General features: G+C 39.5%; 2 non-coding genes across 2 annotated transcripts; both read right to left on the reverse strand.

The window, feature by feature from the left end:
- Positions 1-21,279: 21,279 nt before the first annotated feature.
- Positions 21,280-21,386, reverse strand: LOC141593254 (small nucleolar RNA R71). Its single transcript, XR_012521355.1, has one exon. It is a non-coding gene; the product is annotated as a small nucleolar RNA R71 (small nucleolar RNA).
- Positions 21,387-39,885: 18,499 nt separating this feature from the next.
- Positions 39,886-39,992, reverse strand: LOC141593716 (small nucleolar RNA R71). Its single transcript, XR_012521785.1, has one exon. It is a non-coding gene; the product is annotated as a small nucleolar RNA R71 (small nucleolar RNA).
- Positions 39,993-72,089: the final 32,097 nt, after the last annotated feature.

The following is a 72,089-nucleotide window of genomic DNA, read 5'->3' on the forward strand; positions in this document are numbered from 1 at the left end:
TTATTGTTAAATAATTATTTGTGAAAGGTCATATCCTTGATAATGTCTTGTATTGTTCAGCGGTGTGAGTCGTGGTCCTATCGGACACTAGGGGTGAGCCATAGGCCCTCTAGTTGTGATATGATCGTCGGGACCGATGTTCCCATCCGTACTTATGGTGAGATGCAAGCCATAAGTATGAGTGTGACATTAATAATCCCGTCCCATGTACTTGTTCGTTGTACTTGTTTATTCTATTTAACCGACATGTATAATTATGAAATGAAATGTTTATTTATATGTTACAAGCATGAAAAGGTCATTATAAATAATTACTTGTAAGATTCGTATTCTTGTAGAAATGCCATATTACCATCGTAGGTGCTTGACATACATTTTTGCCCTGCTTGTGCTGTTCTGGCAAGCACGGGTTTGACCTACTTGTGCTGTTCTGGCAAGTACGGTTTTGGCCTACTTGTCTTTGTTCGCAAGTACGGCTTTTGACCACTTGTCTTTGTTTCCGGCAAGTGAGTCTGATCTCAGTCTTTCCGCCACTTTCGTGCTGTTCTGGCGATTGGGGTACTCGGTCTCCTTAGTAGTCGAGTCTTGGGTGTGTGCTGTGTTGGCGCACGTCGAATCGGGATGTACACCCGAGAATCTGCAGATTTAGACTAGAACAGTATTATTATTGTAGTCCTACCCGGGGAAATTATGTTGGGGTTTGTGTCCTTAACAGATAGTGCAAGGACTTATAAATCTCTAAAAGGATCAAAGGGTATACTTTTGTATCATAATCAGTTGGTCCACGTTTATCAATAACGGTTGGCTTGCTAGATAAGTTTGACGTTATTGTCATACAGATGGCGGTGATCAACTGGTCCCTAAAAGTCACACCTATAGGATACGTTTGAGAGATGTGACGGTATGAAAATACAGTCATGTAGATGCCAAATTTGACTAACCAGTTAGTCTGAGTTACTTGACTAATAATTAGTCAAAATGTGATGTTGAGATATTTTATTTAATACGGATTAAATAAAAATGGCTAAGGCGAATTAAGCGGTTAATTCGTAAAATTAAATATAAGCGATTTATATTTGATTAATGTATATTGGATAAATTAATTATACAATATTGTCTTTGTCGGACATGTATTAATAATTCAACTAATCCGTGTTATTAGTTGATGCTTTAATATCCGATAACCGATGACAGTTTATAATGAAACCGTGTCATATACATTTAGCGCATTTCGGGTCGTACCATGAGTTAAAAATTAGAGAAAGTGGAAAGCCCACTCTCCCCCCTCATAGCTCACGGCCGAACCAAAGGAGACAAAAGGGAGAGCCTCTCCTCACTTGTAACCTAATTCATTTGAGACAAAAATTTAGGGTTTTTGAGAAGAGTGCCTCTCAATAATCCGGATCTCTCATCCAACAAAACTCACAAAACCAATCCTCTCAATATTGCAAGGCAATTAGAGGATTCATTCTAGCACAAGGGCATTTCTCGGACAATCTTGGGTGCATCATTTAGGAGGAGGTCTACTTTGATCTCTCATTGCCATATTGCACTAGGACCGAAGGTTATTTCTATTGCTTAATCGTTTCATCATGTTATTCGTTTTATGACCATAATCATATGTAAAATTTGCGTTATAGTCCTAATTTCATAGGGTAGTATACGGATATTACCCCACAAGTGGTATCAGAGCGAGGCCACGTAAATTTTTATATGTGTTTTTCATCAAACGATTTTTGAATCGATAATTTTTGGTTAAAAATTTGTCACGGCTGCATTTTTTTTTCACGGCACAAATTTTTTTTTTGCTCGGCAATTTATTTTTTTTGCTGCGTTTTTTTGTTGTTTTTGTGCCTTGGGATCCGTGTCTTGTATACACGGTGATGGTTGGTTTTGTTTTGTTTTCATTTTGATCTTTGCATATTGTTTTGTAATCGATATTCATCGCAATATGTTAAAGATCTATCAAAATGATTGCATAAAATTTAGTGTGGCACAATTTTTTGTCTCGAAAATTTTCTTGAAAACCGTGTGGCCTCTTGTTCACGGCCTGTTTTTCTTGTTTTCGTTATTGCATCGTTTTGTGTGCCACACATTTTGTTAGATCATTCGATCTATTGTTTGTTTTCGTTTTGTTCTTTGCGAATTGTTGTTTTAAACGATAATTACAACAATATGTGAAGAACATGTCAATTGTAATTTTGTTTTAATCCGGATTAGGATAAATTGCAATTGTGTTTTATCAAACCGTTTTGTTTTGATCTTTAGTTGCTCACGATTTTGAGCCGTATAAATTTTTTTTTTTGGCTTTTTGATGCTCTCGGTTTTTACAGCATTTTAAAAAAAAAAAAAAAATTTTTGGGTACTGGTACTGTTCACGTACAGCAGTACAGAAGAAAAAAAAAAAATTTTCTGTTTTTTTTTTCTTTCGGCCCTTTTTAATGCATGAAACGGTTTTTATGCTCTCGCTTGATAGTGAAACGGTTCACCCACGTAAATTAAGTTACTTTAAAACGATTTATTGTAACGGATTATCTCGGATTAAAATTAACTTGACTAAAGCGGTTTTGTCATGTAATTTTAACTATCTTTGGTGGTTTGGATAAAATTTTAACATAATTACGGAATTATGTCACGAATAATTTTAATTTAGTTGATGCATTTTATTTATCGTTATTGTTAATTGTTTTGAATGCTTTTTATTACGTATTTATTTATTTTGCAAACGGTTGTAACTTAGTGTGGCCTTAGTAGAACGTGTTACCGTAATGATGGAACACGGTCTTGGTTGTATTTTGAGATCTCGTATCTCCATTTTTATTTCTTTTAATTACCGTTTTTATTTAAAATGTAAATAGGTTTATATTTGTAAATTTTAAATTGTAATTTTTGAGAAGACTAAAGATGGAGACCGGATGCTCACTCCCGCTACATGGATCAAGATGGAACATCAAGACAAGCTTCTCGGGTCCAACGGTGGATTCCAAAGTTGTTTTATGTTTTATTTTACTAGGATAGGCCACACTAGGATTTTTTTACGTATTGCATTCGTTTATTTATTTTATCGTAACGATAGTATGCATCATTTTCCGCCTAAAAACCAAACCACCTAATTATTGCATGAAAACTGACACATATAGAGGTCACGAGTTAGTTTTCATTGACATTCTCATGTCACACGATTTTTAAGCCATCACCCAAATTAATTCATTCACGCAGACGCTAGTTATTCGTTCACTTAATATGAATTATAATTTAGTTGATGGGATCTTCCTCGTATAAACAAAAATTGAGAACGGTCTTTATAGGTCAAACTCCAATGAGTCCCTTCTTCGTCGGTAGGCATAATATGACCCCTTCTACGTCGGGTAAGTTGGAACCGATTGACCTATTTTATCTCAACACTATGGTCACTCGTACGATCCTGTGACTATGGTGGACTATAGATAGGATTTACGGAAATCTATCGACCAAGAGTTCTTACGGAAGAATTAGCTAAACAGTTGGCTTATCAATTTACAGAAATTGAGTCTTGGGATCACTTGTATCATTCTTGAGGGAGATCAATTATGCAAGTGCATTGAGTCTACATGTTAAAATGAATTTTAAATAGACTTAAATCACCTCGATGAGTTGCTTATTTCGTTCTTGTTTTTCTTTCTTTTACAGTGTAGATCACGATTTTTAAATCGCTAATAACAAATGGCTGGTTCTACCGATAACCCAATGCCAAGTGCCACATTGGACCGTGAGTCCTGGCTTCGGATCTTCATGAATCGAGATGAATCGCCTACTCGATCAAGAATGATGGATCAAACTTCGAGACTCGGGAGGCGGCATTACGGAATGCTGCCACGCCGATGGGAAGCTCAAATATCTATTAGAGCCCCTCCCGCAAAAACCCAGGTCCCACGGCTAGAGCCGCTGAAATCACCAAGTTTAATGATTTCTGTATGGAAGCGGGTGCGATTAAAAACGTACTCATTTTTGCAATGGAACCCAATTTGCCGAAACGCTTCATAGCCCATGGTGCAAACAAGATTTTCACCACGCTCACTAAGGAATTCTCGAAAGCACCGAGAATCGTGACCTATGAGCATACCACTTGCTTCTTTGATGCGAGACTCCGTAAGGGCCAACCAGTTAGCCCACACATTCTCAAAGATGATTGAGAATGTCGAGAAGCCGGAGACCTTTAATTGTAACATCAGCGAGAACATTGTTATCGACCGCATGCTTCATTCACTCCACGATGGTTTTTCGCAATTTAGAGCGAATTACTATATGAATGATTTGAAGAAAACCCCACATGAATCGCACTCCCTTCTCGTATGCACGAGAAGGACATGAAGTTCAAAGGGGAGCTTGAAACAAGATGTTCTCGTTGTGTCAAACAAAGGGAAAGGTAAGGGCAAAGCTCAGGCAAACCTAGCAGTAGGTAAACCGAAGTTCAAGAAGTCGGGTTCAGGTAAGAGTGGGCCTGGTGAGTCGAGCACCTCACCAGGCGCGACAAAGAGCAAGAATGAAAACATGGAATGCCATCATTGCCACAAGACTGGGCATTGGAGGCGTACATGTCCTGTTTATCATGAGGACTTAAAGGCAGGTCGTGTTAAACCTGTTGGTAAGTCTTCTCTCTCTTCTACTTTTATTCATATGATTGAGATTAACCACGCAAGTTACGGAACTTGGGTACTTGATACTGGTTGTGGTTCTCATCTGTGTAATCATGTGCAGGGGCTCCGAAACATCGAACCCCTCGTAAAGGGTGAGGTGGACCTGCGTGTTGGGAATGGAGCAAGAGTGGCTGCTATCTCAAAGGGGACATATGTGATCCAGCTTCCTAGCGGATTTGAGTTGTCATTATATGACTGCTATTATGTACCTAGTCTTTCGAAAAACATTATTTCAGTTTCTGCACTTGACAAACTTGGTTTTTCATTTGTAATAGAAAATAATGCTTGCATTTTCTCTTTACACGATATGATTTATGGCAAGGCAGTCTCCATGAATGGAATTTATGTTTTAGATCAGACCACGGAAATATTACACGTAATGAATAAAAAGTTAAAGGTTGGTGACAAAGATCAAACGTATCTATGGCACCGCCGTATGGGACACATTAATGAGAAACGCGTAAAACAAATTCATCAAAAATGGAGCTATCTCGGCCTTTGATTTTCAATCATTTGGCACGTGTGAATCATGTCTCATCGGTAAGATGACTCGGATTTCCTTCAAAGGTGTTGGAATGCGCGCTGCTGACCTATTAGGACTCATACACACGGATGTATGTGGCCCTATGTCAATCACCGCACGAGAAGGCTATAGGTATTTCATCACTTTCACGGACGATTTAAGTAGATATGGCTATGTCTACTTAATGAAGCACAAAAGTGAATCCTTTGAGAAATTCAAAGAATACCAGAATAGGGTACATAACCTATTGGGTAGAAAGATTAAAACACTGCGTTCGGATCGTGGTGGCGAGTATCTTTCTCACGAGTTTGATCAACACCTCAAAGATCGTGGGATTGCCTTACGCTTAACTCCACCGGAACACCTCAATTGAATGGTGTGTCCGAACGGAGAAATCGAACACTACTTGATATGGTTCGATCCATGATGAGTCACACGGTTTTACCCGATTCATTATGGGGTTATGCTCTTTGTCACCGCTCATCTAATACTTAAATCAAGTCCGTCTAAAGTCATTGACAAGACTCCATATGAACTATGGAAGGGAACGGTCCCTAACTTGTCCTTTATACGGGTTTGGGGCTGCGAGGCTTATGTCAAGTGGAGACACGAGGATAAGCTCGGCCCGCGATCGGTCAAGACATACTTTATAGGTTATCCTAAAGGAACACTTGGTCATTACTTCTATTCGCCAACCGAACAACGTGTTTTTGTTGCGGCTAGTGCGACATTCTTAGAGAAGGAATTTCTCGAGAATGCAAAGAGTGATAGAACTTTCGAATCACGGAGATTCCCGGGCAAGTACCGAGCAACTATTGGAGGAACCTATTCCTTCAATCCCTACCATGTTAACATTCCCGAGGAACCTAGGAGGTCGGGAAGAGTCTCTATTCCTCTGGACAGATACATTGGTCTGGTCGAGGAACATGACATAGATGACATTCTACTCTTAACGAGTAGTGAACCCGCAACCTATAAAGGTGCCATGACCAGCCCGACTCAAAGCTATGGCTTGAGGCCATGCAATCCGAGATGGACTCCATGTATGAGAACAACGTGTGGGATCTTGTTGACTTACCTGCTAGGTTCGTCCCCTTCAATGCAAATGGCTTTACAAGATAAAGCATTCCGTGGAAGGTCAACAAGATATCTACAAAGCACGACTAGTTGCTAAAGGTTTCACCCAAGTGCCAGGTTTGCACTACGATGAGATTTTTGCACCCGTAGTCATGCTGCGTTCCATTCGGATTATCTTAGCGATTGCCGCTTTTCATGACTATGAAATTTGGCAAATGGACGTGAAAACCGCCTTCTTAAACGGCTTTTTGGAGGAAGAGTTGTACATGGTACAACCCGAAGGTTTCATCGATCCAGTACATCCTAAGAAAGTGTGCAAGCTTAAGCGTTCCATTTATGGACTTAAGCAAGCATCAAGGAGTTGGAATCATCGCTTCGACCAAGTGATAAAAGAAAATGGATTTACTCGATCGGTCGAGGAACCATGTCTATATATCAAGTCGAGTGGGAGCAAGATTGTCTTCCTAATATTGTATGTTGACGACATACTCTGATTGGGAATGACATACCTCTCTTATCTTCGGTGAAAGTATGGTTGAAGAACCATTTCCAGATGAAAGATCCGGGTGAGGCACAAAGAATTCTGGGCATCCGTATCTATCGAGATAGATCACGTCGGATGTTATCTCTCGTCAGAGTCTTACATAGACAAAGTCCTAGAGAGATTCAAAGATGACTAACTCCAAGAAGGGGTTCCTTCCTATGGCTCCAGGGGTGCATTTGAGCAAGTCTCAGGCACCAGAGACACCGGAAGAGAAAGAGCGCATGACACGGATTCCTTATGCTTCGGCAATAGGATCTATCATGTATGCCATGATATGCACACGTCCCGACGTGGCATATGCATTGAGTATGACAAGTCGATTCCAACAAAGATCCAGGTGAATCACATTGGGGGCATCAAGAACATTCTTAAGTACCTACGGAGGACTAAAGATTGGGCATTGACTTATGGAGGCGATCAAAAGCTATGCGCAACCTAAGACTGCAGATGCTAGCTTCCAAACGGATCGAGATGACTCGAAATCTCGGTCCGGATTCGTTTTTACTCTTAATGGCGCAGCAGATCACCGGAAGAGTTCAAACAAATCACATACAAGAGATTCTACGACGAGTCCGAGTACTATGCCGCGTCTGAAGCTACAAAGGAAGCAATATGGATGCGTCAATTCTTACATGGACTATCTGTAGTGCCTAGTTCGAATGACCCGATCACCATCTATTGCGACAATAGTGGTGTCATCTTCCAAGCTAAAGAGCCAAAGTCTAGCAACAAGTCTAGACATGTACAACGGAAAGCTCATCTAATCCGAGATTACGTGGAGCAAAAGGAAGTAGTGATAGAAAAGATTGCAACAGATAATAACATAGCAGATCCTCTCACTAAAGCATTACGACAAGATAAGCATGAAGGGCATGTTAATTCCATGGGAATTAAACGTGTTCCTAAGTTGTAGTACTCTTTTATGGATTAGATTCATTCGCTTTTGTACTCTATACAACATCATCGTTTTGATATTTTATATATATTGTGTTTTTCATGTGGATTTGTACGACAAATTTTGAACACCACAAAGTGAACTGAACGAACATTATATTTTTCAGTCCTTAATTGCCCACATGAGCTGATAACTCTGGCAATTATTTTGTGACGTTGGTTGATGGTGGGTTCAACGAGCCATAAGTCAACCAGTTGACTGACCAATCACAGAGGCGATTTATACGGATATTTCGTAGGACACAATTGTGACATCGACGTGGAGTCCTAAATGTTTTATAACATTCGGTGCCCGGTCGTGGATAGGACCTCCATGGTGATCCTAAGAGTCGATTCTTTAGACTATCGACTGTCTCTTGAGACTAAGGCAGATTTTGGGTGACTTTGGTTTCTTTCTCACGGTCATCCGTAACAGGGGGCCAAGCAGATTTTTTCTGGGTCATTTCATGCTGTGCTTAGATCGGAAGGAGTTCGAGTTGAAGGAAATATTCAGCCCTTATCAGGTACTCGATATTTCTCGGGGCCACTCGAGGAGTCAGAATCGAAATGCATGGCCATGCTCGGATACGGATTCGTTTTATCGCTTAAGTTACTCTCTAGTCGGGAAACCACTCATGATACGAGATCGATTGTAAAATACGACCTTTGTGGATCCAGATCTGCAAATTGTTTTACATTGAGTGGGAGAAATTTTAAATGAATATGAGAATCGGTTATCGCACATACACTTGTACGGACAAGTGGGAGTTTGTTGAGCCGTGTCCTCCGCTTAGTGCGGATAACGTCATTGCACATACACTTGTACGGACAAGTGGGAGCTTGTTGGGGTTGGTGTCCTTAACAGATAGTGCAAGGACTTATAAATCTCTAAAAGGATCAAAGGGTATACTTTTGTATCATAATCAGTTGGTCCACGTTTATCAATAACGGTTGGCTTGCTAGATAAGTTTGACGTTATTGTCATTCTGATGGCGGTGATCAACGGTCCCTAAAAGTCACACCTATAGGATACGTTTGAGAGATGTGACGGTATGAAAATACAGTCATGTAGATGCCAAATTTGACTAACCAGTTAGTCTGAGTTACTTGACTAATAATTAGTCAAAATGTGATGTTGAGATATTTTATTTAATACGGATTAAATAAAAATGGCTAAGGCGAATTAAGCGGTTAATTCGTAAAATTAAATATAAGCGATTTATATTTGATTAATGTATATTGGATAAATTAATTATACAATATTGTCTTTGTCGGACATGTATTAATAATTCAACTAATCCGTGTTATTAGTTGATGCTTTAATATCCGATAACCGATGACAGTTTATAATGAAACCGTGTTATATACATTTAGCGCATTTCGGGTCGTACCATGAGTTAAAAATTAGAGAAAGTGGAAAGCCCACTCTCCCCACTCATAGCTCACGGCCGAACCAAAGGAGACAAAAGGGAGAGCCTCTCCTCACTTGTAACCTAATTCATTTGAGACAAAAATTTAGGGTTTTTGAGAAGAGTGCCTCTCAATAATCCGGATCTCTCATCCAACAAAACTCACAAAACCAATCCTCTCAATATTGCAAGGCAATTAGAGGATTCATTCTAGCACAAGGGCATTTCTCGGACAATCTTGGGTGCATCATTTAGGAGGAGGTCTACTTTGATCTCTCATTGCCATATTGCACTAGGACCGAAGGTTATTTCTATTGCTTAATCGTTTCATCATGTTATTCGTTTTATGACCATAATCATATGTAAAATTTGCGTTATAGTCCTAATTTTATAGGGTAGTATACGGATATTACCCCACAAATTATAGGCTAAGAGTGATAAATGTCTTGCATTATTTGGATGGTTACTTTGGTCATATCTCCTTGAAATACGTGCTCGTGGCTAAGTGACCGTGTCGGTTTTCCTTGTCCCTCTTTTCCATTTATTTATTGTTGCTTATGCCTTACTTGTTTATTCCATCATTTCTTTTACTCTTGTTGGTTTAAACACGTATAATCCCATGTTTAGTTATGATTCGATTCACTCATGTTTTATCTAATATGATTGTTTGTTTATGTTCTTTGTTATATTCGTTTCGACATATTGTGGCTGGGAGAACCTTGAGTTACTCCCCACTGACTGTGGCGTTCATGTTTACATGAATTACAGGTTGTGAAGATGCTTACGTGGGGAAGACGTGTGGGCTAGCGAGAACTAAACCCTTGGACCTTAGTTTCTAGTTTAGAAACCCTCTATATGTTTATTCCTGGGATATCTTTTCCCCGCCTTCTAGACTTGGGTTGTATAGCCTAATTTTGTCTATTATTGTATTTGTTTCATTTCATTTTGGCACCCGCGTGTTAATCTTCAACTAATAACCAAAAAGTTTTTAAAATATCACAAATTTCCGCTTTAATTTATTAGTTATATTTTCCGCTTTATCGCGGGGAGTCACAGTTGGTATCAGAGCCTTTGTTGCTCCCGACGCACACACGTGTACCCCAAATTTAATGTGAACTTGACCTTGAATAATGAATGAGAGATGGGTAGACTTAAGGACCTAAGGTGGTAGTCTGTAGTGTGTTTGCTCTTTGTTAGGTTCTAACATGTTTGTTGATTGTCATTTAATAATTGTCGTACCCTTGGATCAATGACCGTGAGCTTACCTACGTGAAGATCAAGACTTGGTGCCTATTGCCGAAGATTGAAAATTTGTTCAACCTTTGAAGAATGCTTCTACTTCCCCGAAGATATTTCTCACTCTTTGTGTATCTTGCCTTATTCTCTATCTCTTGATGCTTATCCTTCTTCTAAACTCTCTTATCCTTTATTTTGAAATCTACTCTTATACTCCTAGCTTGTTCTTTGTTCCTTGCTTATCCTTACTTAACGCCCTTTTGATAGTACTCTTTCTTTTGAGGAATGTTGACCTTGGTTGGAAATTTGACTTTTGAGGAAGATTGTTTTGTTTAACCCTTAACCCTAGTTTTGAGAGGTTGTGGTGTTAAGAAGATTTAGGTAGTGTGATGAGACATACTTAGTGATTCTTAAACCTAAATCCTTGATAAAGTGAGTATTTTTGATTGGTGGATTTTGTATGTCAAATGTGATTTGCATTGGTTACAAAGGTTATAGAACTTGACTTTGTTGTTTGTGTTTGGGATTTGAAAGCCTTGGCATACTAGTGCTTAGATCTTGACTTAAAATGGATAAGATTGAATGGTGAATTTGAGGATGTGGAAAGGACTAAGTAAGTCGAGTTTGTGATTGGCTTTCGTAGACATTTTGGATATGAGGGTTTGATAAAGTGTATGTTACCATATGAGAAATGCTAATTGTGGGATAATTAGTTGGTTTAAGTGTGTGATATTGATTACTACTTGAGGTATGGTATGAGAGTGAGACTAAGCTATATTGTTGGGTAATTTTACCGCTGGTTTTAGTAACTAGAAAGAATAATGGTATGGTTGGCACCAATGGTTAGGTTAAAGAACATAGTTTCAATTTATGGTTTTAGAAACTTTGAGGTTGTATTGAGTACTTGAGATGATGTTGTAGATAAGTGATATGAGGAAATTCTTGGAAATGTATGATTATAAGTTTTGTTGTTAGGAAGTTTTCAGAACCGCTTAGAATGATGTTGTTGTTTGAGGTTTGAGTACTTGGTGTTCCTTGTTGTCTAGTTCCCCTCTTCTTTGACCATAAGCGTTACCGTTCATACCTTGCTTCATCTTGCTCCTCTCTTAAGTTTGATGCTAGTGACCTATAAAAACTCTACCTTTGACACTCTTATTGTTTTGACTTCAATTCTTACCCTATGAAGTTCATCATAGCTCTCCTTGTTGGTTAAGTTTGAACTCTCTTAACGTACTTTGTTTTTTATGCTATCTAAGTTACCTTACTTTTGTTCAATTTCGATCTAAACATCTCAAGCTACCAGTTTTGACTCGTTGTTAAAATTTGATATTACTTTTAAAAAACCTTACCTATTTTAAAGATTTGAAAACGAAAATTTGATTTAGTTCCCTATTTGTTCTTTGAGTATAAACTCATTTATCATGATTTTAATTGCTAAACCTGATATTTCTTTATATTTTAGCCAATTTCTGTCAACTTTGATCTATTTGTGATTTCTTTGTCAAAGTTTGATATTACATTTTCAGAAACTTGATCCCTTTTTGAGTTTAATAGTGAAACCTTTATCTCCATTTTGGCTCTTGCAAGAGAAAATTTGAGTGAATTACCATTTTCTTTTGATTTTGACGTTGACCGGATGTTAGAACTCGTTATTGGAGACGTTTGATAACTTGTTCTACGCTTGTCGGCGAATGATTTTGTTTTAAACTGTCTTTGACTTGGAAAGTTAGCGTTCTTGTGTGCACGACAAGAGCAATTTCGTTCCATGAATGAGACTTACACTTTTGAAAACTCTCCGTTAATGTTTTTGAAAGTGTTTCGATTTTGATTGATACCAATGATTTGCCTTTCGACTTGGTTCTGTCGGAAAATTTTAGTTGAAGCTTTTGAAAGAATTTTAATTCTTACGATAAATAACCTTTTAAATGTTTTGGTTACTGATTCCAGTTCCAGTATTATTTTATATAACCTTTCATTTTCACTTTCAAGTTTCGAGGACGAAACTTTTTAAAAGTTGGGGTGATTGTAACACCCGCGATTTTCCTATTTTGACATTTAAAATTTATTTAACCGTTTCATTACTTTATTTTATAATTTTGAATTATTCTATTTAATCAATTTTATGTCAAACACGATTTTTATAAACGTATTATATAAAAGCTCGTTTATATAAAAATACGTACGATTAAATTATATCTTTAAGGCATGATTTATATAATAATATATATATACGTATTTTTGGTCGGATAATAATAGTGGCGGTAATAATAATAATCTCTGTCTTAAATTCCGTCTAGCTATAGACCGTCACATTCCCACTTGTGAGACTAACCTTTCTCGACCTATCCTATATTGACAAGACATCACACCCACCTAACCCCTTACACCCTACCTCTAAATATCTTCTTTACATATTATTATAATTCATTTACCATTATTATTATTACTAATATATACTATCATATGTACTATTATTATTATTATATATTATTATTACTAATACTTATGCATTGTGTGGATGAGGGATACCGTGTCCCACTCCCTCTTTCTTCCTCCTCCTTCATTTTGGAAACACGCAGCAACAGCAACAAAATCAGAGTGCTCCGTACACTCCATTTTCGCACCTCTCAAGCTCAGATCCTTCCTCCAATCCTCAACCAAATTTCATAAAACTTACTCCATTAGCTTCCCCTCCTCATTCTCCTCCTTCCTATATAAAAAAGAGCCAAGCTTTCATCCGATTTCATTTCCGCCGTCTTCAAGGATGCGGTTTTTGGAGCTAATCTCTTCCATTTTGGGTTTAGAATCACCTTTGGACGGTTCCTTGGACGTTTAAGAGGTCATAAACAGGTAACGGTGATAGGTTACTCGACATGAGTCGATATTTCGCCCTTTTTACTGCTCGTTTTCGGGTATGTTCATGGTTGAAATGATTAATATTATTTTCACTTGAGTCTTGCAATTTCCATCCTAATGCTACCTTCAATGTCAGTTTTGAGTTGGGTCGTAATTCCGAGTCGAATAGACGGCTTAGGGACTCTGTTTGGAGCCGTGTTTGGCATGATTTTTTTGTAGTTTAGTCGGTTGTTGTTGGGGATGGTTCATGCGACTGGTGTGTGGCTAAAAGTGTCGGTTTTGTGGCAAGTACATGTCGAGGTTTGGAGACGGGTCATACGCATCCTTGAGTCGGTTTTTGGGACGAGTATGGTGGTCAGTCGGGACTGACCTTAAGTTTGCCTTATACATTTCATTATCGTCTTGAATTTCTCGCATCAAAGTGACTAGCTGGACCATGGTTGAGCTGACTGTTTTGCAGGCTGTGTGGTGGCCGTGTGAGGGTGTTTGGGCGGACTGAGTTGGGCTGCCTTTGGTGACTAGGGTGGCCACGGTTCAGTTGGTTGTTTGGGGTATAGAATGGGTAATATGTGTGGTATAATTAGTGTATACGATAACCGTCTTAAGCTTGTCTCGTTATGATTGTTGTTACACGATTTTGTGGTTGGCTACTTGTGTTGGCTGTGGCCTAGCTGAGGCCTAGCAACAGCTTGGCTGAGGCCTAGCAACAGCTTGGCAGTGGCCTAGCAACAGCTTAGCTGTGGCCTGGCAGTGGCCTAGCTAGTTACGGGTTGAGGCCGCGTGTGGTTTGTTGTGAGGTCGAGTTGTGATTTCCATAATAGCTCGTGAGTCATGGTTATAAATTGTTTTGACGCTAATTTGGTTTATTTAAAATAAATATGATTAAATAACCGTCTCACATGTTAAATAACGTAATTAGTTAATATCGTTCATTTACTTAATTGTTCTGTTGGGCTTGTCATATGATTTATTTATTAGGCTTATCTTAGTCTATTCATTGGATTTCACATGATTTAATTATTGGGCTCATAAATGGGTCACTTGGACTTGGTCACATTTTATCCCGTATATTTCATATAACATAAAATTATCCATTATCATTCATTGTATTTCTTTTAACCGGCATGATAAATTATAAAATGAAATATTTATCTGCATAAGACAAGTATGAGATATTTATTGTTAAATAATTATTTGTGAAAGGTCATATCCTTGATAATGTCTTGTATTGTTCGGCGGTGTGAGTCGTGGTCCTTTCGGACACTAGGAGTGAGCCATAGGCCCTCTAGTTGCGATATGATCGTCGGGACCGATGTTCTCATCCGTACTTATGGTGAGATGCAAGCCATAAGTATGAGTGTGACATTAATAATCCCGTCCCATGTACTTGTTCGTTGTACTTGTTTATTCTATTTAACCGACATGTATAATTATGAAATGAAATGTTTATTTATATGTTACAAGCATGAATAGGTCATTATAGATAATTACTTGTAAGAGTCGTATTCTTGTAGAAATGCCATATTACCATCGTAGGTGCTTGACATACATTTTTGCCTTGCTTGTGCTGTTCTCGCAAGCATGGGTTTGACCTACTTGTGCTGTTCTGGCAAGTACGGTTTTGGCCTACTTGTCTTTGTTACGCAAGTACGGCTTTTGGCCACTTGTGCTGTTCTGGCAAGTGAGTCTGATATCAGTCTTTCCGCCACTTTCGTGCTGTTCTGGCGATTGGGGTACTCGGTCTCCTTAGTAGGCGAGTCTTGGGTGCGTGCTGTGCTGGCGCACTTCGAATCAGGATGTACACCCGAGAATCTGCAGATTTAGACTAGGACCGGATTATTATCGTAGTCTTACCCGGGGAAATTATAGGCTAAGAGTGATAAATGTCTTGCATTATTTGGATGGTTACTTTGGTCATATCTTCTTGAAATACATGCTCGTGGCTAAGTGGCCGTGTCGGTTTTCCTTGTCCCTCTTTTCCATTTATTTATTGTTGCTTATGCCGTACTTGTTTATTCCATCATTTCTTTTACTCTTATTGGTTTAAACACGTATAATCCCATGTTTAGTTATGATTCGATTCACTCATGTTTTATCTAATATGATTGTTTGTTTATGTTCTTTGTTATGTTCGTTTCGACATATTGTGGCTGGGAGAACCTTGAGTTACTCCCCACGACCGTATGCGTTCATGTTTACATGAATGACAGGTTGTGAAGATGCTTACGTGGGGAAGACGTGTGGGCTAGCGAGAACTAAACCCTTGGACCTTAGTTTCTAGTTTAGAAACCCTCTATATGTTTATTCGTGGGATATCTTTTCCCCGCCTTCTAGACTTGGCTTGTATAACCTAATTTTGTCTATTATTGTATTTGTTTCATTTCATTTTGGCACCCGCGTGTTAATCTTCAAATAATAACCAATTTTTTTTTTAAAATATCACAAATTTCCGCTTTAATTTATTTGTTATATTTTTCGCTTTATCGCGGGGTGTCACAATTATGATGTGAATGAAAAGGGTTTAAACCTTGATTTTGGGTGGTTGACGTAAATGCTTCATGACTCCGGTTTCACCGCGGTTAAAAGATTATACCCTGTGTCGACAAACAAGCAAAGTTGTGTAGGCTTCACTTTTATCGAGTTTGCGAAGCCAACTGCCATGATAGTTTTCGTCAGGCAAGAAAATTAGGGGCTAGATTTGCGGGAGTAGATGCGGGGAAAGAGGACTTCTATTCGGATGATAGACAACAAGGCCCTTATCTATGGGTTGCGACCCATCTTGATCATCATCTGCTGAGACATTACATGAGGCATCACATTCTTGCCACCGTGCCTATGTCATGGGAGAAAGAGGTCATTCTACCTGCGCTGCCCGTTGATAATGAAGGGCCGATCTACGACTTGCTCTATACCGAAATTCTTGATTAGCCTAATACTTCATCAGATTCAAATAATCAAGTCTTTAAATATTATCAGGCATTATAAGTTGTATTTGGATAATGGTAGTGGTTTGAATTAAAGTTTAATTATTTATGTTTTTTGTTACCCCATCCTCTGGAATTCAGAGACAATATCACCAGAAAAATATCTAGCTTTTATTATAATGACTTAAGTCTTTAGGAGTACATTAAAAAAAATATCTAGCTAAAGATATTTATCGCGTAAAACAAGCGTTGACAGACGTGAAAAAGCAAATGTGTAGTTTGGAGTTGAATGGAGGGAGTGTGTTTTTTGTTACCCCATCCATATCACCATATATGTCTCTTTCACCTTCAGCCCAATCCACAGAGTCGTTTTCCCATTCTAACGGCACTGTCCCCTGCTCGGCACTGCGACCTATGCGGTGTAAAATCGGAAATAGTAGGAGACGGTCAGATTCATTTGCAACCCATAAATATGGGCCTACCCGCTGATCAACGTGATCAAACCAGAGTTTCGAAGAGTCATTGTTATAGAATGCCCGCTCAAGTTTGCGAGCCTGACGAAAGCATTCCCACTCCTCACCCCCGCCAAACTCGATGAGTGCACACCGCCCGAAGCCATCATATGCATCATTGTCCGGGTAGATAGTTTGAACCAAATTCAATCCGGCTAACCGAATGAAACCGATTAACCAGTCAAGGCTATACGAGAGTATATCCTTTCCATGCCCGTCCTCTGTATACGGGAGATTGTGAATGAAGCACGTAAAGGGTTTAGCGTACATAATTATACTTGGGGGTCCTACAAGAGGTTCATATGATGCTTCATCATCATCATCTGCGGATGAATAATATGAACCACTATAAGTTGATGAACTTGACGGCATAATCTATGTGGAAAATTAATGGAGGACTAGCTTTTTTTTTTCTTTTTGAAAGAGGGAGGGACTAACTTTCTACTGATAATAATAAAAAAGAATGGAAAACATATATATATATATTTATATATATATATATATAGTGGAGATCTAATGAGTACACCATATATATTAAGTCCATAAGTCCTCTTAGAGGCCATTAGATCAATCTAGGTGGATAGATGAGATTAAAAACAAAAAGCACACACCCCACCTAATTAAAGTACCTATGCACTAAGTAATTACACATTCACTAATTAATTGTCTTTCTTTCTTACAGTCAAGTTTATGGCATTTTAAAAATTTTAGAGTGTAACTGTTTTTTTTACGAGTGTAACTTTAGTCTTTAACGAGTGTAACTTTAATTCTGAATTGTGTAACTTTATACTAAAAAGTGATTTTAACTTATATTATATTGATTTTTTGTAATTTTAAGATATGTTTGTGACATTATAGTATTTTTAGAGTGTAACTTTAATTCTGAATAGTGTAATTTTATACTAAAAAGTGATTTTAACTTATAATATTTTGATTTTTGTAATTTTAAGACAAGTTTGTGACATTTTAGTATTTTTAGAGTGTAACTTTAATCTTTAACGAGTGTAACTTTAATTCTGAATAGTGTAACTTTATACTAAAAAGTGATTTTAACTTATAATATTTTGATTTTTTGTAATTTTAAGACAAGTTTGTGACATTTTAGTATTTTTAGAGTGTAACTTTAGTCTTTAACAAGTGTAACTTTAATTCTGAATAGTGTAACTTTATACTAAAAAGTGATTTTAACTTTTAATATTTTGATTTTTTGTAATTTTAAGACAAGTTTATGACATTTTAGTCTTTGACGAGTGTAACTTTAATTCTGAATTGTGTAACTTCATACTAAAAAGTGATCTAACTTACATTATTTTGATTTTTTGTAATTTTGAGACAAGTTTATGACAATTTAGTAGTTTTAGAGTGTAACTTTTGTCTTTTACGAGTGTAACTTTAATTCTGAGAGACTAAGTAAATGATTTGCAAGTATAACTTTAATCTCTTGCGAGTGTAACCCCAGTCCATTGAGAGAGTAATTCCAGTCCAATGAGAGTGTAACTTCAATCGAATGAGAGTGTAACTTCAGTCCAATGAGAGTGTAACTTCAGTCCATTAAAAGAGTAACTTAAGTACAATGGGAGTGTAACTTCAATCCGTTAAAAGAGTAAATTAAGTACAATAGGAGTGTAACTTCAATCAATTGAAAGAGTAACTTCAGTACATTGAGAGTGTAATTTTAATGGATGTAACACCAAATCAACAACCAACAATAACCACGACCACTATTTTTTTAACGAGATAATACGATTACTTTTTCAAAAAACTAGTTTTATTTAGTATATCTAAAATTAAAACAAATTATAAGAAATATATTTAGTAGATTTAAGATTAAATAAAAGGTTCACACAAAATAAAAACGAGAACCGAAAAATGTGGTGATGTATTTGAAAAACGAGATTTGAAAATTGAAATCTGAAAAATATATATATATGGACAAAAAAAAAAACGACAACCACAAACCCACCCACCTGTCCCACACGAATGGCCCACCGTAAGCCACCATCATTCCGATCCGAAAATCAAGGGCCACACTAACCCACCATTTACCACCACTACCGCCACTAACCCAAAGAAGTCACCAGACCCACACCAACGGCCCACCAAAATCACCTCCGATCAGTCGCCTTCCCCGCGGTGTTTTTTTAATTGTAGATTTAGGTGTTTTTTTTTGTTAATCTAGATTTTTTTTGGTAGATTTAGGTTTTTATTTTTTTTTGAAGAATTATAGTATTTTTGTGTGTAGAGAGGCTATTCAAGGCAAAAAATAAAATAAAAAAGAAGATCTAAAAATGACTACCCACCTACACACGACCTACCTCTGACCACCAACCATCGCAACCAACTACCGCTACCAACGCCCCCACCACTGATGCGTGTCATTTATATGATGTTTTATGCCTCATTTTACACGCATTTTAGAGCTCATTTGTGTAGTTTAAGCTGCCATTTCCCCTATTTTCGTCTATTTTCGTGTTTTTGTACATTATTGCAGAAATGTGAAGAATTCAGCGGAAATCAAGCTAAATCCGTCCCCGAGTATCTTGCATTGCATTCAACGTGAAGTATTCACTTAAGGAACGAGCTGGGTGCGCATTTCAAGGCCCAAAAGACAAATCCACGAGAAGTTAGAAGTCAAGTGTCAGCTACTTCGGTCGATCGACCACTGCCTCCAGTCGATCAACCAACCCACGGGTTCTAGTAGCTACTGTTCAGCTCAGAGCAGTCGATCGACCGCCATGCTTAGTCGATCGACCAAGTCGCTACTTCAGACGAGAATTAAAAGATCGAGATTTATCAAGCCCATGAGTTATTAGGTTTAGGAATAATAGCTGCGTACTTTTCCTATATAACGCAGCATGAGTTTTCAGAATAAGTATCTAATTTTTATTCAAGTTTAGTAGACAGTTTTAGTTTATCAATAATTAGGGTTCAAGGATTAATTCGGGATTGAATACAATTCATTTTGGCATTCGACTTGTTCTTTTCCTTCGCAATTCACACGGTACTCTCTGGTTTTGTTCGGTTATTTGCTTTCGTTCATAGTTATAGAATTGCTAGATCAGTTTCCAAGCCGAATTGCCATCCTATGTTAATTTTTTATTTTACCGTATTAATCATGAATTCCGTAGTTTATTTAGCCAATTTTATTGTTGCCTTTAATTTTAGTATGAGTAGCTAAATTGCTTGTGCTAGGATGTAGGGGAACTATAGATTAGGCGGCGTAGAATTAACATGGACTGAAATCGCGTGTCAGTCGATCGACCGCCATACCTGGTCGATCGACTGACAATGTGAGGTGTTACCTTCGTTTTTAATTGTTTTAATTCTTTATTCGACGAATCGAGTGCACACGACTAGTTGAATGTTTAAGATTTGACTGACCCATTAGATCGAGAGATAGGGACAGTTGTTAGATCACCAATTAAAATGACTAAACTATGCTGAGATCGAAAGATAGGTAAAGTTTAGATTATTAGTCACTTCTCAGGACGAGAGTCAGTATTAATGATATTAGGGACTTATAGCGAGATCGAAAGATGCTATCTGTTAAGAGTGGACCGAGAGGACCTCTTGTTTTCCCGCCTCATGTGTTTGATTTAGACCTGCTTAGTACGCTGCCACCGAAACTATAGTGAACCGACCATCCTAGTACCCCTTCTTTTATCTGTTCTATCCGTTTATTTAGTTTATTGTCTTTCATTGCTATTAGCTATAGACCAACTCAAATCAACCCCCACACTTGTTACCTTAGACTAAATATCAGACAACTATTGATTTCATCTGCCTCTCTGTGGTTCGACCCGACTGCCACTGTCATTAGTAGTAGTTGGAATTATAAATTTATTTTTGGTACTCACAACGACGGGTATCAAATTTTGGCGCCGTTCTTAGGGAGGCAATTGTTCTAATTTTTAGTTGTTTTATTTTTAGTCTTTCTTAGTTTAAGGGACATCCGTTCCTTAAACTTTTTTATATTCTTTTTGTAGTTTCTTCTTATGCGCAGTCACGGGTGGTGAACTAGTACCGTTCAATCCCGAGATTGAGAAATCCTTGCGCGAGTTGAGACGATCATCAAGGGTATTGCCGACGAGGAAGAGCTGAGTACTCTGTCTAGTTACTACGAGAACGAGTACATTCAAGAGGATCCACCTACATCTCCTGTTTCTACTTCTTCAGTTGAGACAGTCACATCTCCGGAAATTCCAGTCATGGCTGAAGAAGCAACTATAGCAAGTCATTCTGAGCCGACAGCTGCAAATCTATACAAGGGGTTCGAATTACCTGGAGCTGATAGGAAATTCGAACCGAAGCCTTCCTATATCAACTTAGTTGAGAGGAACCAGTTCGGGGGTGCTGCAAATGAAGATGCAGCCAAGCATATGGAGATATTTATCGATTATTGCTGCTCTATACCCCCACCGACCGGAGTGACCCAGGACCAGATAAAGGAGACCATGTTTATATTCTCACTCCGCGATGCTGCAAGGGAGTGGTACAAAGATCTGGATCGAGCCGCTCATGGGATCACCGACTGGAATTCTTTGGCCTTGGCATTCTACAAGAAATACTTCTCTGCCTCGAAGACGAATGCCATTAGAGCTCAGATCACGAGCTTTAAACAGGGACCTGATGAGAACTTTCATGAAGCATGGGTCCGTTTCAAGAAGCTGGTGCGAACCATTCCGCACCATGGGTTCGAAAAATAGAGTCTTTGCAATCAGTTCTATAACGGGCTGTATGACGATCAGAGGGCTATCTTGGATGCTGCAGCCAATGGCCGATTTGCTGAGAATATGGGAGAGACTAAGGGGTGGAAGATCATTGATGACTTAGCCACCCATAAAGCTTAATATGGGAATTCGAGAGGCAATCAGAGGAGGAGTGCTGAATCCCCTTCTGTAGCTGCATTAGAGGCTCTCACGGCGAGGTTTGACAAATACGAGTTGGGAGGAACTTCAAAAGGAGGGATGTATCATGTGAATGCTTTTTTCGAGACGGTCCTTTCGTCGTAGAAGATGTGGAGCCGAGGGACATGTTGCGTAAAAATTGTCCTAGTCCCTTCGAGTCTTGTCGCCTTTCAACATTACAAGCGCACAAACACGTACTATGAGCCGAATGTCCATCCCAACTTGAGGTGGAGTAGCCGAATGTCCCGAATCCGACTCAACCTCCATAGCAAGAAGATCATCGAGACTTATGTGCCTCCTCATAAGCAACAACAGCTTTCAAAACCTCCCTATGTGCCGCAAAAAGAACAATCCCAAAATTCGAGTTTGTTGAATTGAAGAATATGTTGCAAAAGGAGTCCCAAGCTAGAGAGGCCGGGATGAAACTACTAGAGAGCCAAATTGCTCAATTGGCTAGCAAGAACACAACTCGGCTCCGGACACTTACCGACTCAAACCGACCAAAAGGAGACCCTTAATGCCATCACTTTGAGGAGCGGGTCCACCCCCGGAGGGGCCTGCTATGGTCGAGGACAATGTCTTTGAAAAAGATAGGGCGAAACCGAGTCAAAACAAAGTCGAACGAACAAAGGAAAGAAAAAGGCGTCTACCGGGTATATCGATCGATCGACCGACATACCCGGCCGATCGATCAAGCGCGCAAAGAAACAAAGGCTTTCGAATCGAGAACTCGTCGATCGATCGAGCAACATGGTCGATCGATCGAGGACGCTGCGATAGTGAGCCTTTTCGTCCTCCAATGCCCGACAACTTGAGGGATCATTTGTTTCGGGGTACGACAGTCCCGAAAATATTAGGGCAAGACCCGAGTGCTGATGGGTCAGTCCCGGTTCCGAAGTTCGACCCAATGTCGGTCAATGGCTCACATTTGAGATGGTCTGAAGAGGGCTCACGCTTCAACAAGGAGAAGGTGGTGGACTTTCAGCCTAAGTCCACGGATGCCGGCATGCGAGATTTAGAGGAGAGGGATAAGTTACTTCTTACAGCCCCATATCCAGAAAGATTAGTGCCGACGAAGGAACAAGTATCTTTCAATAAATTTGAAAAAGTTATTCGTAGCTTGAATGTACAAGTTCCTTTTCTCGAGTTAGTAAACCAAGTGCCTGCTTATACTAAATTCATGAAACAACTTTTATCTAAAAAGCGGTCACTTGAAACTATGCATACTGTCGCACTTACTAAAGAGTCATGTTCTTATCTAACCCACACTGCACCCCATAAGCTAGAAGACCCAGGTAGCTTCTCCGTTCCTTGTAGCATTGGTACCTTTTCTATTGAGAAGGCATTATGTGACTTAGGAGCCAGTATAAGTGTAATGCCCTTGAGTCTTGCTAGAAAGCTCAAATTAACTAGGTTCGCAGTGACCGACATGACAGTACAGATGGCTGACCGATCTGCGGTCCAGCCTATAGGAGTCTTAGAAGACATTCCCGTGCAAATAGGAAAGTTCTTCTTCCCTGTAGACTTCGTTGTACTTGATATGTCTGAGGATGCCCATATTCCTATCATACTAGGTAGACCATTTCTGCACACTGCTGGTGCAGTCATAGATGTTGGTTCGGGAACCTTGATCTTCAAAGTAGGGAAGCATTCCATTGTTTTTGCCCAACCTGCCAAGAAGAAAGACCCCATGTGGCCTGTGACTTGTAATACGATTTCTGAAAAGAAATCTTATTTTATGCTTCCTGATATGCCTGTCTCTATTCCTATTCCTGTTGTAACCCCTCCACCCCAGATTGGGAGCAAATTGGAGGAAGATTTGTCTATTTTTGATATTGCAGGAGCTGGTTTGGGGAAGGAAGAGCTGCAATTTGCTCCAGCTGTGAAGGAGCCAATCATTTCACGAGGCGGTCTTGGTTTCCTTAGCTATGGCACTGATGAGGAAGTTGATGACGAGCCAGTCAAAGTGAGAGAGTCCGATTTGGACTTAGATGAGTCAGAGGAGATTATTAACTGGGAAGATATAGAAGCTGTTGACCCGTTGAGTTCTGTGGATGCTGAAGTTGTGAAGGGTGCAGCTGAGGCTACCTCTTGTAGCCAGAAGCCGACGAAGTGGGCCATTCCGTGGCCGTTCTTGATCAACTATTAGTTGATTGAGACTTATTTAAAACATTTACATTTTATTTGCTTTCGTTGAACCTTTTTATTTATTGTTTTGTGTGCGCGAAACTTCGCCGTTTACGTTTGCTTAGGATTTTAAACTCTTTAGATGGTTACTTTGGGTTTTGCGCAATTTTTGGGCGCGTATTATTGTGCAATTACAGGTTTTTAGATCTCATTAGCTCAAGTAATTGAGCAAATACGAAGAAATCAGAAGTTACAGCAGTATTTCTAGTCGATCGACTGGTCTGCAGTTTCCAGGAGCTACTGTTCCTTTCACCTTAGTCGATCGACTGAGTAATGTGGTCGATCGACCGCCCTGCACTGCTGTACTTATTCATGACCTCTCCCCTGCTGTGTTTGGTCGATTTGCGGAATCGAGGGAGTTTTCTACTCCACCATTATTTTCCATCATTATTTATTTCTTCTATTTTTCTCAATTATGCATAAAATATCGCTTCTTTATTGCTTTCTCGGTTTTACGCGCGGTATCTTTTGTTTGTCTTTTCAGGTACTTATTAGTAGCACTACTGGCTACTGGAACCTCCTAGCTCACGCTGGTTTGGGGAGGTTTCCTTTGCTGCGCTTAAAGTCTTGTGAGTTCCCGATTTCCACTTCATGTCATATTTCTTTATTTTATCGCAAATTCCCGTTTCTCTTTTCTTTTACTACATGATTTTGCACAATGGGGACATTGTGCGATTTGGTTTGGGGAAGGGTTTTGCATCGCATATCATTTGCTTACATTCACGTTTACATTTTGTTTTGCATTGTTTATTTCATTTCTCATATATACAAAAATCCAAAAAAAAAAAAAAATTCAAAAAAAATTTCAAAAATTCAAACAAAAATGCAAGTTTATTTTAGCATATAGGTTGAGTCGGAACGGTAGTATTTCCATGATGACATTGCATTTGCATTTGTTTACGCCTAAGCCTTGCAAATTAACATGTTATTAGTAGAATCATTCGCATAGTCTACGAGTTTTCGTTAAATTATTTGCTGAGCTTGAGACTTGACTTAGATTTTTGGCAAACTACATCATTTTCTGAGATTTAGAGCTTATAACTGGTGTCATCTATGACCGGTTTATTTAGGAATGTGAGTAGTACTCCTTATGAGGCATGTTACATAAATTTGCATAAATATGAACTTAATCTTCTTAATACCTGTATGCATTCGGTTTGTGGTTTGTTGACACATGTGGTAGAGGTTTCCCTTTATTCGTTTTGCCCATAAGCTTCACACTGCCAAAAATAGCCTTTTTGTCCCGTTTACTACATCCTACATTTAGCCTGCCCTTGTCAAGCTAGTAGTTTACGTTTTTGGGATTGTTACTTCGTTTTTGGTGGTATTTGCTCGATCGAGATGTTGTTGGGAAAATGAAAAGAAGGAAAGAAAGAAATAGAAAATAAAAAGAAATAAAAAGAAATAAAAAAAATGATTCGAGAAAGAAAGAAAAAAAACGTATGCTGTACTGTTCAAAACGGTCGATCGACTGCTCTACTTGGTCGATCGACTGGGGTCCGAAAAGAAATCAATTCGCATAATTCAAGCCTTTATCTTATGGCGATTTTTGCTCCCATGTTGCATTAGTATCTTATGGGGAGTTCATTGATTACTATTATTTTGGAGATTGTGAGATCTGTGCTTTATTGAATTATGAGCAAGAAGTTGGATGTTGCCATAATGGTTCCGTTTGGGTACTAGCTTGATCACCTGTACCTCCACTTTTCCATAATTGTTTTGCCCCTTCTTACCCATACCTCACATATCCCATATATACCTCGGCATGTGTCATGATCATTTGTTGGTTGGAATGCATATGTACGGTCATAGAGATTACTTTCATATTATACTGCATGCATGTGCTTATAGGTCGTAGTGAGGTGAGAGTCTCTACAAAATGAATTCTTTCTATCCTCTTATATATTCACCTGTGCTTATGTGTGATATGAGCGACCCGTGAGAGTCCAATTTGATATGTCTCTATGGTTGACGGTTCAGCAGTTCTTAACGACCTTATAATTCGTTTGCATGATTCATACGCTAAATTAATTGTTGGTTGTTGCATTAAAATGGTTTAGGCTTTACAGTTTGCAATTCGCTCTGAGATTAAACTCGTTCCATTAGGTCATTAGATCGAGTCTAGTTCTTGCTTAGGGACAAGCAAGGGTTTGGTTTGGGGAAGTTTGATGCGTGTCATTTATATGATGTTTTATGCCTCATTTTACACGCATTTCAGAGCTCATTTGTGTTGTTTAAGCTGCCATTTCCCCTATTTCTGTCTATTTTCGTGTTTTTGTACATTATTGCAGAAATGTGAAGAATTCAGCGGAAATCAAGCTAAATCCGTCCCCGAGTATCTTGCATTGCGTTCGACGTGAAGTATTCACTTAAGGAACGAGCTGGGTGCGCATTTCAAGGCCCAAAAGACAAATCCACGAGAAGTTAGAAGTCAAGTGTCAGCTACTTCGGTCGATCGACCACTGCCTCCAGTCGATCGACCAACCCACGGGTTCTAGTAGCTACTGTTCACCTCAGAGCAGTCGATCGACCGCCATGCTTAGTCGATCGACCAAGTCGCTACTTCAGACGAGAATTAAAAGATCGAGATTTATCAAGCCCATGAGTTATTAGGTTTAGGAATAATAGCTGCGTACTTTTCCTATATAACGCAGCATGAGTTTTCAGAATAAGTATCTAATTTTTATTCAAGTTTAGTAGACAGTTTTAGTTTATCAATAATTAGGGTTCAAGGATTAATTCGGGATTGAATACAATTCATTTTGGCATTCGACTTGTTCTTTCTTTCGCAATTCACACGGTACTCTCTGGTTTTGTTCGGTTTCCAAGCCGAATTGCCATCCTATGTTAATTGTTTATTTTACCGTATTAATCATGAATTCTGTAGTTTATTTAGCCAATTTTATTGTTGCCTTTAATTTCAGTATGAGTAGCTAAATTGCTTGTGCTAGGATGTAGGGGAACTATAGATTAGGCGGCGTAGAATTAACATGGACTGAAATCGCGAGTCAGTCGATCGACCGCCATACCTGGTCGATCGACTGACCACGTGAGGTGTTACCTTCGTTTTAATTGTTTTAATTCTTTATTCGACGAATCGAGTGCACACGACTAGTTGAATGTTTAAGATTTGACTGACCCTTTAGATCGAGACATAGGGACAGTTGTTAGATCACCAATTAAAATGACTAAACTATGCTGAGATCGAAAGATAGGTAAAGTTTAGATTATTAGTCACTTCTCAGGACGAGAGTCAGTATTAGTGATATTAGGGACTTATAGCGAGATCGAAAGATGCTATCTGTTAAGAGTGGACCGAGAGGACCTCTTGTTTTCCCGCCTTATGTGTTTGATTTAGACCTGCTTAGTACGCTGCCGCTGAAACTATAGTGAACCGACCATCCTAGTACCCCTTCTTTTATCTGTTCTATCCGTTTATTTAGTTTATTGTCTTTCATTGCTATTAGCTATAGACCAACTCAAATAAACCCCCACACTTGTTACCTTAGACTAAATATCAGACAACTATTATTGATTACATCTGCCTCTCTGTGGTTCGACCCGACTGCCACTGTCATTAGTAGTAGTTGGAATTATAAATTTATTTTTGGTACTCACAACGACGGGTATCAACCACCATCAGCCTGTTGGAGCTTGTGTCCTCCACAAATTAGTGTGATAACATTTATAAATCTCTTATAGGTTCACAAGGGTATACTTTGTATTTTATCAGTTGATTAACGATTACCTAATAACGATTGGCTTGCTAGAAAGTTTGACGTTTTTATCATACTTATGGCGGTGATCAACTGGTCTCTAAAAGTCACACCTAAAGGATGTGTTTGAGAGATGTGATTATGGAAATGTAATCATATTGATGCCTTACATGACTAAAAGGTTAGTTCATGTATTTGACTAAACAGTTAGTCAATGTGTTGATGAGACGATTATTTAATTCAATTAAATAATATTAGCTGAGACGAATTAACTGTCAATTCATAAATTGAATATAATATGTTATATTTAATAAATGTATATAATGTTAGCTTAAACGAATTAAGATGTTAATTCGTGATTAAATATAACCAGTTATATTTAATTAGCAAATTATAAATATGCGATATTTATAGTTAATTTATATATTATACAATATTTTTAGTATAAATGTTGACAGACCGGTATTAATAAATCGACTGCAAGCTGTTGTGTGGGGACTTATTAATACATGTCAATATAATTGACAATTTATAAAAGATGCACATTTTATACATTAAGATAACAAATAAAAATAAGAGGATTTTATCCTCATATCTTGGTTGCTCGGTCAAAACCGAATGGAAGAAAAAAAGAAATAAATAAAAATCTTCCTAATTTTCCTCCTCTTTTTTTCGGTTATATGACGAAGTAGGGATAATTTTATTTCACTACTTTTTGACCTAATTTTCTTTCATCACAAAATACACAAAACCCTAAAATTTAATCATCAATTTGGGGATCTCATTCTAGCAATTTGAGGGGCATTTCGCGGAGCATCTTGGGTGCAACTAATAGGCGAATATCATTTTGTTCTTAGGCCATTATTGCTAGGACCGAAGGTTGATTCCTAATCCTTATTCTCTTTTGTTTATGCAAATTTCATTTATGACTAGTTTTCATATTTATAATTTCGTTATAATCCTTATAATTTAAAGGGAAGTATACCGATAATTCCTACAAGTGGTATCAGAGCCAAGGCCATGAATTTATTTTTATATGAATTTCATGAATGATTTAAACAATGGAATTTCGAAAAGGAAAAAAAAAAAGGATTCGGCCGTAAAAAAAATTTTGCCGAGAAAAATTTTTTTTTGCCGATTGTTTTTTCTTTGTTTTTTTATGATTTGTTCCATTTAGATTTATTCATATTATTGTTTTAATAGGTTAAAATGACAATATGATAATTTTGTAGATGTTTTGATTTAATTAGCATTAAATTAAAATGTAAATGGAAATCATCTTGTTTGTTGATGTTAAATTTGTTTTTGCTATATAGTTTTTGGCATAAATGGTTTTAAATCGTTGTTTAGAATCATGTTTCATTAATTTACATGTTCATGATTATGCCAATCTTGTTCTAATAGCAACTATAAACAATTTTGTTCATCTAATTGTTTTCGGTTTTAGGGCATTATGCCGAGTGCAAAGAAATAAAAAATAGTTTCTGTATTTTTTTTCGGTTTTGTGATTTAGCCGAGAAAGAAATATTTTGTTTTTTTTTTTTTGTTTTTGGGCTGTTAAGCCGTGAGTAGATATAAAAAAAAGTTTATGTTTTTTTTTTGCATTTAGCCGTGAGCACCAGAAAAAAAAGGAACAATTTTTTTTCCCTCGTTTTTGTGTTTGCCGAGAGCAAATTTTTAAAGAAAAAAATCGTTTTTCTTTTATTGTTGTTTTTGGCGAATAATTATAATTATACATTTTTAATGTATGATTATTTGTTGAGAAAAGGTTCACATATTAAGATACCTAATTATTTTAAAGAGGTTTAAAATAATATTGAATTAATTCATATTACAAGTTTAATATGAATTAAAGATTACAATTAATGTGAGTAATTGAGGAATTGTGATATAATTTGATCATTTAAATAGGTGGTTTGGATAAATTAATCTACATAATTAAGGAATTATGTCTTGCATGTTTAATTTTTTTAGTAGATGCATTTTTTTTTTCCATATTTCCAATGGAGCCAAAGACTCATTACTCTTTGGTTATGGATTATAATGGAATAAATCAAAATGGCTCACTAAAGTGGTTGCGCTTCTTTCTTTTGTGAAGTAGTGGTCCTTCAATGCAGTTCTCGAAGCAATTTTCATCTTGGGTCATTCGGAAACAGCCTCTTTGTGTTGCTAACACAAGGGTAAGGCTGCGTACATCCGACCCCCCCTTACCCCGCAATTTGCGGGAGCCATTGTGGCACTGGGGTAATGTTGTTGTTGTTGTTGTTGTTGTATGCATTTTTTTTGTTGAATGAATCGTTGAATGGATTTATTTACGTATTTTTGCAATCGGTTGTAATTTGTAATACCTAGTGTGGCCTTAGTTAAATTATGTTTTCGTAATGATGGAAACATAATTGTTAATGTAATTTGAGATCTCGTATCTCCGTTTTGGTTTTCTTTTATATTATGGTTTTGAAGTTAGAATGTAAATAGGTTTATTATGTAATTTTTAAATTGTAATTTTGAGAAGACTAAAGATGGAGATTGGATTGCTCACTCCCGCTACATGGACCAAGATGGAACATCAAGACAAGCTTCTCGGGTCCAAGGATGGATTCCAAAATTGTATTTAATGTTCATTTTGGTAGATAGGCCACACTAGGACTTTATTTTTGTTTTACGTTTTACCGTTCTTATTTCTTTTCATTCACATGTAAGTTAGTGCATCATATTCCGCCTAAAACCAAACCACCTACTAAAATGCATGAAAATTGACTCATATAGGTTGAATGTTAGTTTTCACGGACATACAGATGTCACATATTTATTAAGCCATCACCTTAGTTTATTCATTCACTCATGCTAGATATTAGTTCACTTAAAATGAATTAAAATAAAGTTGATGGGATCTTCCTCTAAAACGGAAATTGAGACTAGTCTTTATAAGGGCAAACAACTATGAATCCCTTCTTCGTCGGTAGGCATATAGGACCTTACTCTCCCTATGACCCCTTCTACGTTGGGTAAGTAGTTTGTGTTGACTTAGTTTATCTCAACATTATAGTCCGAAGAGTTTCTCGTGATTATGATGGACTAAAGATAGAATTTACAGAAATTTATCGACCAGGAATTCTAAAAGTAGAATTAGCCAAGAGGTTGGCTTATCAAATTACAGATAATTGAGTCTTGGGATCATTTATATAATTCTTGAGGGAGGTCAATTGTATAAATGCTTGAGTCTTCGCGTTATAACAGTATTGCATTAGACTTAAATCATAACGATGAGTATGCTTATTATATTTTATTCTTCTTTTCGCAGTGTAGAATACGTTTATTTTGATAATACTGTTACAACAAATGGCTGGAAATAACGGAATCCCAATGCCAAGTGCCACACTTGGACGCGAGTCCTGGCTGAACGCTTTCATGGACCACATGAATCAGTTCACACGTCTAAAAAATGACGGGTCCAACTTTGCGGACTGGGAGGCATCATTGCGGAATGGTGCCATTGCTGACGGTAAGCTCAAGTACTTAACTGAGCCAATACCGGTAAACCCAGGCCCCAATGCACGAGTTAACGAGTCACTTGCTTATAGTGACTTCGTCATGGAAGCGGGTGCGATAAAGAACGTACTCATCTTTGCAATGGAAACCATTATTGCAGAGACGCTTCATTACCCATGGTGCAAACAAGATTTTCACCACGTTCACTAACGAGTTCTCAAAAGCACCGGGAATCGTTACTTATAAGCATACCTGTCGCTTCTTTGATGCGAAACTCCTGAAGGGCCAACCGGTTAGCCCACACATTCTTAACATGATTGAGAATGTCGAGAAGCTGGAGGCACTTGATTGCAAAATCAGTGAGAGCATAGTCATTGACCGTATGCTTCATTCACTTCATGATGGTTTTGCCCTTTTCAGGGCAAATTACTACATGAATGACATGAAGAAAATTCCTCATGAGCTACACTCACTTCTCGTACAGACCGAGAAGGATATGAAATTGAGTGGGAGCATGAAGCAAGATGTTCTCATGATTTCCAACAAGAATAAGGGTAAGGGCAAAGCTCCCGGCGACCTAACTGTAGGCAAGCCAAAGTTTAAGAAGCCAGGAAACGGTAAGAGTGGGCCTGGTGAGACTAATGGCTCACAAGGCAAGGCAAAGAGCAAGGTCGGTGACATTCAGTGCCACCATTATCACAAGACTGGACATTGGAGGAGGAACTGTCCCATATACTGTGAGGACATAAAAGCAGGCCGCGTCACTCCTGTTGGTATGTCATCTTATATTCATATGATTGAGATTAACCATGCAAGTTTTGGAACTTGGGTACTTGATACTGGTTGTGGTTCTCATCTGTGTAATCATTTGCAGGGCCTAAAGAACATCATACCTCTCAAAAAAGGTGATGTGGACCTGCGAGTCGGGAATGGAGCACGAGTTGCTGCAGTCTCGAAGGGAACATACGTAATCCAACTCCCAAGTGGTTTTGAGTTAAATTTATATAAGTGTTACTATGTACCCAGTTTGTCTAAGAACATTATTTCTGTTTCCGTACTTGCTAAATACGGTTTTTCATTTTCAATAAAGGATAATAGCTGTATTTTCTCTTTTAATGAAATGGTTTATGGCAAAGCAGTTTCCATGAATGGAATTTACATCTTAGATCAAACCACAGATATATTGCATGTGAATAATAAGAAATTAAAGGTTGGTGACAAAGATCAAACCTATCTATGGCATTGTCGAATGGCACACATAAATGAAAAACGTGTAAAGAAACTCGTCGAGAATGGGACTATTCCCGCATTCGATTTTTCTACATTTGGCACATGTGAATCATGTCTCATTGGCAAAATGACTCGAATTTCCTTCAAAGGTGTTAGAATGCGCGCTAGTGACCTATTAGGACTCATACATACTGACGTATGTGGACCTATGTCAATTACCGCTAGAGATGGCTATAGATATTTTATCACTTTCACGGACGATTTGAGTAGATACGGATATATATGTCTACTTAATGAAGCATAAAAGTGAGTCCTTTGAGAAATTCAAGGAATACCAGAATAAGGTTGAGAAACAACTGGGAAGAAAGGTTAAAGCACTTCGTTCAGATCGGGGTGGCGAATATCTTTCAAATGAGTTTGATCAACACCTTAAAGACTGTGGAATCATTTTACAGTTAACTCCACCTAGAACATCTCAATTAAATGGTGTGTCCGAACGGAGAAATTGAACATTACTTGATATGGTTCGATCCATGATGAGTCACACGGTAGTACCTGATTCATTACGGGGTTTTGCTCTTTTGTCAGCTGCTCTTATACTTAACCGAAGTCCGACTAAAGCTGTCGACGAGACTCCATATGAAATGTGGAGGGGAACGGTCCCCAACTTGTCCTTTATTCGGGTTTGGGGCTGCGAGGCTTATGTCAAGTGGAGACACGAGGACAAGCTCGGCCCGCGATCGGTCAAGACATACTTTATTGGTTATCCAAAAGGAATGTTTGGTCATTACTTCTATTCGCCTACTGAACATCGAGTTTTTGTTGCGGCTAGTACGACGTTCTTAGAGAAAGAATTTCTCGAGAACAAGATAAGTACTAGAACCTTCGAGCTGTCGGAGATTCCAGAACCAACAACCGAGGAACAGATGGAGGAAGTTGTTCCTCCAACTGATGATACGGTTAATATTCCTCAAGAACCTAGGAGGTCGGGTAGAGTCTCTAATCCTCCGGACAGATACATTGGTATGGTCGAGCAAAATGACGTTTTACTCCTAGAGAGTAATGAACCTGCTACCTATAAAGGTGCCATGACCTGTTCCGACTCAAAGCTATGGCTTGAAGCCATGCAATCCGAGATGGACTCCATGTATGAGAATGACGTATGGGCTCTTGTTGATTTACCTAATAAGGTAAAACCTCTATAGTGGAAATGGCTTTACAAAATAAAGCATTCTGTAGACGCGCAACCAGATACCTATAAGGCACGACTAGTGGCAAAAGGTTTCACTCAAGTGCACGGATTGCATTATGATGAAATTTTTTCACCTGTAGTCATGCTACGTTCCATTCGGATAATTTTAGCGATTGCCGCTTTTCATGACTACGAAATTTGGCAAATGGATGTGAAAACCACCTTCTTAAACGGTTATTTGGAGGAAGAGTTGTACATGGTACAACCCGAAGGTTTCATAGATCCTGAAAATCCTAAGAAAGTGAGCAAGCTTAAGCGTTCCATCTATGGACTTAAGCAAGCTTCTCGGAGTTGGAATCATCGTTTCGACCAGGTGATAAAAGAGTATGGTTTCACTCGATCGGTCGAGGAACCATGCTTTTATATCAAGTCGAGTGGGAGCAAGATTGTATTCTTAATATTGTATGTCGATGACATACTCTTGATTGGGAATGACATTCCTCTCTTATCTTCGGTTAAAGGATGGTTGAAGAACCATTTCCAGATGAAAGATCTGGGTGAGGCACAACGTATATTGGGAATCCGTATCTATCGAGATAGATCACGACGGATGTTATCATTGAGTCAGGAGTCTTATTTGGATAAGATTCTTGAAAGATTCAGCATGACCAACTCCAAGAAGGGGAACCTTCCAATGACGTCTGGGATGCAGTTGAGCAAGTCTCAGTCACCCACGACGCCTGAAGGGATTGAGCGCATGAGTCGTGCTCCTTATGCATCTGCAATAAGATCAATCATGTATGCCATGATATGCACACGTCCAGACGTGGCATATGCATTGAGTATGACGAGTCGGTACCAAAAGAATCCAGGTGAAACACACTGGATAGCTGTTAAAAACATCCTTAAGTACCTATGGAGGACTAAGGATAAGGTATTGACTTATGGAGGCGATACTAAGCTATGCACAATCGGTTACGGAGATGCTAGCTTCCAAACGGATCGGGATGATTCAAAATATCAGTCCGGGTTCGTCTTCACTCTTAATGGTGCTGCGGTCAGCTGGAAGAGTTCCAAACAGGATGTTGTAGCAGATTCTACCACTGAATCCGAGTACTATGCCGCTTCGGAAGCAGCAAAGGAAGGTATATGGATGCGTCAATTCTTACAAGGACTTACGATAGTTCCTAGTTCGAATGACCCGATCACCATCTATTGTCACAATAGAGGTGCCATCTTCCAGGCTAAGGAGCCTATGTCTAGCAAAAAATCTAGACATGTACATCGGAAAGCTCACCTGATCCATGATTACGTGGAGCAAGAAGAGATAGTGATTGACAAGATAGCTTCGGATGACAACATCGCGGATCCTCTCACTAAACCGTTTAATTAGGATAAGCATGAAGGGCACGTTATTTCCATGGGAATTAAACGTGTTCTTGAGTTGTAGTAGTTGATTATGGATTCGATACATTATCTTTTTCATATACTATTTATAACTTCATCGTTTTAATATAATATTTTGTTTTTCATGTGGATTGTACTGACAACATTGAACGCCACAAAGTGAACTGAATTACATTATATTTGTTTTGGTCCGTAATCGCCTATATGAGCTGATAACTCTGGCTATTATATTGTGCAGTCGATTGATGGTGGGTTCAACGAGCCATAAGTCAAACGGTTGACTGATCGATCACAGATGCGAGATTATAACGATACCTCGTAGGACAATTTTTGTGACAACGTAATGGAGTCCTAAATGTTTAAAAAACATTCGGTGCCAGGTCGTGGATTGGACGTCCATTGTGTTCCTAGAGTCGATTCTTTTGACTATCGACTGTCTCTTGAGATTAAGGCAGTTTTTGGGTGACTTTGGTTTCTTTCTCATGGTCTGCCATAACAGGAGACTAAGCATATTTTTTCTGGGTCATTTCATACTATGCTTATATCTGTAGGATTCGAGTTGAGGAAAATATCCAACCTTTATCAGGTTTAGTTATTTCTCAGGGCCACTCGAGGAGTTGTAACTGAAATGCATGGCCATGCTCGAATGATGATTCGTTTATCAGTTAAGTTACTCTCTAGTCGGGGAAACCACTCTTGATATTGATCACTTGTAAAATACGACCTTTGTTAATACGGATTTTGCAAATTGTTTTACATTGAGTGGGAGAAATTTTAGGATATGAGAATCAGTTATCGCACATACACTTGTGAGGACAAGTGGGAGTTTGTTGGAGCTTGTGTCCTCCACAAATTAGTGTGATAACATTTATAAATCTCTTATAGGTTCACAAGGGTATACTTTGTATTTTATCAGTTGATTAACGATTACCTAATAACGATTGGCTTACTAGAAAGTTTGACGTTATTATCATACTGATGGCGGTGATCAACTCGTCCCTAAAAGTCACACCTAAAGGATGTGTTTGAGAGATGTGATTATGGAAATGTAATCACATTGATGCCTTACATGACTAAAAGGTTAGTTCATGTATTTGACTAAACAGTTAGTCAATGTGTTGATGAGACGATTATTTAATTCAATTAAATAATATTAGCTGAGACGAATTAACTGTCAATTCATAAATTGAATATAATATGTTATATTTAATAAATGTATATAATGTTAGCTTAAACGAATTAAGATGTTAATTCGTGATTAAATATAACAAGTTATATTTAATTAGCAAATTATAAATATGCGATATTTATAGTTAATGTATATATTATACAATATTGTCAGTATAAATGTTGACAGACCGGTATTAATAAATCGACTGCAAGCTGTTGTGTGTGGACTTATTAATACATGTCAATATAATTAACAATTTATAAAAGATGCACATTTTATACATTAAGATAACAACTAAAAATAAGAGGATTTTATCCTCATATTTTGGTTGCTCGGTCAAAACCGAATGGAAGAAAAAAAGAAAGAAATAAAAATCTTCCTAATTTTCCTCCTCTTTTTTTCGGTTATATGAGGAAGTAGGGATCATTTTATTTCACTACTTTTTGACCTAATTTTCTCTCATCACAAAATACACAAAACCCTAAAATTTAATCATCAATTTGGGGATCTCATTCTAGCAATTTGAGGGGCATTTCTCGGAGCATCTTGGGTGTAACTAATAGGCGAATATCATTTTGATATTGTTCTTAGGCCATTATTGCTAGGACCGAAGGTTGATTCCTAATCCTTATTCTCTTTTGTTTATGCAAATTTCATTTATGACTAGTTTGCATATTTATAATTTCGTTATAATCCTTATAATTTAAAGGGAAGTATACCGATATTTCCTACACAGCCCTAACAGCCGCCACCACCCGAAATTTCATTAAGGGTTGTCATTATGTGATTTAGTTTTTGAAATTACATGTACTTTTTAGTAGATCTGAAATTTGATAAAAGGAAAATAAGATTTTACATAATAAAACACAAAAACCATAAATCTACCATTATTTTTTTTTGTAAAAAAACTCAATAACCACTACTACAAATCCAGGCAACTACAACGCCCCTTTAACAACGATTATTCACGAAAATCACAATAGACGTTGTAGAATGTATGGCGCAATTTTACTAAAATCAATTACAACGGGTATGGTTATAAAAACCGTTGTTATTAGTTTTAACAACGGGTCACACATGCACAACCGTTGTAAATAATTTGGCGCAAAATTGGCGCAAAGTTAGTGAAAAGTAATCACAACGGTTATTTTTGAAACCCGTTGTTAAAACTTATTTAACAACGGGTGTTTTTTACAACCGTTGTTAAAACATATTTCACAACGGTTGTTGTTTAATAACCGTTGTCAATACCTTCCATACTATAAACCACACAAACAGAAGTCTGCTGCAGCCACAAAACAAAACCCTTAATACACAAACACAAACACAACAGACAAACAAACACAAAACACAACCCTAACAACGGTTTTGTATATTAAAACCCGTTGTTATAACTTTCCCCCCAAAATTGAGTCACACTTTCCACAATGGATTTTTATACTTAAAACCGTTGTTAATAGTTTTAACAACGGGTTCCTTAAGAAAACCAACCGTTGTTAAAACCTTTTACAACGGACGCTTTAACAACGTCCGCTTTTTTATATAACAACGGTTTTTGACCGTTGTTATAGCCTGTATCTGTAGTAGTGAACGAACAACCACCAACACCAAACAACAAAAACCAAAACTAAATCTGAAAAAAAAGAAAAGAAAATGAAAAAAAAAATGAAAAAAACGAGACCTTCGACCACCACTACTGGCCGAAGTTTTAAAAAACGAGAACCGCCTCTTTGTTGCGGTGGTGGAGTTAGTTTAAGTGGTGGTGAAGATGAGGAAGTGGTTCTTGTCGCGAGATCTCCAGCGAGGCAGGGGTGGGTCGTCGTTGGCTTAAGTCGTCGGTGGTTTATGGGATAGTGGTGGTTGGTGTTCTTGGTGGCAGCGAGAAGGCTGCAGTTTCGACGGTGGCCGTATTTGTGAGACGAGATGAGAGATAGGAGTGTTTATAGAGATGATGCAAAGAGGATTGAATGAATAACATGAATGATTATGTGGGAGGAGAGAGAACTGGGAGAAAGGGAGATGATATATAGTAAATTAAGTGAATAATTAAGAGGGTAGTGATTAATTAGTGTAGGGCATGAAAGATGGTGTAATTAAGCACCATTTTTTGCTTTTAATCTTAGCCACTCATCTTCATGATCTAAGGGCTTGTAATGGGACTTATGGACTCAATAAGTATATATGGACTCACTTGATCCCATTTATATATATATATATATATATATATATATATATATATATATATATATATATATATATATATATAGTTTTATATAGTTATATTGGAAACGGTATAATAAGATAATAAGAATTGGAACCGGTATAATAATAATAAGATAAGAATTGGAAACTTAACAAGGTAAGAATTGGAAAGTGAAAATGGTACAAGTTAAATCAGCACCGGTTCATTGTACCGTGTTAAACATATAATCTAACAATAGTTATCTACAAAACCGTTTTCCAATGAGCAATAATACAACGGATTGTTAACGGTTCTTTGTTAAGCCGTTATCATATTACATATATCAACAATGGTTGGACAAAACCCGTTTTAAAATAAATTGTTTAATTATTTGTGGTATTCTACTGTTTGTGATTTGACTAATGCATGCCATGTAATTTTTACTTTTTCTGATTCAAAGTTACAGTATTGATTGTTTGACCATATGTATAACACAAAATGATAACGGTTCTTTGTTAAGCCGTTATCATATTACATATATCAACAACGATTATTTAAAGCCGTTGTCATATTACACCAATAAACAACGGTTTTTCTTAATATCGTTGTAAACACAGATCCACCGTGAAAACTCAAAAGTTTGTGAATTTACCAATGCATGCCCTAATATTATTGGTTTTTTGACCATTATTCACCGCATGTGCATGTACAATTAATAAAAGTTTAAATGTAACGTATGGATGAAATTAATCTAATTAATTATTGCTTTATACTATAAATAGCATCACATTTGCAATAATAATAAGAATCACTTTATTATTACTAACCTATCTACTTCACATTTTAAATAATATACATATACATACATATCATAATTAAATTGTCGTCGTCTTTATCATCCGCGGTCGCACCTCCTCAGCAATCGGTAACCCGCTATATCAATCCGATTACGTGCATAATTCACAATCTTCCAGTTATACGCGATGCTGCTGGGAAGCCAGCTTCTAAGAGCCTTACCCCGTTGAGGGACATCCTTATTGAGAATGGGTTTTCAAATGTTAGGTCAATCCACCCGGATTGGATTTCGAGTTGTGGGTTTCATGGATATGCTCTGATCGAGTTTCGAGGGGATGGTCTTGGCGATTTTCGCCAAGCAAAACAACTCGTTGCAAGGTATGCATCACGTGACCATCAAAGGGGCAAACATGACTTTTATGCCGACGACCCTATGGATCGTTATGTACCCCACTGCTGAGGACGCTCATCTGATGAGAAGTTTTTTTTCGTATAGTTTTATTAATGTACCGAAATCATGGGAAGACGAAGAAGTGCCTCATTTTGATCAGCGTTTTGATGCCGATGTAGTAAGCTTGATTTATAATCAAGTTTATCCTGATTACCCACCCCCTAGTCAAACTCCTGTTAGGGTATTTAATTAATTTACTTAACAAGCTGTTTGTCTTTGTGGTTTTTTATTTTTTACTGTGTTTCCTTTTTTTTCCCTTGTTGTACTTTTTTTTTGTTGCCATTTGATGTGACTTCTCAAACCGGAGTTACGCAAGACCAAATTCGATGGGTCTTATTTCTTTTTTCTTTGATTGGTACCTCGAAACAATGGTTAAAGAGCCTTGATAAGGATACTCTTGGTATTGACTCTTGGAAGAAATTGGCACTTGCTTTCTACAAAAAGTTCTATCCTCCGGAAAAGACTAACATGCTAAGAGCCCAAATCACGGGGTTCAAACAAAGGGATGAAGAATCTTTGTATGAAGCTTGGGAGCGATTCAAGGGAACTTGCCGCTCATGTCCTCATCACGGACTTAGCGAGTGGTTCTTGGTACAACAATTTTGGAATGGTCTTTATGAAGACTCCCGAAACATTCTCAACATGGGATCAAATGACATGTTTACCGAAGTTGACGATAATCAAACATGGAACAAGATTGAGGAAATGGCGGTCCATAACTCACAATATAGTAGACCTCGTAAGGCTACTAGAGGAGGAAAGCATGAAGTGGACTCTATTACTCAATTGGGTGCTCAACTTAGTGCTCATATTGATACCATTAACTTAAAGTTTGAGAAGGCTATGGCTAAGCTTGAAGAAGCCTCCAAATCACCTAAGCAACATGTTAATGCCATGGTGGCATCTTCATCAATTCCAAGTGGAATATGTGAGAGTTGTGGAACTTTGGGACATGGCCAAAGTGAATGTAGGGGAACAAGTGAATGCTTTCCAAGTATAAAAGAGTGGCACCCCTTATTCCAACTATTACAATGAAAACACCAAATTCCATTCAAACCTCTCATACAAAAGCCAAAATGTTCAAAATCCTCAAACAACATACACCACACCTCCAATGAGAAACCAAGCTCAAAGACCCTTTTACAACCAAAACCAAGGTTACCAAAATCAAACTCCATACAATCAATCCAATGACCAAGGTTTTGATGTTCAAAAAGCGGTCCTCCAAATGCAAAAGAATCAACAAGAATTTTTCACTCAAATGCAAAAGGATAGTCAAGCAAAAGACATAACCATTAACAACATCCTAGCTCACACAAAGATGTTGGAGACCTAAATGTCTCAATTGGCATCTTCAAGTTCACAAAGACAAAAAGGGCAATTACCACCTCAAGGTAATCCCCTAAGACAAGAATCGGTGAGTGCCATCCATTTGAGGAGTGGTACAAGGTATGAAGGGCCGAAGAGGCCCGTTGATGAAGATGTTGTGAATGCTAGTGACAAGGAAAGAGTTGTTGAAAACTCTAAAGAAGAAGAACCCACCATTCAAGAAGCTTCAAAGAAGGATGAAGAAAAGGCCAAAGAGAAGGAACCTATTGTGATTAGACTTCCTTTTCCAAGTCGTCAAGCTAAGCCTAAGTTTGATGACCAACTTAGAAAATTCATGGAGATTGTGAAAAATTTGGAAGTCTCAATTCCATTTATGGAATTAATCAATCATGTTCCAGCCTATGCTAAGTATATGAAAGATATTCTTACAAAAAAGAAATCCATCCGGAAGCTTGAGACTATTACTTTCACTAAAGTGAGTAGTGCCATCCTACAAGGAAGTTCACCTCCAAAACTAAAGGATCCGGGAAGCTTCTCTATTCCATGTACCATTGGCGACACCACAATCAACAAAGCTCTACGTGACCTTGGGGCAAGTGTGTGTGTTATGCCATATTCGGTAAGCAAGAGGCTAGGAATAGGAGAACTCAAGTGCACTACTATCACACTTCAAATGGCGGATCGATCTACGAAGACACCTTTAGGGGTATGAGAAGATGTGCCGGTAAGAATTGGCAAGTTCTTCATCCCGGTGGACTTTGTTATTGTTGATATGGAAGAAGACCCCAACATTCCTATCATTTTAGGAAGACCTTTCTTACACACCGCGGGAGCGGTGATTGATGTGAAACATGGAGAGCTCACCCTTGAAGTGGGAGATGAAACAATCACTTTTAATCTTGACAAGACAATGAGAGCTCCCCGATTACATGAGCCATGTTTTATGATTGATCACTATAGCCGGCAAGATGATAGGAAGAAGTTGGCATTTAAATGGAAGAAGAAAGTGGATGATGCTCCATTCAAAGAGCAAGGAAGTTTCAACAAAGAGAGCTTGAAAAGCTCACCCATGACAAGTGAAGAAGAAGGCCTCATTGGCTAAGACAAGAAAGAAGGAGAGTTGTCTTCATCAACTGATGACATTTTTAGGGATCAAGTAGACGAAGTATGTGGTCTTTGGGATAATGAGTTTGAAGGGATATTCGATCCCTATATCAGTAATGCTATGACCCAAAACCACCATGAAGAAAAACAAGTGCAAAGGTCTATTGAAGATCTTTATCATGACAATGAACAAGATTTCGACTACTTATTCAAGGTGTTGAGCAACATCAACAACACCTTGAACATGCCCCCTTGACATCTCATTATTGGATGAGAGTTTGGTGGAGTCCTCCCTAAACCACCATTTGTAAATATTCTAACTCCCTAACTCGCATTTTAATTATTGCATTGCATGTTTGTCAATTTTGGATTTACATTTTTATGCCTTGATCAAGATTTTCATCATTTTGAGAGAAGTGATGGAGGGACTTATGTGATTATTGATGTGTAGTGTTTTGCCTTAGTGTGGGGATAGCAATTGCCTAGGCTATCCAAGCCTTCGTAGTGCCCCCACAATGAAGACCACAAGAAATGAAGGGTGAATGACACGGGTTACGAAATGCCCACGAATGGACCTGAATCCGTGTGGTAGAGGGACAATCCGAGCGACCCGACGAGGATCCACTCGTCATGAGAAGAACCCGAGCGTCCTGGGTAGGATATGCTCGTCCTGTGAAGCTGGAAAAGAAAATTTTGGGTCTGACTAAGAATCCGAGCGTCCCACTTGGCAATCCGCTCGTCTCAGTCAGGACGCTCGTCCGACTGGGAATCCGCTCGTCTTATTGGTGAAGAATTCTGGGATTTCTCCCTGACAAAGAATCCGAGCGTCTCCAATCCAGTCCGCTCGTCCTGCCACAAAAAGACGCTCGTCTTGCTGATAAGATGCTCGTCCCCATCGTGTCTTTTCCTGAAGCCAAAAACAGAAGAATCCGCTCATCCCAACGCCTGTCCGCTCGTCTCCCCCTCTGATTTTGAAAAATAACGGGATTAAATACCCCTTTCCAAATTCATTTCCTCATTCATAACATAAACACTACTCCAAACCCTCAAAACGCTCATTCTCTCCATAAACCAACATCAAATTTCTCAACCAAAATCACCCAAATTAAATCCAAACTTCCTCAAAACACAATTAAATTACTCCTTCACCAACAACAAATGATTAAAACACCAACATCTTCAAAGTTTGAGTCGATTTTTGGGATACAAGGCAACATTCAACTATCCTAAATCGATTTGGGTCTTATTGAAATTTGAAGAAATCAAGCTTATCTTTGGTGTTACTACATAGAGGAGCATGGCAAGAACAAAAGGTGGAAGTAAGGCACCCCCAAAGAAGAACCTTTCCAAAAGACAACAAGCTCTTTAAGCTATTCAAGCATCAAAGGCATTGGTGGTTCAAAATGCAAGGTTGGAAATTCAAGAGTCTATTCCTCCTATGGAAGCTACTACTTCTACTCCGGTTGTTGAACAACTAGATGATTATCCGGAGGTAATTTTCACTTCCGACTCTCATAGGGAGAAATTTGTTTCCTTTGCTAAGAAATCTATTTTACCCACCAAATTCATATGCCAAGAGACCTTGTCAAAATTGGGTGTCCTAGAACAAACCAAGACCCTTTTCGAGTTAACTTACTCATCCCTCACCTTAGAGTTTTTAAGCTCATTGAAAGTTACCAAAGTGGAGGCTCTAAGGAACATTGAATTCCGGCTCGAGAATGTTGATAGGAAATTGTCTTTTGAAGAATTTGGTAATGTTTTTAGCCTTAGCAATGACCCGACCTACACGAAGAAACCTACCAAGTATGCCCCCGCTCCCCTATGGAAGGCTATTACCGGGAGAGAGTTTACATCTTATCATGATTGTCGTTTTGTCCATCATCCGGGCATAAGGGTATGGCACAAGGTTGTTGGGCATACTTTGATTGCTAGGAAGGGCATGAACCATTTCACCGAACTTGACTTTATTTATCTCGAGTCGACCTTGAACATTGGAAGAGAGTTCACCAAAAAGTACAACATTCTTCAACTTTTGATTGAGAGGTGGCTTAAAGTCGATCATGGCAAAGAAGGCACGACCTTTATTGTTAATGGAGGTTTGGTAACTTATTTGGCAAAACACTTCAACCTGAACTTCAACAAGGATAGCACCTATAAACTGGTTAAGAGAGGCCATATCATTGATCTAGCCACCATGGTTCAAAAATTCAAATGGGTCACGAATGATACTCTTGATGACAAATTTGGGTGGTTAACAAAAGATGCTAAATCCTTCACATTGCCAAGCTAGATTTGCCGATTGAATGTTCATAGGCCAAACTACCTTCTCCCACTCTCCAAGGAAGCCGAGTATATTATACAACACCAAGGGGAAGACATTGCCGAGCCCTCCTTCTCCATTATCACCCCACCTTACCCATTCACCTACCATAAATTTCAACCCGAAAATGTTAAGGCGGGAAATGACTACTTGACTCTCTTGATGAAAGAAATGCACAAGCAAGCTTATGAGGATAGAGTTGTGGACATGGCCCACCTGCGTATGCCCAGCCGATCTGTGGACAATGGCAGCGGTCTTTTTGAAAGCCACGCTCGGCGGCGTAAAGGTGCTTTCGACCGGATCGTTTAAGATCGGTCGGTTTCATCTCGGTAAGGGTCTCGAAACGATTAGAGATGTTCGGAGTCGCCACCAAGCATTTGTGGGATGCCTGGAACCCGTTCGAATTCCACTTTATACCTCGGTCAAATCGAAGCACAAAGCAGCGTTTGACATAGGTACTAAAGATAAGGAAATCGTCCCTCTTCAGCATCCTATCTCTAGAATGACTCTCGTACGCCCTGGATAAGGTCGTCCACTATCCAAAGTTTCTGAGTAAGAGGTGAAGGTACGTATTGGGAAGCCCTTTAATCAGACACCCAATCCCGCCCGCGTTTAGCGGCCTCTACTGATCGATCTCGGTTGGTTGAATGCAAAAGTTGATGAAACGGTTTAAATGCATGAATGCGCATCCAATGTTTTAAACCTAACATGTGAGAGCTTTCTAAGTCGGTTGATTTAATCCAAGTATCAAGTATAAGATGTCGAGTTGGATTAATGATCGATTTGCATGCAAGACGGAAATTAAACATCCATTTACCGTATTAGGTTTAGGGTGCATAACATGATCCATTTGTCTTAGTAAGGCATTTGGCAAATATGGTTTTGAATAATCGAATAGTCATCTGATCCGTCCTATATCCGGGTTAACCGGAGTCGGGATCTGTTGGGGTTGGTGTCCTTAACAGTTAGTGCAAGGACTTATAAACCTCTAAAAGGATCAAAGGGCATACTTTGGTATTATTATCAGTTGATCCACGTTTATCAATAACGGTTGGCTTGCTAGATAAGTTTGACGTTATTGTCATACAGATGGCGGTGATCAACTGGTCCCTAAAAGTCACACCTATAGGATACGTTTGAGAGACGTGATAAGATGGAAATACAAATCATGTAGATGCCAAAATTGACTAACCAGTTAGTCCGAGTTATTTGACTAGTGATTAGTCAAATATGTGATGTTGAGATATTATATTTAATACGGATTAAATATCATGGGCTAAGGCGAATTAACCAGTTAATTCGTAAAATTAAATATAAACAATTTATATTTAATTAAATGTATATTGAATATAATCATACAATACTGCTTTGTCGGACACGAATTAATAATTCAGCTAACCCGTATTATTAGCTGATGCCTTAATTTCCGATAACCGATAACAGTTTATAATATAAACCCGTCATATACATTTTAGCATTTGGTGAACTGGACCTCGAGCTAAAATTAAGAGGAAGTGGAAGCCCACTTCCCCATGCATGCATTCGGTCCGGCCGAACCAAACAAAAGGAGAGACTCCCTCTCCTTTTGACCTAATCATCATTTTGAAACAAAAATTAGGGTTTTGAAGAGTATTCTTCTCTGAAAAACCTGAGATCTCTCATCTCGAAAAAACTCACATCAGTTCTCCCTATATTGCAAGGCAATCGGAGAACACTGTTCTAGCACAAGGGCATATCTCGGACAAAGTCTTGGGTGCAACGATTAGGAGGAAATCGCTTTGATTTACTGTTCTTTACGCCGCAATTTAAAGGACCCGAGGTTGATTTCTAATCTTTATCGTTTCCTTGTTATTTTCGTTTTATGACTATAAATTACATATGAATTTTACGTTATAATCCTTAATTCGAAGGGTAGTATACGGATATTAACCCACAAGTGGTATCAGAGCGAGGCCACGTAAATTTTTATATGTGTTTTTCATCAAACGATTGTTGAAACGATGAATTTTGGTTAAAATTTTGTCTCGGCAGACCATTTTTTTTACTCGCAGAATTTTTTTAATTTGCTGCGTTTTTTTTTGTTGCATTGGGAACCGTGTCTTGTTTACACGGTTGCTCTTGTTGTTGTTTTGTCTCGAAAACCAAACCGTGCCATGTTTTACGCGGCTGTTTTTGTTTCAAATTTCATGTTGTTTTTACATGTTGTTATTTTATACGAGATTATAGCAACATGTCAAGTTTTTGTCAATTGTTAAATTTGTTTTGATGCGTTTTTGATCAAAATTACAATTGATTTTGTCTCGACAAACTGTTTTTCACGAGGGTTTTGAAGTTTCAGCCACATTAGCATTCGATCGAGCGTATTTCTACTCGATCGAGTGCGATTCTTTTTGTTTACGATCGATCGAGTCCCCGTTGTACTCGATCGACCTGTTTCAAAAACCTTTTGCTCGATCGAGTCCCCATTGTACTCGATCGACCCTTTCTAAACCCTCTTTTGCTCGATCGAGTTGTCCTCGTACTCGATCGAGCAGATTTGCTGATAAAGGTACTCGATCGACCTCCAGGTTAGTCGATCGAGTACTCCTGATTAGCATACCCCTCGATCGACTTGCGGTTCATCGATCGACCCCTGTAGTTCCTCGATCGAGCACTTGTGTCCCTGGATCGAGGGATTTCCGTTTTAATGACTTTGAAAATTTGTTTCTTTTTGATTTAAATTTTCTTTTGGCTTCAATATGTACTTTATACGGATATAGTACACTCGCTTAATAGTGAATCGGTTCACTCACGTACCATTAAGTTATTTTAAAGCGTTTTTAAAGTAACGGATTGTAATGGATTAAAATTAAATGATAGAACCGGTTTTATCACATTAATTTTAATCATTAAAAGGTGGTTTGGATAAATTTAACATAATTACGGAATTATGTCACGAATGAATTTGTTTTTAGTTGATGCATTTTTATTCATCGTTAATTTATGAATGCCGTGAATGCCTTTTATTACGTATTTAATTATTTTGCAAACGGTTGTAACTTAGTGTGGCCTTAGTGGAACGTGTTACCGTAATGATGGAACACGGTCTTGGTTGTATTTTGAGATCTCGCATCTCCGTTTTGGATTTTTCACTTGTAATTACAGTTTTAATTAGAATGTAAATAGGTGTATATTTTGTAATTTTAATTGTAATTTTTGAGAAGACCAAAGATGGAGACCAGATGCTCACTCCCGCTACTTGGATCAAGATGGAACATCAAGACAAGCTTTTCGGGTCCAACGGTGGATTCCAAAGTTGTATTATGTTCTTTTACTAGGATAGGCCACACTAGGAAATTTTTATTTACGTATTGCATTACTTTATTTATTTATTGTTACGATTATTTGCATCATTTTTCCGCCTAAAAACCAAACCACCTAATTTATTGCATGAAAACTGACACATATAGAGGTCACGAGTTAGTTTTCATTGACATTCTCATGTCACACGTTTTAAGCCATCATCCAAATAAATTCATTCACGACAGACGCTAGTTATTCGTTCACTTAATATGAATTATAATTTTGTTGATGGGATCTTCCTCGTATAAACCAAAATTGAGAACGGTCTTTATAGGTCAAACTCCAATGAGTCCCTTCTTCGTCGGTAGGCATACTATGACCCCTTCTACGTCGGGTAAGTTGGAACCGATTGACCTATTTTATCTCAACACTATGGTCACTCGTACGATCCTGTGACTATGGTGGACTATAGATAGGATTTACTGAAATCTATCGACCAAGAGTTCTTCCGGAAGAATTAGCTAAACAGTTGGCTTATCAATTTACTGAAATTGAGTCTTGGAATCACTTGTATCATTCTTGAGGGAGATCAATTATGCAAGTGCAAGAGTCTACATGTTTAAAATGAATTTTAAAATAGACTTAAATCACCTCGATGAGTTGCTTATTTCGTTTTGTTTTTCTTTCTTTTTCAGTGTAGATCACGTTTTAAATCGCTAAACAACAAATGGCTGGTTCAAGTGATAACCCAATGCCAAGTGCCACTTTGGACCGTGAGTCCTGGCTTAGGATCTTCATGAGTCGGATGAATCGGTCTACTCGATCAAGAATGATGGATCCAACTTCGGACTGGGAGGCGATTACGGAATGCTGCGCGCTGCGACGGAAAGCTCGGATATCTGCTTGAGCCCATGCCGTTAAACCCAGGCCCCACGGCTGGAATTAACGAAATCAACGAGTATAACGATTTCGCTTTAGAAGCGGGTGCGGTAAAGAACGTACTTATTTTTGCAATGGAACCCAATTTGCAGAAACGCTTCATAGCCCAAGGTGCAAACAAGATTTTCACCACGCTCACTAAGGAATTCTCGAAAGCACCGAGAATCGTGACCTATGAGCATACCACTCGCTTCTTTGATGCGAAACTCCGAAAGGGCCAACCGGTTAGCCCACACATTCTCAAAGATGATTGAGAATGTCGAGAAGCTTGAGACCTTTAATTGTAACATCAGCGAGAACATTGTTATCGACCGCATGCTTCACTCACTCCACGATGGTTTTTCGCAATTTAGAGCGAATTACTATATGAATGATTTGAAGAAAACTCCCCATGAATCGCACTCCCTCCTCGTACACCGAGAAGGACATGAAGTGCATGGGAGCTCGAAACAAGATGTTCTCGTTGTGTCAAACAAAGGGAAAGGTAAGGGCAAAGCTCCGAAACCTAACATAGGTAAGGCGAAGTTCAAGAAGTCGGGTTCGGGGAAGAGTGGTCCTGGTGAGGCAAGTAACTCATCGTGCATGACAAAGAGCAAGAGTGAAAACATGGAATGCCACCATTGCCATAAGACTGGGCATTGGAGACGCACATGTCCTGTTTATCATGAGGACTTAAAGGCAGGTCGTGTTAAACCTGTTGGTATGTCTTCTCTCTCTTCTACTTTTATTCATATGATTGAGATTAACCACGCAAGTTACGGAACTTGGGTACTTGATACTGGTTGTGGTTCTCATCTGTGTAATCATGTGCAGGGGCTCCGAAACATCGAACCCCTCGTAAAGGGTGAGGTGGACCTGCGTGTTGGGAATGGAGCAAGAGTAGCTGCCATCTCCAAGGGGACATATGTGATCCAGCTTCCAAGCGGATTTGAGTTGTCATTATATGACTGCTATTATATACCTAGTCTTTCCAAAAACATTATTTCAGGTTTACGCTTGATAAACTTGGTTTTTCATTTGTAATAGAAAACAATGCTTGCATTTTCTCATTACACGATATGATTTACGGCAAGGCGTTTCCATGAACGGAATTTATGTTTTAGATCGGACCAAAATATTACACGTAATGAATAAAAGGTTAAAGGTTGGTGACAAAGATCAAACGTATCTATGGCACTCGCCGTATGGGACACATTAATGAGAAACGCGTAAAAACACTCATCAAACATGGAGCTATCTCGGCCTTTGATTTTCAATCATTTGGCACGTGTGAATCATGTCTCATCGGTAAGATGACTCGGATTTCCTTCAAAGGTGTTGGAATGTGCGCTGCTGACCTATTAGGGCTCATACACACGGATGTGTGTGGTCCTATGTCAATCACCGCACGAGAAGGCTATAGGTATTTCATCACTTTCACGGACGATTTGAGTAGATATGGCTATGTCTACTTAATGAAGCACAAAAGTGAATCCTTTGAGAAATTCAAAGAATACCAAAATAGGGTGCGTAACCTATTAGGTAGAAAGATTAAAACACCGCGTTCGCGTTCGGATCGTGGTGGCGAGTATCTTTCTCACGAGTTTGATCAACACCTAAAGGACTGTGGGATTGCCCTACGCTTAACTCCACCTGGAACACCTCACCAATGGTGTGTCCGAACGGAGAAATCGAACACTACTTGATATGGTTCGATCCATGATGAGTCACACGGTTTTACCCGATTCATTATGGGGTTATGCTCTTTGTCACCGCTCTAATACTCAACCAAGTCCGTCTAAAGCTGTTGACAAGACTCCATATGAACTATGGAAAGGAACGGTCCCTAACTTGTCCTTTATACGGGTTTGGGGCTGCGAGGCTTATGTCAAGTGGAGAACTGAAGATAAGCTCGGCCCGCGATCGGTCAAGACATACTTTATAGGTTATCCTAAAGGATCACGTGGTCATTACTTCTATTCGCCAACCGAACAACGCGTTTTTTTGCGGCGGTCGACATTCTTAGAGAAGGAATTTCTCGAGAATGCAAAGAGTGATAGAACCTTCGACCTGTCCGAGATTCCAGAACCAAATACCGAGCAACCATTGGAGGAACCAATTCCTTCAATCCCGGCTGCGGTGAATATTCCCGAGGAACCTAGGAGGTCGGGAAGAGTCTCTATTCCTCCTCGGACGGACGGATACATCGGTATGGTCGAGGAACATGACATAGATGACGTTCTACTCTTAACGAGTAGTGAACCCGCAACCTATAAAGGTGCCATGACTAGTTTCGACTCAAAGCTATGGCTTGAGGCCATGCAATCCGAGATGGACTCCATGTATGAGAACAACGTATGGGATCTTGTTGACTTACTCGCTAAGGTTCGTCCCCTTCAATGCAAATGGCTTTACAAGATAAAGCATTCTCGTGGAAGGTCGCAAGATATCTACAAAGCACGACTAGTTGCAAAAGGTTTCACCCAAGTGCCAGGTTTGCACTACGATGAGATTTTTGCACCCGTAGTTATCTTTGCGTTCCATTCGGATTATCTTAGCGATTGCCGCTTTTCATGACTATGAAATTTGGCAAATGGATGTGAAAACCGCCTTCTTAAACGGCTTTTTGGAGGAAGAGTTGTACATGGTACAACCCGAAGGTTTCATCGATCCTAAACATCCTAAGAAAGTGTGCAAGCTTAAGCGTTCCATTTATGGACTTAAGCAAGCATCAAGGAGTTGGAATCATCCTTTCGACCAAGTGATAAAAGAAAATGGATTTACTCGATCGGTCGAGGAACCATGTCTATATATCAAGTCGAGTGGGAGCAAGATTGTCTTCCTAATATTGTATGTTGACGACATACTCCTGATTGGGAATGACATACCTCTCTTAACTTCGGTGAAAGTATGGTTGAAGAACCATTTCCAGATGAAAGATCTGGGAGAGGCACAGAGAATTCTAGGCATCCGTATCTATCGAGATAGATCACGACGGATGCTATCTCTCAGTCAGGAGTCTTACATAGACAAAGTCCTAGAGAGATTAAGCATGACTAACTCCAAGAAGGGGTTTCTTCCTATGGCTCCAGGGGTGCATTTGAGCAAGTCTCGTGCACCGAGACACCGGAAGAGAAAGAGCGCATGACACGGATCCCTTATGCTTCGGCTATAGGATCAATCATGTATGCCATGATATGCACACGTCCGGACGTGGCATATGCATTGAGTATGACAAGTCGATTCCAACAAAGAACCAGGTGAACCACATTGGTTGGCTGTCAAGAACATTCTTAAGTACCTCCGGAGGACTAAAGATTGGGCATTGACTTATGGAGGCTCTCAAACGCTATGCGCAACCGATTCTGCAGATGCTAGCTTCCAAACGGATCGTGATGACTCGAAATCTCATCCAGATTCGTTTTTACTCTTAATGGCGCTGCAGATCACTGGAAGAGTTCAAACAAATCATATAACAGAGATTCTACGACCGAGTCCGAGTACTATGCCGCGTCTGAAGCAACAAAGGAAGCGATATGGATGCGTCAATTCTTACATGGACTATCTGTAGTGCCTAGTTCGAATGACCCGATCACCATCTATTGCGACAATAGTGGTGCCATCTTCCAAGCTAAGGAGCCAAAGTCTAGCAACAAGTCTAGACATGTACAACGGAAAGCTCATCTAATCCGGGATTACGTGGAGCAAAAGACAGTAGTGATAGAAAAGATTGCTACAGATGATAACATAGCAGATCCTCTCACTAAAGCATTACGACAAGATAAGCATGAAGGGCACGTTAATTCCATGGGAATTAAACGTGTTCCTAAGTTGTAGTACTCTTTTATGGATTAGATTCATTCGCTTTTGTACTCTATACAACATCATCGTTTTGATATTTTATATATTTTGTTTTTCATGTGGAATTGTACGACAATTTTGAACACCACAAAGTGAACTGAACAAACATCATATCTTGTTAGTCCTTAATTGCCCACATGAGCTGATAACTCTGGCAATTATTCTGTGACGTTGGTTGATGGTGGGTTCAACAAAGCCATAAGTCAACCGGTTGACTGACCAATCACAGAGGCGATTTATACGGATATTTCGTAGGACACTATTGTGACATCGACGTGGAGTCCTAAATGTTTTATAACATTCGTTGCCTTGGCCGTGGATAGGACTCCCATGGTGATCCTAAGAGTCGATTCTTTGACTATCGACTGTCTCTTGAGACTACGGCAGATTTTGGGTGACTTTGGTTTCTTTCTCACGGTCATCCGTAACAGGGGGCCAAGTAGATTTTTTCTGGGTCATTTCATGCTGTGCTTAGATCGGAAGGAGTCGAGTTGAAGGAAATATTCAGCCTTTATCAGGTACTCGATATTTCTCGGGGCCACTCGAGGAGTCAGAATCAAAATGCATGGCCATGCTCGGATACGGATTCGTTTTATCAGTTAAGTTACTCTCTAGTCGGGGAAACCACTCTAGATACAGATCGATTGTAAAATACGACCTTTGCGGATCCAAATCTGCAAATTGTTTTACATTGAGTGGGAGAAATTTTAAATGAATATGAGAATCGGTTATCGCACGTACACTTGTACGGACAAGTGGGAGTTTGTTGGAGCTTGTGTCCTCCAGTTAGTGCGGATAACGTCATTGCACACACACTTGTACGGACAAGTGGGAGCTTGTTGGGGTTGGTGTCCTTAACAGTTAGTGCAAGGACTTATAAACCTCTAAAAGGATCAAAGGGCATACTTTGGTATTATTATCAATTGATCCACGTTTATCAATAACGGTTGGCTTGCTAGATAAGTTTGACGTTATTGTCATACTGATGGCGGTGATCAACTGGTCCCTAAAAGTCACACCTATAGGATACGTTTGAGAGACGTGACAAGATGGAAATACAAATCATGTAGATGCCAAAATTGACTAACCAGTTAGTCCGAGTTATTTGACTAGTGATTAGTCAAATATGTGATGTTGAGATATTATATTTAATACGGATTAAATATCATGGGCTAAGGCGAATTAACTATTAATTCGTAAAATTAAATATAAACGATTTATATTTAATTAAATGTATATTGAATATAATCATACAATCTTTGCTTTGTCGGACACGAATTAATAATTCAAATAACCCGTATTATTAGCGATGCCTTAATTTCCGATAACCGATAATGATTTATAATATAAACCCGTCATATACATTTTAGCATTTGGTGAACTGGACCTCGAGCTAAAATTAAGAGGAAGTGGAAGCCCACTTCCCCATGCATGCATTCGGTCCGGCCGAACCAAACAAAAGGAGAGACTCCCTCTCCTTTTGACCTAATCATCATTTTGAAACAAAAATTAGGGTTTTGAAGAGTATTCTTCTCTGAAAAACCTGAGATCTCTCATCTCGAAAAAACTCACATCAGTTCTCCCTATATTGCAAGGCAATCGGAGAACACTGTTTTAGCACAAGGGCATATCTCGGACAAAGTCTTGGGTGCAACGATTAGGAGGAAATCTGCTTTGATTTCTGTTCTTTACGCCGCAATTTAAAGGACCCGAGGTTGATTTCTAATCTTTATCGTTTCCTTGTTATTTTCGTTTTATGACTATAAATTACATATGAATTTTACGTTATAATCCTTAATTCGAAGGGTAGTATACGGATATTAACCCACAGGATCGTCCTAGACTAATGCTGGAAGGGAACAGGCCCTGAACCAGACGGCTATAAGAGGCGCGAGCCAGCCGGCGGTGTAAGGGCCTCCCTCTGGTTTTGAAAATGAGAAGAAAAAGGCCTGCTTGAGGCGCGGGTTAGCCAACGGCTGTATGCGGTGTTCTGATTGTTTAGAAAACGTTATAAAACGTGTTGAAAATGGGTGTTTGAACCCGGTTTGATTTTGAAAGGGTCGTTTAGACCGTATTTGTTGATTTGAAGAACTAAACTCAAATAATCATCATTGTTTGATAATATTCGATGTCGGGTTCGATTTGACAAGCTTGACATGAATAGTTTTGAAAATGATTATGGACTAATTGTTTTAAGTCCATTTGGAATGTAATTAGTCGGTACTCATCATCGCATCTGGTTAAAATCCGGCATGGTATATAGAACCAAGGATGATTTCGTGTTGGTGACTAATATGTTTGTTTTGAAAATGTAAAGAAATGAAATAAAAGGCTTTAAAATACCTCTTAAATGTCATTAACCAAATATTATCACCGAAACACGGATTTAACCGTCATGGTATGAAGAACCAAGGGTGAAAAATGCTTTATGGTTAAAACATGTGAAATGAAACAAAAAGTGTGGATAAGGCCCTCGGGAACTGCGTCCGCGGGATCCACACTAGGCATAATCGACTCGAGGTTCTTTCGAATCGAATTAAGACATATTAGAGTCGCCACCAAGTTTTTTGGGAACTTGGAACCGTTCAAGTCAACTTTACACCTTTCATCGAAAAGCATAAAGCCTATCGACTACGAGTGATTAAAGATAAAGACTTGTACCCTATATCACTCGATTTGAATGACTCTCGTAATCCAATGGTATTTAGACGGATCCACAAACCATAGATCTTGAGTAAGGGGTGAGGGTACGTGTTGGGAAGCCCATAAGGACACCCAACCCCGCCCGTCAATAACGGCCTCTACTAAGTCAAGTATGGATTTCAAACAAGGTCATAGCTACTACGATATATGAAATGCAAACATCGTTTTAACCCTAACATGTGAAGTTTCTATGTCGATTTAGATGCAACTAAACTAACTTTGTCAAAGTTGTAATTTAGCATGTGGGTTGATTGATCTAAGCAACATATAAACGAAAGCAAACAAGGCTTAGGGGGAATGGGGGAGCCGTTGGGATCTACCTATTACAAACCAGGCATTTCATGCCGACACAACAATAAATTAAAGATACAACTCGATCTAAATACAATTGCTACATACAGAACCGTACACGACACATTACACGGCCAATCGGCCTAGGAAACCGCGCACAAGAGGGTTGGCCCACGGCTTACATGACTCACGGCCTTGGGTCACTCCTCGTGATGTGTGCTTTCACTTAATCTCATCGAATTAGACATAGGGCTACGCACCAAAGCATGCATTAGCATAAACCGGGCCATGTTGCTTTAAACAACATGCGATTTACTACGCTCTTACATGCATTGGGACACAACCATCTAACCAAACAAAACTAAGGTTTTTGAAAGAGGTTTTGACTCGATAAAGGGAAACTAACTTGAAAATTACAACTCGATGAACAAACGATAAATTACAAGTTATAAAGCGATAAAGAATAAGCGATTCATAAAACGGACGAAACCAAAAGGACCAAATGACACGGCCAAATCACGGCCAAACCAAACACGGCTACCCTAGGTCCTAGGTCAGGTTCATTAGTTAGATCAAATGATTGTGAAACGAACTCGAAACAAATTAGAAAACAAGTTGAAAACGACGTTGATCGGTTGAGATGATGTCGCGCAAAGGGGCATTCTACACGGCCTAAAAGGGGTCAAGTTAGGTCAAATTCGCTAATTTATTTAACTCATCGAGTGTCAATAAGAAGGTGCTAATCACGCACTCTCATACTAGCGAGAAATTATGTGAAAGAGAGATGCATTCGATTGAATTACAGAATTGTTAGTTGATTTTAAAGCTTATGTCGAAGCCACCTATCGTGTCTAATTAGGTTATTGAATTGATCTAATGTCATCTAAATAAGTTATATGTTAACAATCAGAAGTCATACTAACATGCAACGGGTCCTAAGGTGGGTCGAATTGGCCGAGACAAACAAAGGGTCAAAAAACGAGGAGCGAAGTTAGAAATTCGTTTTATTTATGCCCTACCTTGAACACGAGGATATGTAAATGAGACGGGGGTGTACTACCGACTGATGTAGCGGTTTCTTTTCCCATCTCAAGTCAACGCGGGTGTTCATGGTGGTACTTTAACTCATACTCGGACTAAACTAGTTTCATAGTTAATTTAAACGATAAATAAAAAGCTATAAACAAACAAAACAAACTATAAGAAAAACAAACATAAAAACGAAATAAAAAAGGAGAAAGAGGAGGATTTGATGCACCCTCAACCTACATGTATCGTTGACACCGTCTTGGGTCGTAATCGATGGTAGATTTTATCTCCAGAGGCCGTCGTCGACGAAGGAACAAAGCAAACACGCGTTTTTATCGAATCTGGACAGCAACTTTCAAACAACGATTTCTCCCTCGTTTCACGACGAAAATTCGATTTAAAAGATGTTTTGAAAACTAGAAAGAGAGGAGAACAGAGATCTTAAAGAAACCCCTGCTTATTTTGAGTTATTGGGCACGAAAAAGGAGCACAAACAGAACTGGACAGACAGGAACAAACCGCGAAAACAGAGTGTATAACACTCTGTTTTTCGAGGGATTTCGTGTACTCTCAAGGGAAATTTGGCTCGTAAATCTTTGTCTAATGTGTAGATGGATGTTGTATGGTTAATTAGGAACAAGAAACTCGAGTTTTGATGGAGGTTTGAAGGAGGAACGAATTGTTTTTCGAAGAGGACCTACAAACTGTTTCAGTTTGTAAGTCGGTTTTGTGGAGGGTTTTTGAGAGGCAATTAGGGTTTGTTTCTGAGGTTTAAAGCTTGTAAGTGAAGGTAGGATGTATGTAGAACTTAGAGGAATGAATGTATGGTGAAGGGGTGGTATTTATAAGGAGTTAAAGTAGGGTAAAAGAGAGGGAGAGGCAGTCGGGCCTGCCCACGCATAGCTGCTGTCCAGCAGCTTTTGTGAGGGTTTGAGAGGGGTTTTCTTGGTGATTAAGCTAGGGTAATATGGGTAGGATACTAGGGTATGGGTACGGGTTAATGGGTACGGGTTTTGGTGGTATTTGGAGCGGGTTTTGGGCTCGGGATTCATCGCGCAAAACAGGGGGGCTGTTTGTATGCGCGGGCTGGTTGGGGGGTGTTTGGGGATGGAATTTGGGCCGTGGATAGGGGGTTCGAACAAGGGTGGATGGGTAGAGCCTTAGATTGGTTAGTGTACTCGATATTCGTGCCAAGTCGTAAAGAAAACGGGCCCAAAAACCGAGCTAAAATCGAGCTCAAAAACATGCTTCTAAAACGAGTTTTCTTCGCTTTTAAAATCGATTTTTCAAATCAATTAACACATTAGAATAAATGATTTTTCAAATCAAATATATTCATAAAATGATTTTTCAAATCAATTATTTATTTTATTTTCAATAAAATAAACTTGGGAAAATAAATTCAAAATAAAATAAAATAAATTGAATTCACCTAAAAAACCATAATTTAAATATCATTTAAAATAATAAAATGAACTCACTAAAAAAACATTAATTTAAATATCATTTAAATTAATAAAATACTTCATCGACGACGCCCATTCTACATCGTAAAACGAACCCAAATAATGACAATGACAACTAAAGAATACATGTGTCCTATCATCATCGAGTGTTTGTCGGGTTCTCTATAAATTCCAATATCGACGGATACGGGTATCTACAGAGCCCCCACTTTGACTGAGGCTTGGACAAGGCGAAAGTCAAAGTATACCCCAGGTCCCTTTCAACCTGAGGATTCTCGGGTCGTTTATAGTCCATTAGACTTGCGTATATAAGCTACCCATAAGAAGAGATCATACCTGAAACTTCGTTGGGGATTGACTCTTGCTTCTGTTGTGTCAAATTATCGTCATTGGTCGTCGACCCAAAAATTGCATATATGGTGGATTGAGCCTTATCCTTAGGCGCCTACGTATCCGTTTCTGACGGAATCAAACCCGCGTCGTAGTTCGGCAACTGCTGACACATGCCCAAAGTTTATCATCTGCCGGCATTTGTCCAAAATTCATCATCTGTGACACTTGCCCAAAACTTATCATCTCGCTGGCACTTGTCCGAATGGGACCGGACTTTCCAAGGAGGTTGCCGCCGCTTTCATCATTTGCTTTCAGCTACGGAATTCTTCCATTTCATACTCTTGTATTGAATTGAATTCTTGGCGGATGTCATCCTTTACATCTTGATAATGGTCTCTGAAGCCTACGGCTTCGAGCCCCTGGGATTGAATGGCTTTAAAGTCGAAGACTTTAGAGTCCCCAGTTGAAGCATATCCTGCTATAATTGAAACACAAAAACGTACTAGCAACAATCATCACATAAGCACATTTAGATCATCGACCCGAGAATTGAATTTGAAAATTTTGAATAATTGGGCCATCGACCCGAATTTTGAATTTGACATCACTTAGCATGTTGGGCCATCGACCCGGGGTTTGAAGTTGAAGTTTTGGAATGTCAATCGACCAAATTGAATTTGAAAGATCAATCATCAACCCAATGCAGGTCGTCGACTGAAATTGAATTTGAAAGATCAATCATCAACCCAAAATTTGAACATGTTGAAAATTTTGAATAATTGGGCCATCGACCCGAAATTTGAATTTGAAACGAATCATTTAGATGTTAGGTCGTCGACCCAAAATTTGATTTTGAATTTTGAGATTTGAACCATCTGTCCATAATTTGCGAAAGAGGTTTTTGAAATTTTGAAAGTTTTTGAAATTTTGAAATTTTGAAATTTTTGAAATCGAACCTTGATGGGTGAGCATGAAACACGACTCAGACACTCTGTATGACTCGTAAACAACGTGGGCGTAGCCCGCTACCGTAAAACAAAAAAAGGAAAATAAAACCGTAAGTGTGCACGAGTTTAAATTCAAATATGGACTTGCAGGGGGTAGAAATGTAAATTGGCCATTCTGGCGCCAAAAGATGGCAAATGGGAATCACAAGGTCGTCGGACTTTGGACGGAGATATCGTATGACATGGGCATGCTCCCGAGGGCACATGGGAATCAAGATCACTTGGCATTGACAAGGTGGATTAAACTCACGGAGCAATAACGTTAGCTTCGCCTAGACACTAAACACAGACTGATTTTATGCGAACACTTAGACATCACACATCACTCTTGTTGGGAACATTCTGTCACTCCTCTCCTCGCCTCCTTTCTTTTCAGCGAGTTTCATCATTTCTTGCCACCGCCTTCTTTCTTTTCAACGGGCTTTTTATTTTTTCTTCCACGCCTTCTTTCTTTTCAGCGGGTTTTTCATATTTTATATTCCCAATACGAACCCACATCTATATGACTGAGCATCTTTGCCTACACCGTTAGATAAAGCTCATTCCGAGACTTGACACTACTCATCTGAACCTATATCCTCATCCTAGCCTACATCGAGTGCCAAGACCGACTCAAACAAAGGTGGCTTCATTTGGACTTGGTTAAGACCCGTAAGAAACCGACAAGATGACAACTTGGTTGATTAGTGGATTGAATCCCTTATTCTGAAGGACTGCCTACGTATTCACGTGGAGCGAAATCAAATCCGACGTAGTTCGATCATGGTGCATAAACATGGCATTTTGATTGTGTGTACACACTCGAAGGTTTCACCTAAGGTATCATGTCATATCCCATTCTAGCCTGTAAAGTACCGTTTAAATCCCGTGTTTGGGGTTAGGTGTAAAAGGCTTGGATCTTTTGGGATGTGGAGCTTGGTAATAACAAGTTGGAATGGTTAACCATCATTCTGAAGGTTTGTTTTGTGGTGCTAAGGCCAAGGGCTATGGCTGCTGATGTGGTTGGAATGGGTGTCTCGGGTTTGATGAAACCCGAGTGCAAATGGGTTGAAAAATGATGTGGGTTCAAATTTCCATGTCTGGACCCTAAAGGCTGGGTGTAACACCACAAGCGGAATAATTCTCAAAATTCCTGACTATCCCCTTGTAACCGTCTTAGGAAGGACTTAGAGGGTAAAGAGGTCACTACTTACGCTTTTTGGGCTTCGCCCATTGAACCTCAACTATGGGTACTTGACTTGAATTCTGGCTTCCGTAACTTCGACATTCAACCAAAAAGCCTTCCGCAATAACTTCAACATCTTTTTTCCTTTTTTCTTTTTCTTTCATCTTTTTTTTTTTTTTTTTTTCATTTTTCCAATTTTTCTCTTTTTCTCATTTTTCATTCTTTTTCATCTTTTTTCTCTCTTTGAAAATGATCTTCTATTCATTCTCTTAGTCATAAATGGATACACCTTGAAAACCGGGCTTCGCCAACTAACTTGGGTAGGAACTAACAATTCCTTGTTAGAACGGATTGATATCTTCTCTCTTCGAGATGGGATGATTTTGATGGGGAAAAGGCTTGCCTTCCATCATCGATAGGGGAAACAAGGAGCTAGTCCGGGTTTGTCATAGAATCATCTAAAAGCTTGTCGCAAACATTGGTTCAGATGGAGGTTTTCTACCACCAGACATGGAATAGGTAAAGGAATCAAACACGGGATCCTAGTGTACCTTACATTTTGAAACAGGACATATTTCTACCCCAGGGATTCCTTTGAGTGTGTTGTGCCTTTTATCATGCTTTCAGAATGATTGAGGATTGAAAACAAGACATATTTGGAAATGAAACTGCAACTTTTTATTGGAATGTCAAATGCTTAACAGACTCGAAGGAACGATCCCTAGGACACACCCTAGGACATCGCGGAACAAACGACTTAAATTCAAAAAAGGAAAGTCCTAGACTCGACTCGACTAAAATAAGAAAACAGATCCCGAGTCATAATTTCAAATCTGGTCATGAGCTTTCTCTTGGTCAGCTGTCAGCTTAGATGCTCGGCTCTGATCCTTGATCCCTTTGATGGTCTGCCTCCATCCTGAGGTAGTCCTCTGAGGATCTATGCCAGTGATGAAGGTTGGTGAATCGAATTGTCCTTTATTAACTTCGTTAACGAGAGGAGTACATTCTAGAGCAAGACTCCCGACTTGAAATTCCATTCTTCGGGTTTGGCAAGAATTCAAAGCAATCCACAAATATTTTCCCGATAAACACCCCTTTCAAGTGGCATGGGCAGATAAGATGGGAATAATCGACATTGTCTTCAACAGAAACAAAGTTAGAGTGATCGCCAAATGGATTGGTGATGTTATTGGGTTTTATGGCTGGGATTGGGAGCGTTCCGTTCTCAATCATGTCTTGGATTTCGTGCTTCAGTCGATAACACCTTTCAGTATCATGGCCTTTCCCTTGATGAAAGGCACAGTAGGCATTTGGTTTATACCATTTACCTTGTTGTTCAGCGGGAGGGTCCGTAGTTGGACCAATAGGCTTCAGCTTTCCTTGGGCTATGAGCCTTTGGAGAGCGTATGTATAAGTGCATCCGATATCGGTGAATGCCCTAGGTGTTTGGCGCTGCGGCTTCTTCGATTGCCCTTCTAAGAGATTGATGCCTTCATCTAAATGGGTCGTTGCTGGGGCTTTGGTCCTAGACGATGAGGCCCTTGGTACCCTTTCGGCTTTTCAGCCTCAGCCTTTATGACATCATCTTCTACCTTTATCCCGATTCTTATCAATTCTTTGAAAGAGCCAAAATTCTGGTATTTAAGAGCATTGCGATAAACAGGTCGTAGATTCTTTACAAACTTATCTACCATTTCAACTTCGTCGGGCTTCTTGGCTAACTTCACGCTTTCAGCGCCATCTTGCAAGGAATTCAAGAAAGCCTTCTTTTTCTTTCCGTGTCATCACCTCCAATGTTCTTATGTTGGTTTGAATCTCGACATTATCAAAGATAGTGCTTGCAGAACTCCACCGTAATATCTTCGAAAGTGGGGAAGTTCTTAAAGTCAAGATTATAGAACCACGCCTTCGGTGTTCATCCGGAGATTGGGCAAAAATTTCGGAGAGCATGTCGGCAGTACTCCCTTCAAGTGCTAAGTACCCTTTATAGGCCTTAACATGGTGGACTGGATCTTGGTGCCCTTGAACTTTGGGATGTCGTGAGTACTATGTTCGTGGGCAACTTATCTCCGAACCGGGGCATAGGCCCTAGCATTCTCATAGTGGATGTTCTTCCCCTGGGAGAGTTTCAAACGGTCTTCGATGAACTTGAACCGTTTCTCCAGATCAGTCAGAGGTGGGGTAGATGGAGGGGAATCTTCACTCAGCTTAGATTCGATTGCATCCATTCGGGTCATCATGAGGTTCACGGCCAAAGTGAGCTTGTTAACAGCATCTTCCATTGCTTGACGTCGGGTTTTTGGCGGCCTTTCTACAAGAAAACCCCGTACTGAGTCAATATTTAAAGTAAGAGCCCCTGCACACTTAAGGACACGACCCCAACTTGACTCAAACAAAGACTCGACTTGAGATGGACTAAACAAGGGTTCGACTCACGGTTTGATTTAGACATCGGTTCATTTTAGACTCGACAAAACAACATGACTCAAACTGTCATGACACGATTTTAAACTGGACTCGGTGTGACTAAACCCGTGATTGGACTAACATAGCCCATAGGTTCGAGTGAAACGTCCCAAAGGGCCTAGCTTGGACGTTTTTTGTGGACTATCCTAGACCAAAAGGTCGACCAACATGACTCAAGGCCCAAGAGGTGAGCTTGGGTGACCCAACAAGGTCGTGTTCTAGACTCTTAGAACGAAACACACCCGGCCTAACACGGCCATGACCCGGACACAACTTGACGCATTTCATGCTTGGTTGAGGTTCGAGAGGCATTTTGGATTGGTTTTGAAAAAAAAACGAAAGGTTGATTCGAAAATGAGATTTGAAATGGGCAGCATGCCGGCTGTAAAAGCTCATTTTGGGCCGAAAATTCTAGTCCTATTTGGGCAGCATTCCGCGTTTTTAAAACCATGCTAGTTTGAAAGTAAGTTGTTCAAAAGTTCGGTTTTGAAAAGGACATGGAAATTTCGAAAAGACTCGGGAAAAAAATTTGCACATTGTCATTCTCATGTTATGAGGATGTATGCTCCTAGACATCTCTAAGTCTCGGCAAGTCTTCTACAAGAAGGTCTATGCCCTCCATCCTTTTGCGGTCTTATAGAGCAAGGTGTCTTAAGGTAGAGTACCTAGAAGATCGTCCCCACCATCAAGAACCACGCGAGGTGAAGTGGAAACGAGCAATGTGCAGCTTCCTAGCATAGTGGGACGTCGCCCCCCACGCATCACGAAGAAACGCTGGGACGGCCCGGGCAAGTCCTTAAGGGTTTATGCATGAATCGTAGCACTATGAGTAATGTTTTACTTTCCAACACTTTCTTTTCAAGTTTCACCTCGGAGGAAAAGACCCTAGAAACAAAGTGTAACTAGTCCTCTTTTCCCCAAATGAGTCGCCAAATCAGGACAAGGCCCTCGGAATCGCTGCCCGGGATCCACACTAGGCATAATCGACTCGAGGTTCTTTCGAATCGAATTAAGACATATTAGAGTCGCCACCAAGTTTTTTGGGAACTTGGAACCGTTCAAGTCAACTTTACACCTTTCATCGAAAAGCATAAAGCCTATCGACTACGAGTGATTAAAGATAAAGACTTGTACCCTATATCACTCGATTTGAATGACTCTCGTAATCCAATGGTATTTAGACGGATCCACAAACCATAGATCTTGAGTAAGGGGTGAGGGTACGTGTTGGGAAGCCCATAAGGACACCCAACCCCGCCCGTCAATAACGGCCTCTACTAAGTCAAGTATGGATTTCAAACAAGGTCATAGCTACTACGATATATGAAATGCAAACATCGTTTTAACCCTAACATGTGAAGTTTCTATGTCGATTTAGATGCAACTAAACTAACTTTGTCAAAGTTGTAATTTAGCATGTGGGTTGATTGATCTAAGCAACATATAAACGAAAGCAAACAAGGCTTAGGGGGAATGGGGGAGCTGTTGGGATCTACCTATTACAAACCAGGCATTTCATGCCGACACAACAATAAATTAAAGATACAACTCGATCTAAATACAATTGCTACATACAGAACCGTACACGACACATTACACGGCCAATCGGCCTAGAAAACCGCGCACAAGAGGGGTGGCCCACGACTTACATGACTCACGGCCTTGGGTCACTCCTCGTGATGTGTGCTTTCACTTAATCTCATCGAATTAGACATAGGGCTAAGCACCAAAGCATGCATTAGCATAAACCGGGCCATGTTGCTTTAAACAATATGCGATTTACTACGCTCTTACATGCATTGGGACACAACCATCTAACCAAACAAAACTAAGGTTTTTGAAAGAGGTTTTGACTCGATAAAGGGAAACTAACTTGAAAATTACAACTCGATGAACAAACGATAAATTACAAGTTATAAAGTGATAAAGAACAAGCGATTCATAAAACGGACGAAACCAAAAGGACCAAAAGACACGGCCAAATCACGGCCAAACCAAACACGGCTACCCTAGGTCCTAGGTCAGGTTCATTAGTTAGATCAAATGATTGCGAAACGAACTCGAAACAAATTAGAAAACAAGTTGAAAACGACGTTGATCGGTTGAGATGATGTCGCGCAAAGGGGCATTCTACACGGCCTAAAAGGGGTCAAGTTAGGTCAAATTCGCTAATTTATTTAACTCATCGAGTGTCAATAAGAAGGTGCTAATCACGCACTCTCATACTAGCGAGAAATTATGTGAAAGAGAGATGCATTCGATTGAATTACAGAATTGTTAGTTGATTTTAAAGCTTATGTCGAAGCCACCTATCGTGTCTAATTAGGTTATTGAATTGATCTAATGTCATCTAAATAAGTTATATGTTAACAATCAGAAGTCATACTAACATGCAACGGGTCCTAAGGTGGGTCGAATTGGCCGAGACAAACAAAGGGTCAAAAACGAGGAGCGAAGTTAGAAATTCGTTTTATTTATGCCCTACCTTGAACACGAGGATATGTAAATGAGACGGGGGTGTACGACCGACTGATGTAGTGGTTTCTTTCCCATCTCAAGTCAACGCGGTGTTCATGGTGGTACTTTAACTCATACTCGGACTAAACTAGTTTCATAGTTAATTTAAACGATAAATAAAAAGCGATAAACAAACAAAACAAACTATAAGAAAAACAAACATAAAAACGAAATAAAAAAGGAGAAAGAGGAGGATTTGATGCACCCTCAACCTACATGTATCGTTGACACCGTCTTGGGTCGTAATCGATGGTAGATTTCATCTCGAGAGGCCGTCGTCGACGAAGGAACAAAGCAAACACGCGTTTTTATCGAATCTGGACAGCAACTTTCAAACAGCGATTTCTCCCTCGTTTCACGACGAAAATTCGATTTAAAAGATGTTTTGAAAACTAGAAAGAGAGGAGAACAGAGATCTTAAAGCAACCCCTGCTCATTTTGAGTTATTGGGCACGAAAAACGAGCACAAACAGAACTGGATAGACAGGAACAAACCACAAAAAATAGAGTGTATAACACTGCTTTTTCGAGGGATTTCGTGTACTCTCAAGGGAAATTTGGCTCGTAAATCTTTGTCTAATGTGTATATGGATGTTGTATGGTTAATTAGGAACAAGAAACTCGAGTTTTGATGGAGGTTTGAAGGAGGAACGAATTATTTTTCGAAGAGGACCTACAAACTGTTTCAGTTTGTAAGTCGGTTTTGTGGAGGGTTTTTGAGAGGCAATTAGGGTTTGTTTCTGAGGTTTAAAGCTTGTAAGTGAAGGTAGGATGTATGTAGAACTTAGAGGAATGAATTTATGGTGAAGGGGTGGTATTTATAAGGAGTTAAAGTAGGGTAAAAGAGAGGGAGAGGCAGTCGGGCCTGCCCACGCATAGCTGCTGTCCAGCAGCTTTTGTGAGGGTTTAAGAGGGGTTTTCTTGGTGATTAAGCTAGGGTAATATGGGTAGGATACTAGGGTATGGGTTAGGGTTAATGGGTACGGGTTTTGGTGGTATTTGGAGCGGGTTTTGGGCTCGGGATTCATCACGCAAAACAGGGGGGCTGTTTGTATGCGCGGGCTGGTTGGGGGGTGTTTGGGGATGGAATTTGGGCCGTGGATAGGGGGTTCGAACAAGGGTGGATGGGTAGAGGCTTAGATTGGTTAGTGTACTCGATATTCGTGCCAAGTCGTAAAGAAAACGGGCCCAAAAACCGAGCTAAAATCGAGCTCAAAAACATGCTTCTAAAACGAGTTTTCTTCGCTTTTAAAATCGATTTTTCAAATCAATTAACACATTAAAATAAATGATTTTTCAAATCAAATATATTCATAAAATGATTTTTCAAATCAATTATTTATTTTATTTTCAATAAAATAAATTTGGGAAAATAAATTCAAAATAAAATAAAATAAATTGAATTCACCTAAAAAACCATAATTTAAATATCATTTAAAATAATAAAATGAACTCACTAAAAAAACATTAATTTAAATATCATTTAAATTAATAAAATACTTCATCGACGACGCCCATTCTACATCGTAAAACGAACCCAAATAATGACAATGACAACTAAAGAATACATGTGTCCTATCATCATCGGGTGTTTGTCGGGTTCTCTATAAATTCCAATATCGACGGATACGGGTATCTACAAAAAGGTTTCGAAAATACTTGAAATGGTAAAAACCGATTACAAATATGAAAATGGATTAAGGGAAATGGCGAGAACAAACACGGTTGATCTCTGGTCTGAGCACCCCATTTAGGCGCGAGCCTGTTGGCGACCTAAGGGGCTTCTGCCTCAGACCAAAAATCAGTTTTGGCTCGGTTATTCCATGTTTTGGTTCATGTTATGCATGTTTTAGCATGTTAAAGTCATGAAACAAATGAAAACATAATAAAAGAGGATTTTTACACCCTCATGCTTACATGTTTGGTTATGGCGAGTGACCGACGTAAGTGTAACAACTTGTTTGATCGGAAAAGACTCGGTTTAAAGCCGTTTTGGTAAGTAAAAGAGTGTTTTAAAAGTTTAGTGATGGTGTAGTGGTCAAAGTGGTCGGACAAGTGATTTAATGCACGATGACGGTACCAAACAATGTGTAAGGCTCGTGTTTACGATCGGTAGGTCGTAAACACGCGTCGGATTGTGACTTTAGAAGTCGAGTCGAGAATTTTAAGGGAGAAAAGAGAGGGCGGACACTCGCATAAGTCTCAAATGGGTGGCATTTGAGGGTTATTTATAGGAGAATGAGTGGTTGTGTGTGTTTTGAGCGACGTGGCCACCTGGGCTGCTCAAAGAGGCGCGAGCCACGTCGCGGCACTTCGAGTTGTGTTGTCACTATCACAACAAACGCAATCATGATTTGTTCTATCCTAGGTTTTGTAGTCACATGTTTGGTACTTGACCAACATGAATCCGGGAAAACTTAGTATAGAAGGTTTGAGATATTTTTGGTTTTTGTGTTTGACTCGGTTTGACTCGTTATTGGAGTCGTGATTTAAATTTTCGAGTCGGTTTTTGGTCCGGTGTCGGTTTTGACTCTAGTTAATGTCATTGCGACCCCGTCGTCGTGCATTAAACACTCCAGGTATTTTTGAAATGTTTTGAAATGTTTTGTTTTCGAAATCGTTTTAAGTTTTCCGACGTAAAGTTGTACACAAACTGTCGATCAAACGCTGGGATCCCAAAACATGTTGTAGTCCGATAATCATCGGGTGTTTGTTGGAGTCTCGGCAGATCTTGGGTATCTCTGAGCCCCCACTTTGACTGAGGCTTGGACAGGGCGAAAATCAAAGTAGAGTCCCCAGGTCAATCGAAGATTACAACCTGAAGACCCAAGCGACGTCGAGGCGGCACGAAAGGATTCGGGCCAAGGACCTGCCGTCGGGAAGGGCGACGCCAAGGCGACTCGAGAGTACGAGTCAAGGACCTGTCGTCGGGAACAGTTTAGAGTCTGTCGACTTTCCGTACGGGTCGTTTAAAGTCCATTAGACTACGTACGAAGGCTCGCCAGCCATAAGAAGGGGTCATACCTGAGGCATCTTCGGATATGTCCTTGCATGGTTGCGGATAAATGCTCGCCAGCTGCGGTGCGTATGTGAGGAGGGCTCGCCAGCCGCGGTGCGTTGTAAGGCTCTCCAGCCGTGGTGCGTTGTAAGGCTCGCCAGCCGCGGTGCGTTGTAAGGCTCGCCAGGCGTGGTGCGTTGTAAGGCTCGCCAGCTGAGGTGCGTTATAAGGCTCGCCAGCCGCGATGCGTTGTAAGGCTCGCCAGCCGTGGTGCGTTGTAAGGCTCGCCAGCCGAGACAAGGAAATGTACCCAAGGCATCTTCGGGATGTGTCCTTGAAAAGGTAAGGAAATGTACCCGAGGCATTTTCGGGATGAATCCTTGAAAAGGTAAAGAAATGTACCCGAGGCATCTTCGGGATGTATCCTTGAAAGGGTAAGGAAATGTACCCGAGGCATCTTCGGGATGTATCCTTGAAGAGGTTGCGGACAAAGGCTCGCCAGCCACGGTATGGTCGGTTAATGGACCATGGGAGTAGCCGCGTCGAATGGGCTTGTTTTGAGAATAGCGAACTCATGATGTCGCTGGGGAAATAGTGAGTATGGATTCTCACCATCACTGTTTTTGGAATGAGCGGGTTCCGCGAGGAAGCCCCCTGCTGGCATTTGAAGGAATAGTGAATTTGGAATTTCCGCCATTCGGTTTGAATTTGAAGTGGCGGTCTTGATCGCCGTTTGTCTTAATTTTGAAAGGAAATAGCAAATTTTAGTTTGCTATAGCGTTTGAAGTGACGGTTTACGTACCGCCGTTGACATTTGATGGAAATAGTGAATTTGGAATCTTCACTATTGATTGAAGTGACGGTTTATTTACCGCCGTTGACATTTGAAAGAAATAGTGAATTTGGAATCTTCACTATTGATTGAAGTGACGGTTTATGTGCCGCCGTTTGACATTTGAATAGTGAATTTGGAATCTTCACTATTATTTTGGGAATTGGCGGTTTTGATCGCCGTTTGCTTGAAAATAGCGAGAAAATAGCGGTTTCTGAATTTTCGCTATTATTTTTGAAATTGGCGGTTTTGATCGCCGTTTGCTTGAAAATAGCGAGTTTTAAATTTTCACTTTTTGTTTTTGTTTATTTTCGAGGAAATGACAATATTTAATATTGTCAACGAAAATTTTGAAGTCTGTTTGGGAAATTGGGCCAAAGCCCAAATTTCGCTGAAAAAGAAAAGGGGAGGCATGGTTTAGGCGCGAGCCACCTGGCGATGCAAGCCGGCTTCCCTATTTTTTGTTAAAAAGACGCGAGGTTGAGTTGCGGATGAATATTCATCTTCAACCTCGAAATTTCGCCCAAAATCGCCATTGACGGACCTTCAAGCTTGCTTTCATCCGTGCCATTGTCAACAAATGTCGTCTCAAGGTAAGTATTTCCTCTTGAATCCTTTCAAATTTGTTGATTGTTAGCTAGATTGAACTAGGGCGGATTTTGCCCTAAAAATCGAATTGGGCGTTTTTGATTGAGCCAATTTCGAGTGAAATTGATGTTTGCATTAGGTTAGAAACCTGTTTAGGAGTATAGGGGTGCTTTTAGTTTGCATTTTGGTCCCCGTTCCCGCTCCCTAGGCTCGAAAAACGTGATTGAGGCGAGAAACCGTCTCATTTCACAATGCCAAGTTTATTTGCTTGGGTAGTGTGTCCCACTAGGTTACATTGTAGTTGGGAAAACCCGTGTTTGCCATTTAAGGACCTTCATTGGATGTTTGTGGGCAAAATTGGATTTTTGCCTTTTGCGACGGTCTTACGTCTGACCAAATAAGCGCCTGTCTGGGCTTGTATTGAGTCAGTTTGCCTTGAAATGGACCTTATCGGTAATTTAGGTCGTGTTGAGGCGTGATAAAATCATGTTTGCCTTTTTCGGTCGTTTTTGAATTTTTGACCGATTCGGGCTCAAATTAGCGTATGAATTGCCTTTTTGAACCGTAGAAAAATCCCCATTGTGTCGGGAATGTATTTTGGGTTGTTGGCAGACCTTGTATGGGTCTTGAAATGCCGTTTTTTTTTGGGGGTTTTGACTCGTCTTTTGCTTGAAAAGAGGGGCGAGTCGTTTTTTGTTTGGTTGTTGTGAATGGTTTGGGGCGGGATTGCCCCTTGTTTTTTGTATTGCAGGTTGTTTGTTGTTTTTTTTTATCGCAGGGTATTGTTTGGGACCTATGGGGTCCGTTGTTGAGGCTTTGGAGGAGGAAGTCGATCCCGGAGGGGGAGAGTCGACTGTTTTTTGTTACAGGCTTGGTTGTGTTTCTCCCTGGCGGCATTTGTCTGGCCAACGATCGGGTATCGATCGTTGGTCGTTGTCTGTAGAGGTTCGGTTAGGCGGCCAATATGGCTGGTTTGTCCTTTTCGTCGTGGCTCATGGGCAGGATGGCTGATGATTGGGGGTCAGCACCGAAGTGGTGTATCGTATCACGGTTCTTGGCCTCCTCATCATCCAAAATCTGCCAGGCATTGTCTACCTTTTTGTCATGGAGCAGGAGCGGAGGGTTATCGCCATGGTAACCTCCTCCGCTTTCACTGTTGCTCCTCTGTTTCCCCTGTTGCTCCCTTTCCTTTCTGTTTGAGAGGATAGAGGTGCTTAGTTCGGTAGGTGGCGGTTAGCCCCCAGTTTGTTGTCTTAGGCCAGTGTCTATATGATAGACGTTTGTTTTAGGCCAGTGTCTGTATGATAGACGTTTGTTGATGTATTTTGCGTAAGGCGGTTTGTATATGTGTGTTTTTGGATTGTGGTTTATTTTGTGATTTTTGGCTTTTTTTTTGTGTTGTGGTTCGGAGGAGCGTTGTTGGCTGTTGACTCTCCTTTTGCTTTGCACCAGTTCCTGCATCGTTAGTGTAGAAAAACAGGCAACAGATAGCACATACGCATAAACGCAAACACGTAGAAGCATTTGACCACGTAAAGCATTTGTTTGAAAAATCAAAATTAACCAAGATGACTTGAAGTTAAAATTGAAATTTTGAAAATTCCGTGACAAAATCGCCACGTTTGGAATTTCAAAAGGAATTGATTTGAAAATTTGAGTAATTAACTCGTGTCGTGAATTAAATTGCATCGAAATTTTTTGAAAATGACTCGAAAAATATAAAAACTCAAACCGTCAGGAACGAATTTTGGAAATGATTTTTGCGAGTACATTTGGCTTTTGAGGTCAAGACTCGAATTTGTGAGTGCTTGAATTTTGGAGGAAAATTGATGTCGTGTTATCAATTTTCGATTTTTTTATTTGCGAAAAAGCGCGAAATTTTCGGAATTTCGACTGACATGGAAACGATCCGTCGCGGATCGGGGCGACTAGCCCTTCCCCCTTTAAAAAAAGAAAGAAAAATCCGTATGTTTAAAGCTGCGTTATAGAAACCGCGTCGGATTTCGTAAAACGCGAAAACTAGGAAATGTGAGTATGAAGAAACACAAAATTTCCCGGATCATCTCGAAGAGGCGCGAGGTTCCTGGCGTGAGGTTTGAGGTGTCAGGAGAAAACACATGTTGAAAGAGACAAGTCAACAGCGGGAATCCTGGGGAAGCCTCAAAGAGGCGCGAGCAGCTAGGCGATGGAAGCCGGCTCTCCCCTTTTTCCGAAAAGTGCGCTGATCATTTTGTATAAATAGGGACGTTTGCGCTTCATTGTTTCATCATCCGAAACACAAAAACATCTCTACAAAACCTCTTCTTCTTCCACAAAAATATTTCATGGATGCTTTCGAGAATGCATTGCGACAATGGTGCCGGGATTTGTCGCCTCCCGAGAAGTATCAACTCGATTGCATGGGAGTTGGTCAATTGTTGGTGCTTCGTCAAGTCAAGGTGCAACCTTCGTTTCTTGAAGCAT

The sequence above is a fragment of the Silene latifolia genome, chromosome 7, assembly GCF_048544455.1.
Source record: "Silene latifolia isolate original U9 population chromosome 7, ASM4854445v1, whole genome shotgun sequence".
Taxonomy (NCBI): domain Eukaryota; kingdom Viridiplantae; phylum Streptophyta; class Magnoliopsida; order Caryophyllales; family Caryophyllaceae; genus Silene; species Silene latifolia.